Source organism: Mytilus trossulus, chromosome 1 (assembly GCF_036588685.1).
Source record: "Mytilus trossulus isolate FHL-02 chromosome 1, PNRI_Mtr1.1.1.hap1, whole genome shotgun sequence".
In the NCBI taxonomy this organism is placed as follows: domain Eukaryota; kingdom Metazoa; phylum Mollusca; class Bivalvia; order Mytilida; family Mytilidae; genus Mytilus; species Mytilus trossulus.
In genome coordinates this window covers 46,286,432-46,338,494 of record NC_086373.1, presented here as the reverse complement: position 1 = coordinate 46,338,494, position 52,063 = coordinate 46,286,432, and the positions used below count along the sequence as shown (strand labels likewise).

The window sequence follows — 52,063 nt, the reverse complement described above, 5'->3', positions numbered from 1 at the left end:
AACCAGTTGTCTGGTTCATCTGAAAAATTTAGAGCAAATAGATCTTGACCTGAATAACACTTTTACCCCTGTCAGATTTGCTCTAAATGCTTTGGTTTTTGAGTTATAAGCCAAAACTGCACTTTACCCCCTATGTTCTATGTTTAGCCATGGCAGCCATCTTGGATGGTTGGCCGGGTCATCAGACACATTTTTCAAACAAGATACCCAAATGATGATTGTGGCCAAGTTTGGTTTCATATGGCTCAGTAGTTTCAGAGAAGAAGATTTTTCTAAAAGGTTACTAAGATCTACGAGAAATGGTTAAAAATTGACTATAAAGTGCAATAACTCCTAAAGGGGTCAACTGACCATTTCGGTCATGCTGACTTATTTGTAAATCTTTCTTTGCTGAACATTATTGCTGTTTACAGTTTATCTCTATCTATAATAATATTCAAGATATTAACCAAAAACAGCAAAATTTCCTTAAAATTACCAATTCAGGGGCAGCAACCCAACATCGGATTGTCCGATTCATCTGAACATTTCAGGGCAGATAGATCTTGACCTGAATAACAATTTTACCCCCTGTCAGTTTTGCTCTAAAAGCTTTGGATTTTGAGTTATAAGTCAAAAACTGCATTTTACCCCTATGTTCTAATTTTAGCTATGGCGGCCATCTTAGATGGTTGGCCGGGTTGTCGGACACAATTTTTTAATTAGATACCCCAATGATGATTGTGGCCAAGTTGGTTAAATTTGGCCCAGCAGTTTCAGAGGAGAAGATTTTTGTAAAAGTTAACGACGACAGACGACGGACGACGACGACGACGGACGACGACGGACGACGGACGGCAAGTGATGAGAAAAGCTCACTTGGCCCTTCGGGCCAAGTGAGCTAAAAAAGTGTATCATTTTTTGTATGCTGATGATTTATTATTGATATCGGAATCAGTATAGATGGTCTCCAGAACTCTCTTGATTCTTTACAAAAATAAAGTACTGAATGTAAATTGGAAGTGAACCTTAAGAAAACAAAAATAATTTTCTCTAAAAATCAAGTAAATAAAGAAAACTTTTACTGTTATTACAGTTCTAACGCAATTGAAATTGTTGATTGTTATAAATATTTAGGAGTTGATTTTCATTGCTCTTGAAAATGTATACAGGCAGTGTCAAGCCTCTCAGATAAAGCTAAAAAAAGCATATTTTGCATTTAAGTCAAAACTACCATATAGTGAAAATTTGTCTGTTAAGACTTGGCTCCAGTTTTTAATTCAATGATAATTCAATAGAGAAAATTCATGGTCTAATTAATAAACTATCTGTTTGTGATCAATTTTATTTGGCAATCGCCAATGGCAGTCAGCAGGGTTAAAGAACATCAGTTGTTCGACCTGTTAGTCAAATGCGTTTTGTTTAAATATACTTTTTCACTTTTTTTGGTCTTTTGGAAAATGTTGTTTGTGCTGTTTTTATACCCTTCTACAACGAAATTTGTTTGACATGCACACGTATAAAAATTGCGGCTTTTATCCAACGCAATCATAGTTTTGAACGTAGTTTTCAATTTAGACTCGTTTATATTTTTTGTTTGGGCATTATCATATTTTCCCTCCGGTTTATATGATCCGTTCATCCTATATTGACTCTTAAAATTCAAGAGTTGATCTAAAAATGAGGGTACTTTTTCTAAAAATGAGGATACTTTTTATATGGCCTTCCAAATACCGTTTCGATCCCTAACATCACTGAAGAGACATTTATTGTCGAAATCCGGATCTGGTGTACCAAAGAAATATTGACACCGTATGTTTGTGGCCACTAGTTTAAAAAAAAATTTTTTTTTAGACATGCACACGTATAAAAATTGCGATTTTTATCCAACGCAATCATAGGTTTGAACGTCGTTTTCAATTTCGACTCGTATATATATAACGCCTAAAAAGTGTACATAACAACACCAATAACACAAAAAGGAACTATAAATGTAATTATTTATAAATATTTCGGATAACAGATATCCTTCATCAGTATATATGATTGTGATGTTGAATGAATCAATTATCAGTCTACTTAGATTAAGCTGTTACAATCTTGAAGTTTATACAATTAAAAAGGTCAAACCGAACATCAGGTTAGACGCTTGTACAGTTCTAAAAATGTGTTAAACACGACATAGGTTATATGACTATTTACATCAAAGAGTTCAAATATATGCTTAAAATAAAAAAAAAATAACGTGCGATATGAACTGCAGCACAACTCCAACGGTATCTATAATAATGATGTTACAAGAAAGATTGCGTCTGTAAGAATTCCGAATAAACAGCACTGAACGGTCTAAATTTGTGAATTTTTCAGATTTGACAACGGTAGTATAGTTACATTAGAGTCTGATATGTTTAAAACCAACGGCCGTTAAAATATAATAATAAATTTTGACTAAAGTAAACTAGTTGAACGTGGCTTGGTACTTATACATCCCTCAAAAAATTAAGCAATCTAAATTGTTATATTCAACAGATATATTTTAGAGATGAGTAAGGTAAAGAAATAGAAACAGAGACTGTAATAATAAGTAGTATAACCCAGATGTGAAGCACTGCATGATGTCGAACTACATCTTTTCATTTATCCCATTTGGTGCCAAAGTTGTTAATTTTCTTATCCAGAATCTTTCCCGAGAAGGTCTATCCTCCCTAGACCAAGCAGAGTTGTGGTCAATGATAGTAATGGTCAGTCGATTGAGATCTGCCTTAGTGTGGCCAGGGGATCTCAAATGTCGACTAAGAGGGAGGTCTGGCTTGCATTGGTAGTCGCTACGATGACCGTTCATTCGTTTGTGAAACGGCTGTTCTGACTCGCCAACATACTGTTTACCACATTTACACTGTAGGAGATACACAACATTTGTAGTCTTGACTACAAGACTACAAGACTACAAATGTTGTGTATCTCCTACAGTGTAAATGTGGTAAATAGTATGTTGGCGAGTCACAAGACTACAAGACTACAAATGTTGTGTATCTCCTACAGTGTAAATGTGGTAAATAGTATGTTGGCGAGTCACAAGACTACAAGACTACAAATGTTGTGTATCTCCTACAGTGTAAATGTGGTAAACAGTATGTTGGCGAGTCAGAACAGCCGTTTCACAAACGAATGAACGGTCATCGTAGCGACTACCAATGCAAGCCAGACCTCCCTCTTAGTCGACATTTGAGATCCCCTGGCCACACTAAGGCAGATCTCAATCGACTGACCATTACTATCATTGACCACAACTCTGCTTGGTCTAGGGAGGATAGACTTACTCGGGAAAGATTCTGGATAAGAAAATTAACAACTTTGGCACCAAATGGGATAAATGAAAAGATGTAGTTCGACATCATGCAGTGCTTCACATCTGGGTTATACTACTTATTATTACAGTCTCTGTTTCTATTCCCGGCGAGGGAAGAACCAAAAATTTGCGAAAGCAAATTTACAGATCTAACATTGTTAGGTTGATGTTTAGACGAGTTGTATATATATATATAAACGAGTCTAAATTGAAAACTACGTTCAAACCTATGATTGCGTTGGATAAAAACCGCAATTTTTATACGTGTGCATGTCAAACAAATTTCGTTGTAGAAGGGTCTAAAAACAGCACAAACAACATTTTCCAAAAGACCAAAAAAAGTGAAAAAGTATATTTAAACAAAACGCATTTGACTAACAGGTCGAACAACTGATGTTCTTTAACCCAGCTGACTGCCATTGACGATTGCCAAATAAAATTGATCACAAGATGTAACAAAATGGATCCTAATATAAATTTAATACGTCACAGAAAAAAAAAATGTTAACTTGTGGCTACGATGTTGTGCCACAAACATTCGGTGTCAATATTTCTTTAGTACACCAGATCTAGATTTCGACAATATATGTCTCTTCAGTGATGTTAGGGATCGAAACGGTATTTGGAAGGCCATATAATTTACTCTCAATTTAAGATTGACTCTTGAATTTTAAGAGACAATATAGGATGAACGGATCATATAAACCGTATACTAGATAGATATGCTATGGAATGTGGTAAATAGGTGAAGTCGAGCAATGAATGCATTTTTCAATGATTAAGAATACCATCATAATATGTTAGTGCATGTCATTATGTTGTGTATCTCCTACAGTGTAAATGTGGTAAATAGTATGTTGGCGAGTCACAAGACTACAAGGTTCACCATTGACCTAAATTCGGTGTTGTGTTAGTGTAACTCACACGTAAACTAAACACAATTGCGTTCCCACTGATAAAACTCAATGTTTACATGTAGTTTAAATCATGTTTTATCTACACACAGTCGATAGTCAATGTAGGCCTTGTGTAGGTTAAGTGTACACAAAACTAGGCAACTTGTGATGTTAGTGCATGTCATTATAAGGACTATGCTTTAGATGCATACATGTACCTCTCTAATGAAAGCACGACGACTCGTAATCGTAGCATATGTTAGGCTTGTAAAAAGGCAAGTAACAAAGGTTGTCAATTCACTCAAACGTTTATTAGTCATTAAAATTGAAAAAATATGCCTGGATTGTTGATTTGTATGAGGTCGATGTATTAGTGTCTTTCAAAACAATTATCATTTCATCGAAGATTTCAAGTTGAGATCAGTTGAGCTTATCAGTTTGGCCACCAATCAAATACCCAGTGCCCTTGGTGTCATTTGTTATATCTGTGTACACATTTCAATCCCTTTTCTTATACTGAAAAAGAAACTGAATATCCGATAATTGGATGATGATACATAGTTAGAATGGTTTGGATACATTAAAACGTTTAATCCCGCTGCAAATGTTTTCACCTGTCCTAAGTCAGAAATAGCCTGATGTATATTAGTTGTCGTTTGTTTATGTTATATATACGTGTTTCTCGTTTCTTGTTTTTTTTATATATAGTTTAGACCGTTAGTTTTCCCGTTTGAATGGTTTTACACTAGTAATTTTGGGATCCTTTATAGCTTGTTGTTCGGTGTGATCCAAGGCTCCGTGTTGAAGGCCGTACATTGACCTATAATGGTTTACTCAAGTATTTTAAAATTGTTATTTGGACGGAGAGTTGTCTCATTGGCACTCATGTAGGATTAAATAGTTTACAAATGTGATATTCTGTCCCGTGAACGAAATTTCACAGATGAACTGTGAAAACATGTGGCAGACTGTTCCATAATCTGATTGCGTCTGGGAAGAACGAGTACTGGTATAGCTGCGTTCTTGCGAATGGAACAAGGAATCGTTGGTTGTGTCCTCTTATTGTTGCTGCTGTTGGGATTAAGCAGGAGGTTGGTATTGCAACCAAGTGGTTAACAATGCGGTACATCATTATGACTTTATTCGTAGCTCTACACTCTTGTAGGGTTTGCCATTGCAGCTGGTGTAGTAGGTTTGTTACACTAGTGGTTCGGTGGTAGTCACTAGTAACCATTTCCAGGTTGTGGATATTGTTTGCTGTGTGTGGATCCCAAATAATGCTTGCATACTCCATCTGTGGTCTCACAAGGGTCTTGTAGCAGATTTCCTTGGTCTTTCGTGGGCATTGGGATATATTTCTATTGTAGAAAAGCCCTGGTGTTGTTGGCTGTTCTTACTATTTGGTCTATGTGACTAGTCCAGTTTAGTTTGTGGTGGATGTTGGCCCCAGATATTTTGCACATTCTACTTCCTCTTAGACATGACCATGGATGATATATATGGCTGTCTAATAGCCGGGTTTCCTCTTTTTGGTAATGTGAATGACTTGGCACTTTTTGGGATGAAATTCCATGAGCCAATCATTCTCCCATTCTTGTAGGGTTTCCAGATCTTGTTGTAGTAGTTCTGCATCTTTGGTGTTTTTTTTTTTTATTTCCCTGTACAAGACGCAGTCATCGGCTAACTGAATCAAATCAAATCAAATCAAATCAAATCAAATCAAATAATTTTATTGGTGTAAATTTCTATACAGAAATGATACCAGCCGACATTTACAAAATACAAATACATGTGTACAAATACAAAATAAACAAACAAATAGACAAAAAAAAAAACAAAAAAAAAAACAACATATTTTCTCAATGATAAGAGATACATATTTTATATTTACATTGCGTGGAGTTGTTATTCATACAAAATTATTAATTCAAGTTCCTAACAATATTATGTTTGCTTTAAATGAATGTTCAAATCATACATATCGCTTATTCCAGCTACACTTACAGTACTAATGTCTTATCATTACTTTTCAAAATGAAACTAAACTTATCTTGTTCACACATATTAGCAAAAGATGGAACTATCTCACTTAAATTACAAAAGAGTACATTTCTATTAATTTCTAGCGCTTTACATTGAATGAGGAAATGGAACTCATCTTTAATTCCATCCTTACAAATTGGACAAATTCTCTGTTCTAAAGGTGTTCTAGTATATCTACCAACTTCTATTAGTAATTTACTATTACTAATTCTGATTTTTACCATTTTAGAAATAACACTTTTGTGAAGGTCCAGTAGAAGATATTTTTCTAATTCAAAATTATTTTTAACTTTGCGATATGTTCTTAGTTTATTACCATGACTATTACTATTATTTGAGTCACGAAAAAGAGCTTGTTTCCACTGAGTATTTTATGAATTCCTCTTCTAATTTCTTTTGAAATGAAAAAAGTATTTTTTTCTTTGACATCTGAGTATTTTGATTTTCCCAGACATGTTGAAAACCAAGTTTACTTAATAACACTTTTAATTTACTACAAAAACCATGAGGAAAGTTTAAGTTTTCATTGTATGCTTTCTTTACCATACTCTTACTGTCTATATTAATGATATGAAACCAGAAGTTAATTGTATTTTTAAGGGCTGACAATGAAAGCGGGAATAAACCTAATTCAGAAAGTACAGCATTATTAACACCACCTTCATTTACACCTAATAAAAATTTAGCAAATTTGATTTGAATTTTATTTGGACTGAAGTTTGCATAGTTTGACTCGATGGTAGTATTTTGTTTCACTAAACTAATAGTAGCCCAAACTTCACTGCTATATAACAGAATAGGTTTAACACATGAGTCAAAAAGCTTTAAATGTGGTAATAAATTCATCTTTTCAGAAAATAATAGTTTTCTAATACAAAATATAGCTTTGCTAGCCTTTTTACATAACTGATCAATTGCTGTGGTAAAAGATCCAGATGGTTTAAAAATTATACCTAGATACTTGTATTCATCGGTTAGCTCAAGTAATTTTCCATTATAATAGAATTTGTGCTTTTTAAATAATTTTCCCTGCTTTATTGAATATTATTATTTTGGTTTTATTAAGATTAATAGATAGATTCCATTTTTCACAAAATATATTTAATTTATCTAAAGCATTTTGTAGGCCAGATGCAGATTCTGATATTACTACTAAATCGTCTGCATAAAGAAGACAAGACACTTGTTTATCATCAAGGCATGATTTGTTGACTGTGTAATCTGGAAGGTCGTTAATATAATCAGAGACATATAATACAAATTATATGTCTCTGATATAATCTTTATCTTTTCGTTTAACGTTATGATAAAAAAAAAAAACTCCATAGAGCCGATGGAAAGGGATGGAAAGGGCTTACTTCTCTTTAAAAGTTGGGGACCATATGATAAAAAGTCGGGTATACATCAAGTTACAATTTCAATCACGGCCTATAGATCCTATAGGGAATCTATAGGAAATCACATAATTATGCATATCATATCAAACTACTTGATAAAAAAAACATACCTATTGGGGCATTTTTTTTCTCTGATAAAATATCTTGGGTACGTTTTACATTTCAATTTTTTCTCATCCTTTTATTTTTTATTTTCTATTTACTTATCCCGTGCTGATTACGGGATTGTTATACATTTTGTAGACAAACCGGATATTGACCCGGTTTGACGATCGTGGCTTACTATGATTGGATATTAATTACTGAGTTGTCAACAAAGATTTGGCCGGTACACGTGAAAATGAAGACTGTTATCATGGTGTTTAAATGTTGTTGAATATACGATATCTCCTGCCAAGAGCAAAGAGATTAAAAAATCATAGTATTTGAATTGAGTCTGCAACATTAATTACTATATACGCAGAGACAACCATCAGTCGATTTGTGAAATTTGTCACTATATATTTATATATATATAATACCTCAGAAATGACAGTTAATCGCTTGACAGTCTTCAGCTTATTTATAATTAGTTTAATTGAATATGTGGCGCTAGACAAATGTTCAGTATGCAGAGGAATTATAAATAATTTTGATGAGGTAATTAATTTGCTTCAATTTTTACAACACAGGCACTTGTTTCTATCCATTGGAAGAACCACTATCAACGTAAATATAAAATATACGTTGATAGTTGGTCTTTCAGTGAATAGAAACAAGTGCCTGTGCTTTACAATATACATTTGTATACTATACATATTTATTATAGTTTTATATGCCGGTTTACAGGATGTATTATCATGATTGTGGTGTCACTGTATACCGACCGTTGTCCATCCGTCTGTCGGTTCATCGTCAACATGTCTGTTATGTCAGAGAATAACTCAAAAACACTTTAACCAATTTGCATAAAACTTGGGTAAATTGTTTATATCTATTGAAGTGAGCTCCCTTTCGTTTTTTGTAAATTTTAAATTTTATGATCCCAAGTTGTGGGTGGGTTTTTTTTATTAAGAAAAAAGGAGGGGGGGTCAAATTTTGGACAATGACTCAAAAATGCTTTCAGCAGTTCTCATGAAAATTTGGCAAATTGTTTATATCTACAATGTATACACCTAATCGCTATTTCATGTATTTCTTCCATTCCGGATATGTTCTAAAATTACACAACTTTTTAATCCAGTTGTAGCAATCTGGGACCGAATCCGGGTCCGTACGCCCTAATTCACGTTCGCCCTAGTACCTGTTCGCCCTGATACCTGTTCGCCCAGGGTCCATTCGCCCTGATTTTTATTTTTTACTAATTGTTGTCTAGTGGCATAATTTTAAGTATTTGAATAAAATATGTTGAAGTTTGTTGAAAAAATCACAGAATATTGATATTGCCGCAATCAATTTCATCATTTTCCCTTTGATTGCAGTAGAATACTGGAATACAATGTATTTATCTTTGTTGATATTAGTTAACAAAATAATTGTATTCAGTCATTCACTAATGTATGCAGTATAACTTAGACTAGTCTCAGAGTATTTTAATGAATGAACTTGTAAATCCGTTTTACAGTTCGTACATTTTTTTAAAATTAATTTCAAGCTGAATATATTATCAAAACAAATTTGTTTTTTATATTATAAATCCATCAAAAGACAGGTATCACAATAAGCAGTGATCCGAATTATTTTGTCATAAAACAATAAATTAATGATCCTTAACAAGCCATAAACATTTAGATATTTCCATGTTTCCATAAATTTCAAGAATATATACCATAGAAATATATCTGATTAAGTTTATTCAACTTCAATGCCCTGAATATTAATATTTTTAGTAGGGCGATTTAAGGGCGAACGAACTCAGGGCAAACGGACCCAGGGCGAACATGCTACTAGGGCGAACGGTCCCGATACCTCTGGGACCCTGTTTCAACAAAGCACCATGCATGGTACTTTTAATGAGACCTGTTTAAACTATCATAAATAATTCAAACAAAATATTTCTTTAACATCAATTTTTATTTCGAAATAGTGGATCATAATCTATCAAAGTTTACTAATGATCGCTTTCTAAAGTTTTTCCTCAAAGTCTTCTGAAGGCCTATGTTTCCCTACTTTAACATTATTGAGCCTCTGTATGCCGCATTTGTTCTGTGTATTACAATTTCATAACAACTTCTGATTCCTGACAACAATTTTTACACATGATAAAGTATCTGAATCATTTAATATGTAAATTAGGATTGAAAAAAAATCACTATCGTAAATACATGAAATATGTACCCTTTTATTTATGTAAATTATTAGATTTCATCTCATCCACATGAACGTTATTTGTTTACTTGTAACTGGATGTTTTTACTTTAGATATTTGTAGTACACATGCATGAATTTGGTATCAGGACAACCCGCCCTGTTTACATGTTCGCCCTTGGTCTGTTCGTCCTGAGTTCTTTCGCCTGTATAGTACGTTCGCCCTGTGTTCATTCTCTTTACTCTTATCAAGGACATTTTATAATACGTCCTTGCATTTATTAAAAAAATATTAATATTAAGGGTATCCTTAAAAAACTCTAAAACACGATTTAGTGAAAATGATCTGTTCCTCAGTAAGACAATCGTGTTCAGCCAATCAAAATTCTGATTTTCATGACCAATTAAAAGCCAATCAAAAACGTTTTCTCTGAAGATTATTCTAACATACTAGATTTTGAACTTGTGTTGTTTTCATGATCATCAGTTGTTAAATCCTGAACATGGCATGTGAATTTTCATCTGCAAGCAGGTTCTTACACAGCTTAAGGATAAAAGCATGGCTGATTGACAACATTCAATGATGCAATATACTACCATAAAGATAATAAATAGTATGTCAGTATCTGTTTACTAATCTATTGACATAATGCTTGTTGTTACATATTTTATTTTTGTATTCAATTAAATCATTTATAGGACAATGTACTATTTTAAGGCCCCATTTATGGGCATTATGTTTTCTGGTCTGTCAATCTGTCCTGCTTCAGGTTAAAGTTAATGGTCAAGGTAGTTTCTGATGAAGTCGAAATCCAGTCAACTTGAAACTCATTACACATGTGTTCCTTATGGTATGATCTTTTTAATTTTTCTGCCAAGTTAAAGATTTTATCTAATTTTCACAGTCCACTGAACATAGAAAATGATTGTACGGATGGGAAATTCAAAAGTGGGGCTGCTTAATATATGGTAATTCAAGTTACCTTTTATTCACCTTCTTCCACCTCAGAGCTATCAGCTCTTTGATTTCAGGATTGGACTAAATAGCGATAAGGTGTATTGACCTACATGACCTAAGCTCCCTTTCAATTTTTAAAAATTTAGATTTTATGTTTCGAGTTATGGGGATTAATTCATTTAAAAAGGGGGGGGATATTCCAGTTTTCAGACAATAACTTAGAAATGCTTTCAGCAGTTCTCCTAAAACTTCGGTGAACTGGTTATATCACTTGAAGTAATGTTTTTTTGAATTTCATAACTTTCTGATTAAAAATTGAGCAGTAACATTTTTGTTATTGTAAAAATGCGACCAGTCTCATGTAGTCATGGCACATCTGTTTATTTTATACTTCTACATGTATACTCTCAATTCTCTGTCATACCTTTATTCTTTACTCATTGTTACATTTTTGTTCTTCATGTATTTCTACCAAATGGGACTTTCAGTGGTAGCCAGGAGCCTTTATCTACAAAAATGTAGTTAAATTTACCACAAAATAGTAAACATGTACTGCTGCTGCTGATGTGCACTTTTTAGTGAGCTTTTCTCATCACTTGGTGTCCGGCAGCCTTAACTTTTACAAAAATCTTCTCCTCTGAACTACTGGACCAAATTTAACCAAACTTGGCTACAAGGAGTACAATCATCATTAGGGTATTTAGTTAAAAAAATGTGTCTGGTGACATGGCCAACCAACCAAGATGGCTGCCATGGCTAAAAATGAAACATAGGGGTAAAATGTAGATTTTGGCTTATAACTCTGAAACCAAAGCATTTAGAGCAAATCTGACATGGAGTAAAGTGAAGATCTACATTGTATCTGCTCTGAAATTTTCAGATGAATCAGACCACCAGTTGTTGAGTTGCTGCCCCTGAATTGGTATTTTTAAAGAAATTTTGTCGTTTTTGGTTATTATTATATATTTGTAGATAGAGAAAACTATAAACAGCAATAATGTTCAGAAAAGTAAGATCTACATATAAGTAAAAATGTCCAAAATGGTCATTTGACCCCTTAAGGAGTTATTGTCCTTTAAAGTCAATTTTTAACAATTTTCATTAATTTGGTAAATTTTTGTAAATTTTTACAAAATATTTTCCTTGGTTACTGTAATCAGTCAGGGGACTTACCTGTACCTAAACAAGTGATTTTCTAAATCACTGATTCAAGTACTTAACATTATTTCCATAAAGGTTGGAAGTTAGAGTTGTCTTTCTTTAATAATCACCTATTTAAGTAGTACAAATTAATCACTAGAAGAAGTGATTTAATATTAGTGTAGCTTTAAATATAGAATACTAATAATGATCCAGGGACTAATTACATTTCTAAACTTATCAGAACCAACATCTGTGTTGTCTAGGATGACCAGGTCATTTCAGGTGATGACCTTGTACTGAATCTAGGATAATGACATAAAAATCACTTGTTTAAGTATCAGACTTCAAATTCCTTCCCAAAAATCACTTCTTTAAGTATCATTCTTTTAATTACCCCCACTAATTTCAACACCCCCCGAACAGTGAAATTTTTATTGCGAACAGTAGAATTTTCTTACATAAACTGAAAGATGAAACCTTGAACTACACAGTAAAAATACTCCCACTGCTGTGAAAAATCTTTTAAGAAAGTATCAGTTCATTATGTAAAGCCATTATTTTAGCATTTTTATATGACCGCAAAATTTGAAAAAATTTTCGTCGTATATTGCTATCACGTTGGCGTCGTCGTCCGAATACTTTTAGTTTTCGCACTCTAACTTTAGTAAAAGTGAATAGAAATCTATGAAATTTTAACACAAGGTTTATGACCACAAAAGGAAGGTTGGGATTGATTTTGGGAGTTTTGGTCCCAATATTTTAGGAATTAGGGGCCAAAAAGGGCCCAAATAAGCATTTTCTTGGTTTTCGCACTATAACTTTAGTTTAAGTTTATAGAAATCTATGAAATGTTGACACAAGGTTTATGACCACAAAAGAAAGGTTGGTATTGATTTTGGGAGTTGAGGTCCCAACAGTTTAGGAATTAGGGGCCAAAAAGGGACCCAAATAAGCATTTTTCTTGGTTTTTCGCACCATTACTTTAGTATTTATAAATAGAAATCTATGAAATTTAAACATGAGGTTTATGACCATTAAAGGAAGGTTGGTATTGATTTTGGGAGTTTTGGTCCCAACAGTTTAGGAATAAAGGGCCCAAAGGGTCCAAAATTAAACTTTGTTTGATTTCATCAAAAATTGAATAATTGGGGTTCTTTGATATGCCGAATCTAACTGTGTATGTAGATTCTTAATTTTTGGTCCCGTTTCAAATTGGTCTACATTAAGGTCCAAAGGGTTCAAAATTAAACTTAGTTTGATTTTAACAAAAATTGAATCCTTGGGGTTCTTTGATATGCTGAATCTAAAAATGTACTTAGATTTTTTATTATTGGCCCAGTTTTCAAGTTGGCCCAAATCGGGGTCCAAAATTAAACTTTGTTTGATTTCATCAAAAATTGAATAATTGGGGTTCTTTGATATGTCAAATCTAACTGTGTATGTAGATTCTTAATTTTTGGTCTGGTTTTAAAATTGGTTTACATTAAAGTCCAAAGGGTCCAAAATTAAACTAAGTTTGATTTTAACAAAAATTGAATTCTTGGGCCTCTTTGATCATTGTTGATATGCTGAATCTAAACATGTACTTAGATTTTTGATTATGGGCCCAGTTTTCAAGTTGGTCCAAATCAGGATCCAAAATTATTATACTAAGTATTGTGCAATAGCAAGAAATTTTCAATTGCACAGTTATAAATTCAGCAATAGCAAGAAATCTTCAATTGCACAGTATTGTGCAATAGCAAGAAATCTTCAATTGCACAGTATTGTGCAATAGCAAATATTTTCAATTGCACAGTATTGCACAATAGCAAGAAATATCTAATTGCACAATATTGTGCAATAGCAAGAAATTCCAATTGGATTTCAATTGGAGTTATCTTTCTTTGTCCAGATTAGTAGTTGAATCAATTTAAATCATTGTTTTATACAATATACATTGTACAATGTATATTCACTTTTACAACCAACTGATAGATTAAAAAAATCTTTACCATTCAGTCATTGTCAGTGATAACAAGCACTTTTTTTACATTTTAATATTTTATGATGTATTTAAATGAGTAGTCAGGTAGTTATTGTTGCAAACTTCATTAGAAATTTGAATTGAGATCAGTTTTGAAATAAGGGAAAGGGGGATGTGAAAAAAAATTGGGGGAGTCAATTTTTTTCATTTCAGATTTCATTAATAAAAAGAAAATTTCTTCAAACATTTTTTTGAGAGGATTAATATTCAACAGCATAGTGAATTGCTCAAAGGCAAATTTTTTTTTTTAAGTTCATTAGACCACATTCATTCTGTGTCAGAAACCTATGCTGTGTCAACTATTTAATCACAATCCAAATTTAGAGCTGAATCCAGCTAGAATGATGTGTCCATACTTGCCCCAACCGTTCAGGGTTCAACCTCTGCGGTCGTATAAAGCTGCGCCCTGCGGTGCATCTGGTTTCAACTTAAATAGAATTTTCAGGTAGATGATAGCATCAAAGGCATAAACCTTGCTACTTAAAAGAAGCAAAAAGTTCATATTATTTAATTTTCTAATTAAAAGATGTTATTTAAACCTATGTGTTTAAAATTTTGAAAAAACTACAAAATCCCAATTTGTGACAAAACCTCGAATTTGCTACTCAAATAAGTGATTTAAAAATCCCCTGACTGGTAATGGGCAAAGTTCATTATAGATAGAGATAATTGTATGTCGCAAGAACGTTCAGTATAGTAAGAACTTCAAACACATCACCATCACCAAAACACAATTTTGTCATGAATCCATCTGTGTCCTTTGTTTAATATGCACATAGACCAAGTTGAGCGACACAGGCTCTTAAGAGCCTCTAGTTCAATCTTTTAATTATATAATTGCAGAAACAAAAATTTATGACTGCTTCAATTGCAATTTTTAAAGATAGAATTAATATATTTCTTTGGGCAGGGTTTGGTTATCATTTACATACATGTACATGTATATTAGATTAGAATAAAGACAAGTGTTTATAACATGTCAAACAGTCACAATTACTTTATCAATTCAACGATTCAAGGAACCAGTGAGCACTGCCCTCATAAATTTAAACATTAAAACATGTAAAATGTAGCATGTAATTAGCAAATACAAATGTAGTAAATGTGTATTTTTGGAGGTGGAAATGATATACATGTAGATACATTTATACTATACATGTATAGATCAAACGTTTTGACTTAAACAAATAAAATAAATGGTCAGTACCATGTTTTATCCAACTGTCAAATTTAGGTTATCATTGATTGAATTTTGTTGCGTTAACCAAAAAAATAATATTCATAACTGAAACATGTGAAAATTTTAAACAATCGTTGTAAAATTTACTATGAATACACATTTGTACATCTCAATCTCTCATTGTGTATCATTGTAAATGTTGTATAAACACAATTTAATATTTGTGAATAGATTTCAATCAAATGTTTTCTTTCAATATATTTTGTAGGGTCTAAAGAAAACTGCTAAGGCCAACTTTGGTGGTGGTAATACAAGATGGGAAGAGAAAAGTCTAGGAAGTTATGCTACAAGGTTTGTATGCACTTTAAATTTACAATGTACATGTACATTGTAGTTTCATTTACAGCAGTGCATATAAAATTAGGACATTTCAAGATATGGAATTATTTCCAATGAGACAACTATCCAACAGAGTCTTGATGAAGTAGAATGCCATTAAAGCAGATGAGTGTCACCATTCAGCCTTCAACAATGAACAAAGCCCATATTTCAGGGCTCACGTTACAGGGCAACAGTGGCAGGTACTTTGCTTTCCCATCTGTCAAAATTGACATCTAGGTTCCAAGATGTTCACGATCATGACAGTGCATTAAGCGATTTCATCATCCGTAAAGGAGTAGCATTTAGGCCTGGTTTTGGCCCAAGAAAATAAGATGTTTGATAGCTTTTACAAATTGTCACATTATTTTTAGAAATGCATAGGGTCAAGAAATATTAATGAAAAACATCAAGATTTGTATGTGATGAATTCACAATTACGTCATAATATGTACTGTTTTCACAAAAACAATGAAAAATACAGAATTTCTGCAGTTTTCTATCTTTATTTCTGTTGGGGAAACATCGTGCGCAACCAAGAAACAACAAAATCATTTAGCAGAAGCTTTATTATAACTATTGAAAAAATATCTCCAAATATAAAGTTGTTTTTTGGGTAAGCACATACTTTTTCAATCTAAAATATATACCTTAAAAATTGATGAAAAAACAAGGAAAATCAGGAAATTTTGCAGAATATGCAAATTAAGTCATGATTTTTTGCCATGGTAACTTGTTCAATGTCCAAAATTGTTTTGTTTTACTGGATACCTTGTACCTTAAATACTTTTTAGTAATTTATAAATATGTATGATAACTTTTAAATTTGCTGTGTTTTTTGGGCCAAATAAGGGCCTTAATGCCCCTACACCTTTTACGTCTGGTACTTTAAACTACTTTTGCCTAAAGAGTGTACATCAAAATCTTCTGCTGTCTTCAGAAAACTAAATTTGTTACTTTACTGTGAAAAACTTACTTTTCTTATAAATTTGCAAATTTTGAGAAACCCTTTTGTGCTTGTATTTCAATAAATCATTAAATATGCAATTCCAGATTTTTCTTGTAGTCAAATATTAAGTTACAAGTTAGTTTTTGTGAGATGGAAAAAAACACTCTTAATTTTATTCCCAATTGTTACCTTTGTGTATAAATTTTTATACGACTGCAAAATTTGAATTTTTTTTCGTCCTATATTGCTATCACGTTGGTGTCGTCGTCGTCGTCCGAATACTTATAGTTTTCGCACTCTAACTTTAGTGAAAGTGAATAGAAATCTATGAAATTTTAAAACAAGGTTTATGACCACAAAAGGAAGGTTGGGATTGATTTTGGGAGTTTTGATTCCAACATTTTAGGAATTAGGGGCCAAAAAGGGCCAAAATAAGCATTTTCTTGGTTTTTGCACAGTAACTTTAGTTTAAGTATATAGAAATCTATGAAATTTTGACACAAGGTTTATGACCACAAAAAGAAGATTGGGAATGATTTTGGGAGTTTTGGTTCCTAAAGTTTAGGAATTAGGGGCCAAAAAAGGGCACAAATAAGCATTATTCTTGGTTTTTGCACAATAACTTTAGTTTAAGTATATAGAAATAAATGAAATTTAAACACAAGGTTTATGACCACAAAAGGAAGGTTGGTATTGATTTATGGAGTTGAGGTCCCAACAGTTTAGGAATTAGGGGCCAAAAAGGGGCCCAACTAAGCATTTTCTTGGTTTTCGCACCATAACTTTAGTATAAGTTAATAGAAACCTATGAAATTTAAACACAAGGTTTATTACCATAAAAGGAAGGTTGGTATTGATTTTGGGAGTTTTGGAATAAGGGGCCCAAAGGGTCCAAAATTAAACTTTGTTTGATTTCATCAAAAATTGAATAATTGGGGTTCTTTGATATGCCAAATCTAACTGTGTATGTAGATTCTTAATTTTTGGTCCTGTTTTCAAATTGGTCTACATTAAAGTCCAAAGGGTCCAAAATTAAACTTGGTTTGATTTTAACAAAAATTGAATTCTCGGGGTTCTTTGATATGCTGAATCCAAACATGTACTTAGATTTTTGATTATGGGCCCAGTTTTCAAGTTAGTCCAAATCAGGATCTAAAATTATTATAAATAAGTATTGTGCAATAGCAAGAAATTTTCAATTGCACAGTACTCAGCAATAACAAGAAATCTTCAATTGCACAGTATTGTGTTATAGCAAGTATTTTCAATTGCACAGTATTGCGCAATAGCAAGAAATTTCAATTGGTGTTATCTTTCTATGTCCAGAATAGTAGGTGAATCATCTTTAATAAATCATTGTTTTATACAAAATACAATATATATTCACTTTTACTACCAACTGATAAATTAAAACAATCTTTACCATTCAGTGATAACAAGCACTTTTTTTTACATGTTAATATTTTATGATGTATTTAAATGAGTAATTATTGTTGCAAACTCCATTGAAATTTGAATTGAGATCCGTTTTGGAATAAAGGAAAGGGGGTGTGAAAAAAAGGGGGGGTTCAATTTTCTCATTTGAAATTTCATAAATAAAAAGAAAATTTCTTCAAACATTTTTTGGAGAGGATTAATATTCAACAGCATAGTGAATTGCTCAAAGGCAAAACAAAAATTTTAAGTTCATTAGGCCACGGTTTTTTAATTTGTTGGTTTACAGATTTTTCGCATAAAAAAGTCCGGTCGGTCTGTCGGAAAAAAAAAGAAAAAAAATATCTTTCATAACAGAAAATATATGCAAAATAAATATATATTTCACCTTACTAACAAAATGTATGCTTATCTGCTGTTTTGTCATCATTTCTTAGCATTAAGTTCAATGAAATATTATTGATCAGTGATCATGAACATCGCATGACATCGTTTAATAATTTCCTGTTAAAAAGGGGGGTTGCACGGACAGAGACGAAATTAAATCGTCATTTCACAAACAAGAAAAACAGATTCGCGTAGCTCTCAATCAATTCCAGAAAACTTGGTAAATAATGATCTTCAAGCACAAAAACTGATAACGAAAAAAAAATATAAAAACGTCGTACAAAAATAGTTTCAACACATGTGTCGAAAAAAGGAATGGACCCGTCCACTGGAAAAACGACAATATCGGATTAATCAGTTGTCATGCAATTCGGTTTTTATCCAAATGATCACATTTTTTTTGTTATCTATGAAACAAGAAAATTTCAAATGATTTGTTAATATTCAGTACTTTAATTGATGTATTCCACCTGTCCACATTTGGACAAGTCTATTTCTCTGAGATGATGCATGTTACGGACTGATGACAAATAAGGGAAACAAACTTATTTTGTTATTGGTTTTAAACACAGATTTCGTTCCGCAAAATTATTTGCGCAATAGACATTTCAAGGTCAGTTATAATTGATTTGTCTATTTTTAGAAACGTAAATTGGAAGTTTTATTTTTCACAACAGAAAGTGTTATCAACTTTGTTAATGATTAATGCATTTCATTTCATAATAGAAGAAAATTTTAATTATTTTTCAGGGATAATGCATTTATAAGGGTCGGCGGGAATAAAAAACGTGAAAAGTCAATTTTATTTTTATTTTGAAAATCGGCAAAATTGTGTCGGCGGATCCGTAAACCAACAAATAAAAAAAACGTGGCCTTAGACCACATTCATTCTGTGTCAGAAACCTATGCTGTGTCAACTATTTAATCACTATCCAAATTTACAGCTGAATCCAGCTTAAATGTTGTGTCCATACTTGCCCCAACCTCTGCGGTCGTATAAAGCTGCGCCCTGCGGAGCATCTGGTTGGAAATATATATTCTATATATATATAGTTTAAAAGTAGAAAACACAAAAAATTACATCTTAAATCGAACATTGTTTTTGTAAGTGCTTTCACCGCATCAGACAGAATTGTTATCGCTAATAGTAACATCATGCCGTAATATCAGATTATTACATGGCATTTTTCATATCGTATGTATTATCAGCCCTAGGTTTAATATCAGCCCAAGAGCCGCATGGCTCAAAGGCTGATATTAACCGAGGGCTGATAATACATACGATATGAAAAATGACATGTTATGATCTTTTTATCATATGCTTCAACAGTAAAGAAAATTAACAGATTAATGTATTGATCCTTTAACATGGTTCCCTAAATTTAATGAGTAAAAACGTTCACGGACGTCGGACCCAAAATTTGATACATTCAAATATGAAATTTTTCTATCATATCCCTCAACAGAGAAAAAATACCAACAGTTTAATATAAACGAATCGACAAAAAAAAAATCAACAATATACATAATTATGAACATTGTTTGGAAAAGTAAATTCTTTTAAAGAAACTTTCTAAATTATGTTTAAGAAAAAATTAACAAATGCATTTATTTCATAATTTGTTTGTTTTTTATTATTTTTATTATTTATATTATTTTACAAGACATAATTTCCATTATAATTGTTTTGTACACTACTTTGTAATGTTTTTCACTGAAAATGTAGCATTGTAGTGTATCTTCCGGAATTGGCCGAGTATCACCGGAATGCCATGTGATAAAGTTACGGAAAGGCATGTGATAACAATTGAAGCATGTGATAAACTTTTCATATCAGCCCGCTAAGCACCAATTCGAAAAATATGAAATTTACGTCAATTTAATGCTATTATCATACGGTAAAATTTATATGTTATTTAGTCTAAGTATATGATAATTGTATATATCTCACGGAATCTTATTAATGGACCGAATTTCACTTCCTATTTAATGTCGGCCTATAAAGTTCAATAAAATATTGTTCCTTGGCTTCATGCAGAATTTTACCTTCAGTCCACATCTTTAAAAAGGGATATATATTGAATTTTCACTTTCCACAATCGTCAAAGTGTTCAGAACAGGGAGAATTTCTAATTGACTGGTCTTTAATCTGCTGTTTATGAATTCTCACTCTATCAGTTAGTCTTCTGGTTTACCCTATGTAGTTTTGATTACATGTACATGTACAAGTGGGACAGGTTGCACAATAAATGATATTTTCAGATTTACAGTTCATGCTTTTATTCAGTTAGAATACTGTGTCGGATTTCAGAGTTTTACTTTGTCCCACTTCTAGCATTTTGAATGTTTCACATCTGGGATCCCTTTTTTTTTGTATTTCTGCTACCTTCTGTGTACTGAATTTTGCTTGTGTAAGAAATTTCTTCAGATTTGGTGCTTGTCAATGACTCCCAATAACATGAATAAGCTGTGATTTATCAACTAGATCTTTCATTTTCTTTGATTGATGTAGAATAGGTAAAAACCCTTTAGCAGAATTAAAGATCTGGTGATTACGTGGATTATGAGTTATAACAAATGGAATTGATTGTTGTTTATCTTTTTTGTCATCCCTTGATACTGTTTTTCTTAGTTCATTGATTGGAATGCTCAATGCATTTTTTATTCCATTCTCAATTAAACTGACTGGGTAGTTTTGTCTTTTTAGAGAATTTTTTGATACCTGTAGTTTTATCATGTAACTCAAAATTTATTAATATTGTGCATATACATCGGGCTAAATTAAAAGAAATATTTGTTTGGTATGTGACGGGTGACATGACCTAAAATCTAAATATTTATGGGTATCAGCGGGTTTACAGTATAAGTCCTTTTTTATTTGTTCATCTCCCTTGATAATATTGATGTCTAAGAACGGGAGTTTTAAAGAGCTGGAATCATAAGTGAACTGTATCGATTCATTTAAGGCATTCTGCATTGAATGAAATTTATCTAGTTCAACTTCACTTTTTGTCCAGAAAATAAAACAATCATCAAGATGCATGTATCACTTCCAATTTTCTTCAATATAAAGCCTGAAGTTTTCATCACATATATATATATATATAAGAAAATTATTAAAAGATAATAACGGTTTCAGTTTTAAATGAATTTTTTATATATATATGTTTTTGCAAGGATTTAACTAAAAGTTGATATGGAGGTACACTGTATAATTTACTATTCCAAAATGAGTTCCTGCAGCAAATCTTTGTTTGCTCACAATTTTGGAAAATGATCACCAAAATACACAGTGCTTACATGTTGATAAATAACACTTATATGTAACAAGATCACATCCTGAATTAAATGTTTTTAGTTAACTTTTATTTTTCTGTTTTGCAGTGAGACAAGACTTGTGGAAATTGTTGAAAATTTGTGTTCTAAAGATACCAAAGAGGTAATTTGAAATAAACATAATGTAACTAATTGCCTACATACCGGTACATGAAATAGATAGTTCAGCATGGAAAACTTTGCCAAAAAGATATGATTAAATCATTTGTTGCAGACTGAAAACAGATTGGAAACAAACAAATCTGTTTGCCAGAACAGTTGTAAAAAAATCATATATTTTCTGCAAACGCAATTCTTGGTGACATTCTGACAAACCTGTTTATATAAAAGGACATAGTGGGTATAAATGTCAATATGACATCAACCCATCAACAAAATAACCATAATACTTGTCAAGACAACAATAGACATGTGATGATAACATCTTTTGAAAATAGACAAAGATAACCTAGAATGAATCACTAACATTCATTGTCAAAACTTATCAAGAATGTTTCTTTTACGATTCACTCAGCATATAATGTACTGAAGGTTTAACAGCAACAACTATCTTTAGACTAACAATGCATTAAGCTACAATACTTTACAAATCACAATTAGACTTTAAGGACCATATACTGTTTAGTTGTTAATTTTTAAAAGAAGGGTGTACTAGTTCTTATACAAGCTTATTATGGTATGGTGAGGCCAAATTATGTTGGAAGTCTCATCATTTAAAGGAAATAAAATTCTACACTGGTCAGTGTTAAAATGAGAAGCCTCATAATGAGTAAAATTTAAGCATAGTATTTTATTTAGTTGTTGTGTAACTATGAGCATGAGGAAAATATTTACATTTTTCAATCTACCATCATTTAAAAATTTTGTATTTTCTGTCTCTTATTGGAATTGTATGTAATAAAGTCATCAGCTTCTTGAAGGAATTTGACATTATTATAATATCACAGACTTTCTTGCAATTAAACACTAATCTTATGTGACATCAGAACAGTCTTTTTAATTTCATATGTGCTTTAATAAAACCTATAATTACTTTTTTATTTTTTTGAATATCAGTGTCATACCATGGTAGAAGAATATGAAGACTTAGTAGAGACATTTTGGTTTAACCAGTTTAAAAAGAAAAGAGATGCTGATTTCTTCCAGTGGTTGTGCATAGAAAATGTAAAAGGTATAAACTATAAATTTAATACAAATCTAATTCAATATTTACTTTTTTTGCTTTAATTTTGTTTGCATTTTGATTGTTATACGTGTATAAGCAAGAAATACAACCATTACATGATTTTGGGATGTCTCTAAAAGTTAAAAAAAAAAAAAAAAAAAGAGGAACTTGTCTATAGATTTTGAAATTGGCTCAATTGTCAACTTTTCTGAAATTGTCATTTTGGTTTGAAGGTAAATAAAAATAATTGCATTCATCATCGATGAATGATTCCTACTTCCACATGACTTCCCCTTAATTTTACATAAATAATTTTACTACATACATGACATATGAAGATGTTATTCTAAATGCCATAATATTCCATTTTTATGTTTTCATTGCATCATGAGTTTTAAAAACTTTTCATTTTAAATTTCATTTCAGTTTGTTGTCCAAACAATACCTATGGACCATCATGTTCACAGTGTAAAGGAGATAAAGATCGACCTTGTACAAGCAATGGGAAATGTGATGTAAGTAAATACTTGAAAATTAAAAGGGATGACAAAAATTAACAAATGTATTGGACGGTACAATCATGACAATAGAGCACACCTACCAACTTCTCCAAAAAATAGATGTTTAAACAAAAATAACACAGAGCATCACATTGTCTGGATAGCCTGATTTAGAACATTTTGCACATGCTTTCTTCCTTTCAGGAAAAGATGTACATGATACACATTTTTTTTTACTTCCTGTATAATAGTGGTAGCTCAGAGACAGATCTATTTTGATGAGAAGGACAACTTTGAAATGTCATTTGATATTCATTCTGAACTTCTATGTCATTTTTGTTTCTGCTGGAGAGATGTCTCATTTGCAACTATACCTCATATCTTTATTTTTATATTAAACATGCAGTTGGTGAACAATTCCAATAAAGAGAAGATTTATTCAATATTTCAACAGTGAGTTGCTATTAGTATTATAAAAATGCTGAAGCACCTGATTATTGTGTCATGATTATCTATTATAACTTCCACAAAAACCACAAAATTGATTAGCAGAACAAGATTTACAAATAAGTCAACATTTCCTTGGGCTGTTTTTGATAGAAACTAATTGGGTAAATAAAAGCAACAGTAGTATACTTCTGTTCAAAACTGTAAATCCACGGTCAAAAAACAAAATCGGGGTAACAAACAAAAACTGAGGGACTGTGGGTAATTTTTTTTTATCAAATTGACTTGTGAGTGATTCAGGAGTCCTAGTTCAATATTTATAGTTGAAACATATACCGGTACATTGTAATTTAAGTCCCACACATGCAGGCGTATAAAAAAAATAATAATTGGCAAAACTCATCCTTCGTGTCCTTCATAGTTCTATTTTTTCAAAAGTTTGTTTTTTTACCCAGGGAGAAGGCACAAGAGAAGGAACTGGGAAATGCAACTGTGATAGTGGTTACCAAGGAGATCTGTGTGATGAATGTAAAGATGCATACTTTGAAGAAAGTAAAAATGATACACACATAACATGTACAGGTAATAGTCTTATCACAGCCTAAATCCTATATTATAAGCTTGTTAGCAACTTTTCATTGAAAAGTGTTAAGTCTTGAGGCAGAAAAGATTATTTAGTTATTTTTATAGATTCTGAGATATGGTTTATTGAAAATAAAAAGAATAAAGTTACAAGTGGATCAAATTACAGTTGGTGAACATTATAATAAAAATGTTTTAAATCAAGATTTCTCATAAATCTGTCCTGTTAAAATGCCAGTAGTTGCCAAACGGATCCTACTGATATGAAATCATAAACTCTATATTGGTGGCTGTACTTTGGAGAAATTTTCAGACATTAATGTCAAAAACAGAACAGGAATACTTATTCTAGCATATTGTTATTATAGTCACACAATTATAACATGAACAACACTATATTATATTTACATACATGCCCCCATAAGCATCTAATACAATTGTAAATGATTGCATTGTAGCTTGTCATATGTCATGTCAGTCTACATGTTGGGAGGCTGGCCCTAAAGGATGTGATGAATGTGGAAAGGGATGGGAACAGAATGAAGAAGAGGGTTGTAAAGGTAAATAACTTACCTTCTGATAAGTCTAAAAATTGATTACAATTCTTGTCACTAGATTAACTTCATTCAAAATAACAGTAATAGTAACATTGCCTTTGATTCTGTAATACAAATCTTGACCTTCAATATTATATGTTATTCAGGTCTCAGACAGGGTATATACTGTGACATTCCCGGCTTAGAGTTTATATCCCCTGAGCCAAAGGGCCCCTAAACTATATAGTGGATTCATCCCTGGTTTTTGTTGAGGTTTGTGTTGCTCAGTCTTTAGTTTTCTATGTAATGTTTGGAATATAAAAAGAAGATGTGGTATGATTGCCAATGAGACAATTCTACAAAATAAACCAAATGACACAGAAAATAACAACTATAGGTCACCGTACAGCCTTCAACAATGATCAAAGCCCATATGGCATAGTCATCTATAAAAGGCCCTGAAATGACTAATGTAGACTGTTGAATTTTGAATGTTCCTTCCCAGTGCAGGTATTTGTTGACAACACATATATAAGTTGAAAAACCCAACCTGATATTTTCGGAATTCGTGAAGGATTTTCTAATTTGCTGTGAACATAATTTTATCGTGTATGTAATAATTTATTATAACACTTTTAACATTAAATTTAAGTATTAAAAGTGTAAATTGCGTTATTTTGTATCAAAAATGTATTATTGACTGAAGCACGTCATTATTTTCCCTCTGTGAGCCTCTGACAGTCTGATAGCTTTTGACTACGTCACATAGTAACCGGTGTTGTAATGACGTTTTTGAGGTTCCAATTGGGGATAAAAACGTCGTATATACCCCGGCAGTTTCCTGAATATATACTGACATCTCTGTGTTGTTATCCAATCACAAACCTCGACACATTTGTAATCCGTAATATAAAGTAATATTTCAAAGTAGAAGCATATTCATAGTGTTTGAACCAGTTTAAACCTCATGCTTCATTTACTTTAATTTATCTTTATTGCAGAGGGTTTTAACGTTTTAATCAGTACCAACCTTCACCCTTATCTGAAACAATAGTATAACACCCCAACATAGAAAGACACTGTAAAATATAAATTGAAATGGCTTAACTCAATCAAAACACATATTAACACAAGTGAACATACACTGAATGAATAAATTTAATTTCTGATACAATGTAATTACAGTTCATATTTTGAAAACTTCATGTGGCTCTTCACATGTTTTGGGAAGTACATTTGTAATACATTCTTTGCATTTATAATTTTTGGGATAAAAGAGTTTCTGATGAAGGTTATCCAGAAAAGTGCAGATATTTATACATTTTTAATTCAATCATTTATACCCCTGAAATTTTATTTTAGATATAAATGAGTGTGAAACAGATGCTACATGTGAAAATGGACAGTATTGTTCAAATACACAAGGCTCATACCATTGTGCAAGTAAGTTTGATCATGTATATTACAGCTCAGGTCTATGTTATCCTATCTACAAGTAAGTTTTACCATGTATATTACAGCTTAGGTCCATGTTATTCTATCTACAAGTAAGTTTTACCATGTATATTACAGCTCAGGTCTATGTTATCCTATCTACAAGTAAGTTTTACCATGTATATTACAGCTTAGGTCCATGTTATTCTATTTACAAGTAAGTTTTGCCATGTATATTACAGCTCAGGTCTATGTTATCCTATCTACAAGTAAGTTTTACCATGTATATTACAGCTCAGGTCCATGTTATCCTTTCTACTTGTAAGCACTTGGAGTGGGAATATAATTGGCAAAACTTCTAGATGATAATCTGTGTCCATCCCATGAATATGTGTGTCATCTTTTGGGTTTTTTTTCATTATAAGACTTGCATAACTGATACCCCATAATTTTTTTTCTCTCTTTTTGACTTCTAATGAAAAAAAAAAGGTTTCACATATCTTCAAAAAGAGCAAAACCCATTCTGCATATTCAGCTATAAAAGGCTCACTGTTACTGACAGCTATTTCAAAGTGAAAAACAAACAATAAACATTCTTCATCTGAGACTTTGATATCAATCAATACACATCCAATATCCAATGGATTTAGTGTAAAGACTTTAAAAATAGTAACAGTCAGAGATAAGCTTGACCTTGTGTAAGGCCAGGTTTTTTTAATTTGTTGGTTTACGGATCCGCCGACCCGATTTTGTCGATTTCCAAAATAAAAATAAAATCGAATTTTCAGGCTTTTTTTTATTCTCGCCGACCCTAACAAATGCATTATCCCTGATAAATAATTAAAATATCCTTTTTTATGAAATTAAATGCATTTATCACTAACAGAAGTGATGACACTTTCTGTTGTGAAAAATGAAACTTTCAGTTTACGTTTCTAAAAATAGACAAATCAATTATTAATGACCTTGAAATGTCGTTTGCGCAAATAATTTTGCGGAACGAAACCCGTGTTTAATACCAATTACACAATAAGTTAGTTTCCCTTATTTGTCACCAGTCCGTAAGATGCATGTTCTCATATAAATAGACTTGTCCAAATGTGGACAGGTGGAAGTTCAAGACATCGAGTTAAAATACTGAATTTTATCAAATCATTTGATATTTTCTTGTTTTATAGATAAAAAAAAATATCGCCCATTTGGATAAAAAAAACGGGAATGCATGACAACAGATTATTTAACCTGATATTCTCGTTTTTCCAGTGGACGAGTCTATTACGTTTTTGACACGTGTGTTGAAACTTATTTTCGTACGACGTTTTACTTTTTTTTTTCTTTATCAGTATTCGTGCTTATTAATTTTCACCAAGTTTTGATTAAAAGCTAAGTCAAATAACTGACGTGAATCTGTTTTTCTTGTTTGTGAAATGACGATTTAATTTCGTCTTTGTCAATGTACCCCCCCCTTTTTTTACGGGAAATTATTAGACTATGTCATGCGATGTTTACAGCTGAGCAATAATATTTCATCAAACTAAAATTTAAGAACGACGAAAAAATAGTATGACAAACATATTATTAGAAAGGTGAAATGTATTTTTATTTTGCATATATCAGTTTTCTGTCTTGAAAGATCTTTTTTTTTCTTTTTTTTTCCAACCGACCGACCCGACTTTTTCATTGAGAAAATCCGTAAACCAACAAATTAAAAAACCGTGGCCTAATGCAGACACAAGTATCCACAGATTGTTGAGCCATGAATGTGCATATGAATACTGTAAACCGGGAAATTTTCGTGCCATCTTTATTTCGCGATTTACTAACACAATCAAATTTCGCACCGTTTTAAATTCGCGATTGCCCACTGACCTATATAAATATTCACATAAATGATTTGGAAAGTAAGCAGCTTTACATATATCTTCAATCAAGTGATAAAACCAATCATAAATCTTCTGTTCCTGTTCATTAATGTTAAAGTAGATTAAGAATTTGTCATGTTTGCTTGTAAAAACACATACACAATAAAAGAAAAGTAGACCTCATTAGGAGTGAATTAAAATAAAATGCTGTCAGGATTAATGCTAATTAATCGATCTTTTGATCTAATTAATCTCTGAAGTAGATTCATGGAGGTGATACTTTTATTACTGATTGACATGTGTTATTTACATAATTGTTAAAGTTTGTTAAATTAAATGTAATAAAAAGAGTTTCCTTGATATTTTATCGCGGTCGTTTTATTTTCGCGTTTCCATTCTTACCGCGAAATAGCGATAATAAAACTACACCGAAAATTTCCCTAATTACAGTATATAATGAGTATTTAGTTTGCTGTTAATTTACTGATAACGTAATCAATACTAATACCAATTGTAAGGTCTATTTGTCTTTTTTTTTTAAATAATCCAGAAAGAGAATGGCCCATTTTTATGGAAAGTTCATAATTTTAAATTAATGTCTCAATATATCAGAATCCTATTATTCCTAAATGCTTGAATTCTGTTATTTATGACCTGCTTTTTATTTACATCTAGATAAATGGTAGCTATCTTTTGTTATTTGCAGCTTGCCATAAAGCGTGTGATGGATGTACATTATATGGTATAGATAAATGTGATAAATGTGCAGAAGGTTATACAATGGAAGATAACTCTTGTAAAGGTAATGTATGCAGTAGAAGTATTTAGAAATAATAAAAATGCTGTTTATTTCATAAAAAAAGAAAATGATATTATTTTCTTAACTAAGTTTCATGAAACTTTTAAAGAAGACAAAAAGACCTACAAAAGTCCACTAAATACTTCACACAATATGACCAAAAAAAAAAGACCACAGGAACATTTGAAGCTTATACATATTTTGCAAAAAATCATAATCAAGTGAAGAAAGTTGTATTGCATATATACTATAAATGACATATATCAACCAAGCCATTGTTAAATAATTTAAGTTTGGATGAAACACGTCTTCTGATTGACTGACGTCGTTGAGTTAATCATATCACAAACACAATTTTGTCATGTGACCATGTCATCAACGTTTTTTCACGATTTATGCTGTTTAAAATGGAATATTAGAATTAAATTATAAGAAATAACTGCAATATTTGGTCAGTCTATTTGAAATAACATAAAAAATGTGGTGCAGACTGTTAAATAACCCGCTAAGTGTGTTATTGAGTGTGCACCACATTTTTTATGTTATTTCTTTAAAGACAGAAAAAATATTACAGTCATTCCTTAAATAATGTATTCTGTCTGCCAAAAGGCCAAGTTCACCTAATTATATATAATTGATGTAAACCCACATAAGTTTAATCCAGTTGGAGGAAGTAGTATAGATCTTACCAATTTTCATCTTTCCTGCTTAATCTTATTTTTACTTCATCATTAATTGTGATTGAATTTTTTTTTAAATCCAAAATTAGTAGATTAATAGATTTTTAACAGTAATTTGATTATCAGTTGTAGTGGTCAGTTAATAATAGAATAAGAATAAAATTGCTTATTATAGTGTCGCATATTGATTGAAACAAGGCATTCACACAATATTCATATACACACAAACAACAATCTACATCCAGCCAAAAAATGACTTATGAGACTTAATAATTTAACTAATTAATAAACTTCATGTGCCACTTTACTTAGTCCTGAACTAGTTCCACTTGAAAGACAAAAACAAACAGTAAAATAATTCAAAAAAATAGTCTTAAGATTTATGGCGGTACTTGCAAATACAGAAATACCAGTGTCTGACAACAAGTTAGCCAACATTGTGACTATTGGGTATGGAAGAAAATTATCAAACTTTAATTTGAAACTTGCTTTCTTATCTAGAAAAGATATCATCTCAGAATTTGACTATTTTGCAGATGTAGATGAATGTTTGTTAGACGATATATGTGAAGATGAAAATAAAGTCTGTACAAATAAAGATGGTGGCTATGATTGTAAATGTAAAGATGGATTAATAGAAGAAAATAATACATGTATACCAAAACCAAAAGGTAAGAGACTTTCTGGTAGAGTGAGTGTGAAGCTATATTCATTTTTTAACCCTAGATCTGTTATTTTATTAATTAACTTTGATAGTAGATATACCTTCAGATAAAGAATTTTCTTTTGTAGTCATTGTGAAGTTTAAAAGTTCTTTCAAAAATGTGTATGCCATCATTCTTTAATCTTTAAAAACCAGTTCACTTCATAAATACAAAAGAAAACAAAAAATTGATATTTTATCATTTATATTTACTTATAGTCCTTTCTTACTAAACAACATTAATTATTGTTCCTGTATTGTAATAAATCACAATTTATGGTCAAACTCAGTAAAAATTCAAAATACTTACCATTATCTTGATGCTATTATTTGTTAAGTCACAATAATTCACAAAATATATAGCTGAAACTTAACCCTAGGAACTTACTTTAAATAAATCAAATACAAATAACAGTATTTTTTCATTAAGATTTTTAAGTTTCAAATGGGAAACTGTATAAAAAATTTACAATGAAAAAATTTTTTGTTCCCTTCTTAAAGGGGTATAAATCAATTTTTTTTTAATATAGGATTCCGTTTTTTTTTTCTATAAATAAAATTTATCCTATACTGAAACTGAAATAAAAATATGGGGTCACTGTTCATAAAAGCTCACAATCTGCCTTCGAAAGAAGCATGCATTTTTGTGATGGTACCTTTTTTCTGATGAACTAATAAGAGAAAAAAAAGTAACAATGAAATAAGAAAAAGACTATTTACAGAAATCACTTAAATTTTACAATAGTTTTATTTAAGTTCAGTTTATTTGAAAAAAAATATAGAAATATAAGTCACCGATGAGTTAAAAAAGTTATTTCAATTTTAATGCAAAAATTGGCATTTGTTCACCAAAGGGAGATAATTTGGAGCTTTTTCAATGATATGAACATTTTAAAAGTCATCTGGGGCCAAAATAAATTGATTTTTTTGGTTGATTTTTGTACCATATTATAAAGTAACAACTTATAGTGTGATGATTAAATTTGTAATGGAAAAAAAAACTGTTTCAATTTTTGCTGAATTTTTTGTACCCTCAAGCCTCCTTAATATATACATTTTTTGTACTTTGTTTTCCTGTGATGTTCCTTTAGCCTCATCTTATGTGTTTGTATACCCCAACTTGTTTGCTATGCCTGCACTTATGGATTGTAAATAACATAAAGGGGGTATACATGATTTGTAAATGCATGATCATAAGACAATACTTAAGTATATAGGAATGAAAAAGTTGTAAAATGATGAACAGCAAAGATTTTGTTTTTATTTGAATAAATAAAGGCAACAGTAGTATACCGCTGTTCAAAACTCATAAATCATAATATTTGAAATATTAAAAATGTGTCTTTGCTTGAGTTTTCAGCATCTTTCATATGAAAGATTGAATACACATGCTTATTACTTGGGTTGCAACAAAACACCTTGATTTTGTAGTCAAATATAAATAGAATACCTGAAGTCATAAGAAACGAGTGACCGGTGAAAAATAATGTTCTTCCAATTCTTGAACTAATACATACAAACATCATTAACTTAGTCTTCTGTGTACGAATATATCATTTTTTTCGTGTAAATTTCATATAATCGTCAATTTTTTTTCAATCGGTCAGTGTTGTGAAAATATGGCAGGTAATTAAAGTTCGTGTTTTGAAGCCGAAGTTTAACGATTGTCACCTGTTGGTCAACAATTGACAAAAAAATCAACAAAAAAGCATGGAAATTGAGCATGTGTTTAACATGTAAATTCAGATAATAGTTTATTTTAAGGACAACCATGTGTATTGTGATCACCGGAATTTTACGAGATGGGTCACACTAAGGTCACTTTGCATACGGAAAATCTGTCGGGGGAATTGCTTCCTGGAAGGAAGCAATGAAAATAAAGTAAATTTCTTCTAAATATGAATAAATTAAAGAATTTTCTTCAGAAAAAATATGTACATAAGTTTTATAATGAAAACTATCTATTGAGTTATAAAATAAAAAAACATATGTATTAATTTTTTTATTTGAGGTTTCTCATGACTTTAAGAATTGAATTGATTTTTTTTTTAAACTGGGAACCTGTCAACATTGATAATTCATATGCAACTTTTGTGATTTGCACATGCATGAATATTTAAGAAATAAATCATGCAAGCTATACTTTATTGTAAATTTGATATGGGTAGGTATTATATTCGTGATTATTTTTGCCCGTGCCATAGTGAGGGCTAAAATAATACAAATTTAATGCCTACCCTTGTTAAGGTAGCGCAATACAAAGATTTTATAACTCCAACTCCCAAGTGTTAAAATGCTGTAACTTTCTTAATAATGCTTGAAAATTTATAAAAGTGGTAGTTTTGGATAGCTAACAGATTACTCTTTCAAATTAATGCAATGTTAGTATTATGCAACAATTATGTAACCAATTATAATGTTAACTGTGTCTAAAATATTTTTCACCAAATTTCTACTTTCAAATGAAATTAGCTTCTGCATAGGTATCCCTAGAGGGTTAATTTTATTATATGTTGTTCCTTTGGCCATTATCTACAAAAGGGTGTCTCAGATTTCAGATAGAATGTATAGAACAAATTTTACACCTAATTAAACATTGTCTTCTTTTATGTGGTTAGGATGTTTACACTAATTAGAGATTTATGATAGAATGGAACACAATAGAAACAATCTGAGACACCTTTTGAAGCCCATGATGTGTTGCTTAAAATTTCTTTAAAATTTTCTGTATAGTTATAGAGATGATAGAGCTAAATTCATTCGAGAGAACTTACTCTGATTTTGCCGCTAATTACATAATAATTGATTACATAATGATTGCATAATAAAAATATTGCATTCATTTAAAAGATTATTCTTTTATCTATCTATATATACCTCTTTTATTATTTTCTATGCATTCATAAGAAAGTTACAGCATTTCAAAGGTTAGCGATTGGAAGTAAAAAAATCTTTGTATTGTGCTACCTTAAAACTACAATAAAATATAGCTTGCATCAATTATTTCGATTCTGATTAGGACAATTAAGGTACTTTCTATGTCCGATGTGTATAAGGGTAAAGCGATTTTGTAGGCTCTTCCATGATTCTCCCTTTTTTGTTTGTAAAGAAGCAAACAGCTAGCACTGTGATTTTTTCAGAGGGAGGAGTTTTGGAACAGCCAGCATGAACGGTTGTCGTATGTGTTGCTTAAAATTTCTTTAAAATTTTCTGTATAGTTATAGAGATGATAGAGCTAAATTCATTCGAGAGAACTTACTCTGATTTTGCCGCTAATTACATAATAATTGATTACATAATGATTGCATAATAAAAATATTGCATTCATTTAAAAGATTATTCTTTTATCTATCTATATATACCTCTTTTATTATTTTCTATGCATTCATAAGAAAGTTACAGCATTTCAAAGGTTAGCGATTGGAAGTAAAAAAATCTTTGTATTGTGCTACCTTAAAACTACAATAAAATATAGCTTGCATCAATTATTTCGATTCTGATTAGGACAATTAAGGTACTTTCTATGTCCGATGTGTATAAGGGTAAAGCGATTTTGTAGGCTCTTCCATGATTCTCCCTTTTTTGTTTGTAAAGAAGCAAACAGCTAGCACTGTGATTTTTTCAGAGGGAGGAGTTTTGGAACAGCCAGCATGAACGGTTGTCGTATCTAGGTCAAATATGTCAATTTCGGAATGCAACACATAACAGTCATAATAAATGAATTAGTAACAAAATGTGCATCATTTAAGAGTTTCAAAGTCTAGAGTCAATGAAATATGTTAAATGCATGCCAATTTGTTAAAATAATTTTTCTGCAGGAGTCAATATATGCATCATGCATATGCCAAAAAAAAATATTGGATTTAGAGCATGGGTTTATTCATAAAGCTCACAAACTTTAAAAGCACATGTATGTTGTGTTTGTTTTGGTTGGAAGGCCGTTACACTACTTATACTTACTCCATCAGGAAATCAACACTTCAAAAAATAGAATTAACATAGAGACCTAATGGGAAACTTATTTTATTTATTGACCAAAAATTATGAAATTAATAGTCAGAGTTCGTATGTATCATATATTAACATACATCAAGAAAAAAATTATTAATTTTTAAAAATGAATTTTTAAGATTTTTTTTCTGCAAATATATAGAAGTCAAATGGACAATACCATTCAGTGATAAGAAGCAGTTTTTTTACATCTTTTAATATTTTATGATGTATTTAAATGAGTAGTTATTGTTGCAAACTCCATTAGAAATTTTAATTGAGATTAGTTTTGGAATAAGGGAAAGGGGGATGTGATTAAAAAAATTGGGTTCAATTTTTCTCATTTGAAATTTCATAAATAAAAAGAAAATTTCTTCAAACATTTTTTTGAGAGGTTTAATATTCAACAGCATAGTGAATTGCTCTAAGAGAAAACAAAAAATTTAAGTTCATTAGAACACATTCATTCTGTGTCAGAAACCTATGCTGTGTCAACTATTTAATCACAATCCAAATTTAGAGCTGAATCCAGCTTGAATGTTGTGTCCATACTTGCCCCAACCGTTCAGGGTTCAACCTCTGCGGTCGTATAAAGCTACGCCCTGCAGAGCATCTGGTTGGTTATTATCTTGAATATTATTATAGATGGAGATAAACTGTAAACAGAAATAATGTTAAGCAAAGTAAGATTTACAAATAAGTCAACATGACCAAAATGGTCAGTTGACGCCTTTAGGAGTTATGCCCTTTATAGTCAATTTTTAACCATTTTTCATAAATCTCCATGATCTTTTACAAAAATCTTCTCCTCTGAAACTACCGGGCCAAATTAATCCAAACTTGGCCACAATCATCATTGATGTATCTAGTTTAAAATTTGTGTTTTTTGACCCGGCCAACCAATCAAGATGGCCGCCACATCTAAAAATAGAACATGGACGTTAAATGCAGTTTTTGGTTATTACTCAAAAACCAAAGCATTTAGAGCAAATCTGACATGGGGTAAAATTGTTTTTCTGGTCAAGATCTATCTACCCTGAAATTTTCAGATGAATGGGACTACCCGTTGTTGGGTTGCTGCCCCTGAATTGGTAATTTTAAGGAAATTTTGCTGTTTTTGGATATTATCTTGAATATTATTAAGGATAGAGATAAACTGTAAACAGCAAAAATGTTCAGTAAAGTAAGATTTACAAAAAAGTCAACAGGACCAAAATGGTCAGTTGACCACTTTAGGAGTTATTGCCCTTTATAGTCAATTATTATCCATTTTTCGTAAATCTTAGTTAACTTTTACAAAAATCTTCACCTCTGAAACTACTGGGCTAAATTTTACCAAACATAGCCAGAATTATTATTAGGCTATCTAGTTTAAAAATTGTGTTTTGTGACCGAGCAAACCAACCAAGATGGCCGCTAAAAATAGAACATAGGGGTAAAATGCAGTTTTTGGCTAATAACTCTAAAACCAAAGCATTTAGAGGAAATCTGACAAGGTTAAATTGTTTATCTAGTCAAGATCTATCTGCCCTGAAATGAATCAGACTACTCGTTGTTAGGTTGCTGCCCCTAAATTGGTAATTTTAAGGAAATTTTGCTGTTTTGGGTTATTATCTTGAATATTATAGCTAGAGATAAACTGTAAACAGCAATAATGTACAGCAATTTAAGACTCAAAAATAAGTCAAATGACCAAAATGGAAGTTATTGTCCTTTATAATCAATTTTTAACAATTTTCATAAAATTTGTAAATTTTTACTAACATTTTCCACTGAAACTACACGGACAAGTTCAATATAGATAGAGATGATTGTGAGCAGCAAGAATGTTCAGTAAAGGAAGATGTACAAACACAATTTTGTCATGAACTGTCTGCTTCCTTTGTTTAATTCACATATACCAAGGTGAGCGACACAGGCTCTTTAGAGCCTCTAGTTTATTTTGTTTTTCAATGGTATTAATCAAATTATTTTGTTCAAAATTTAACACTATAAGGTGTGGGGGGAAATCAGCTCTACTTGAATGATTTTTTTCCATCAATTTGGGAATCAAAATACTGTTTTAGGAAAAGTCCATAAACTCCCCTCTGAAGTTAAACTTTCGTTCTATAATGATTAAAATCTGAGGGAAAAGGGATCATTTCTCAATATGTTGCAGCAAAAAGTAATGTATAACATAGGCAATGTCATTACCTCCCCTGTATTATATCGTTGGCCCTGAATGTGGTTCTGGTTCTGATTAGTCAAACTGAGTTTTATCCTTTGGTCTGTGATCTCTGGTGGATATATAGTTGTCTGAATGTCAATCATACCATATCTCATGTCTAGTTTTTTTTATGAATTCTAAATTTTGATTGCCCTGTTGGTATCTTCTCCCCCTATATTTCATTTGAGGAAGGCATGTTAGAATGTTTGGAAATAGCTGGGACTCAGCAGTTCATAAAAGATGAGCTCGCAATGATAATATCCTGATGTGAACACTGTGTCAATGTCAAGTCTATTTAGATCAAAGCAAAACTAATATGGGGATTAGCTCTCATTTGTGTCAGTTTTATTATTTCATTATCATGGTTTCCTTCTAATTGGAAGTAAAGAGACAAGATTATTTGGAATAAAGTGATCCTTGTCTATATTTTGTGGAAGAAATTGCTATTCATAATAGGATTCTCTCTTGCATTTCTATGTCACACTTTCTCTTTTCCTTTGTTTCAGATATCCCCAAAAAGAAGGAATCTAAACCACATAAAAAGAAATTTTCAAGCAAAGATAAAAAATCTTCAAAGAAAAGGAACAAATACTCTCAGCCAAGTTTACTTGTTCATTTTGCAATTCTTGGGCTTTATGCATTGTGTGGATTACTAGTCAGAGGAAATGTTGTCATTATAAGTGTTCTAACAGTTTTTCTTGGCATATATGTTTACTGGTTTGCAATATGAAGGTCTTGTTATATGAATAAAACTGTTGTGTTTTTTTGCTAGTAATAAAACCATTGATATTGTTTTTCAATTTTGTAACATCTGACTCAATCATATTCTCTTCAGTAACCATAGGATCATTTTGAATTGATTCTCTATGTTTATTAATTATAGATATAGATGAAAATGTTTTCATGGAGAAATAGCATCTTCATTTGACTGTTTTATATCATTTAAATGGACATTTGGTTAGACCAAGTAGACATTTATGTTGAAAGAAATAGAAGGTAGAAAATTAAAATTCACCTGCAGTACATAAACTTACTGATAAGACCACAATGTACTTTTTTTTTAATCATGTGCATCTTTACTATGGTAAATAACCTTCAGAGGTTTTAATAGCATGCATGTTTAGGAGTAATAGTAGCGAGAGAGAAAAGAAGAGTGATTGACATTTAAAAAACTAAAGTACAATGTATAAGTTTTTTTTGAACAAGTATGAATTAACAAAATGGAGAGATATTCTATGTAAAAGAATGAATTCAAATGTGAGTGAAAAGAAAAGCAAGAAGTTGTAAATGGTTTAAAAGTGCAATTAATGATATTGATGTAAGGACTTAACTGTTTCTTGCTATTTCTAAAAATTGAGCTCTAACTGATTTTGAATATTTAAGTGATTTCAGGCTATAAAAATAAGAAGATGTAGTATGATTGCCAATGAGACAACTGTCCACCTGGTACCAAATCATGCTGAAATTAACAACTATAGTTCACAGTACTGCCTTCAAAAATGAGTAAACCCATACAGCATTTCAAGTCATAAAAGTCCATGAATTGACAAATGTAAAACAATTCAAACCAACTGTCAGATTTTTGTAGTCTTGCTATCTGACAAAATATGTAATATGACTGTATGTTCACATCTATCATTAATTAGTATGAATGTAAAAGACATAAATGTTCAGAGTTTTCATTATGTAATTTAATATGTTTTTGTATTTGCATTTAAAATTGTCCTAAACCAATGTGCAATAGCAAATTATGTCATGTGTAGCTGTAAAATGTTAGCTTTAATAGTAAATATTATACACATTTGTTAAACTTTACTTAGTAATGAAAATTTGAAAGCAATTAGAGTGCAAAGCAATGAAATGTGAGACATTTGAGGGCAATCTTTTACAGTTTTCATATGGACATAACAAGTTTTAAATACCTTTTCTTAACATTGTTTGATACTTCTATTTCTGACCAGTTCAAATTGCAAGTGGTTTAAAAGTACAAAAATCATGTTGAATAAAGTCATTTTTTGTGTTTTCATTCCACAGTTAATTTTAGTCAAGATGAAAAATAGAAACTGAAGTTGTTGGTGAGGAGATCGAATGAAAAGAAAATCTAACCCACAATAGGATTTATAAATGACTGACTTTAAACTATTAGAGATAGTTCAGAATTTCTACTTTTTATACAACCGCAAAAATTGAAAAATTTTTGGTCGTATATTGGTATCACGTTGGTGTCGTCGTCGTCTGAAGACATTTGGTTTTCGCACTCTTACTTTAGTATTAGTATATAGAAATCTATGAAATTTAAACACAAGGTTTATGACCATAAAAGGAAGGTTTAGATTGATTTTGGGAGTTTAAGTCCCAACAGTTTATGAATTAGGGGCCAAAAACAGGTCCCAAAATAAGCATTTTTCTTGGTTTTTGCACAATAACTCTAGTATAAGCCAATAGAAAGCTATGAAATTTTAACATAAGGTCTATAACCACAAAAGGAAGGTTGGGATTGATTTTTGGAGTTTCGGTCCAAACAAATTAGGGGCCAAAAGGGTCCAAAATTAAACTTTGTTTGATTTCATCAAAAATTGAACTATATAACTATATATATTGATATACCGAATCTAACTGTGTATTTAGATTCTGAAGTTTTGGTCCCTTTTTAAATTGGTCTACATTAAGGTCCAAAGGGTCCAAAATTAAACTTAGTTTGATTTTAACAAAAAATGAATTCTTGGGGTTCTTTGATATGCTAAATCTAAACATGTGCTTGGTTTTTTTGTTGAGCCTGCAACTTTTGTTGCAGAAAGCTCGACATAGGGATAGTGATCCGGTGGCTACGGTGGCTACAGCGGCTTTGTTAGCTAACTTCTTAAAAGCTTTATATATTAGAAGGTAGAAGACCTGGATGCTTCATACTTTGTATATATATGCCTCATGTTACGAACTTTCCGTCAGTCACATGTCCAATGTCCTTGACCTCATTCTCATGGTTCAGTGACTACTTGAAAAAAAAGTGAAGATTTTTTGTAATGTTAAATTCTCTCTTATTATAAGTAATTGGATAACTATATTTGGTATGTGCGTACCTTGCAAGGTCCTCATGCCCGTCAGACAGTTTTCACTTGACCTCGACCTCAATTCATGGATTAGTGAACAAGGTTCAGTTTTGGTGGTCAAGTCCATATCTCAGATACTATAAGCAATAGGTCTAGTATATTAGGTATGGAAGGACTGTAAGGTGTACATGTCCAACTGGCAGGTGTCATCTAACCTTGACCTCATTTTCATGGTTCAGTGGTTATAGTTAAGTTTTTGTGTTTTGGTCTGTTTTTCTTATACTATATGCAATAGGTCTACTATATTTGGTGTATGGAATGAGTGTAAGGTGTACATGTCTAGCAGACAGGTGTCATCTGACCTTGACCTGATTTTCATGGTTCAGTGGTAATAGTTAAGTTTTTGTGTTTTGGTCTGTTTTTCTTATGGAAGTACACCACTAATTCATTGTCCCATTACTTTCTATGTTAAATTCCTCCATTTCAACCAGGCACACCTCTTTCATTTTAAGTTCAAATAAAGTGGCAATCATTTCATGTCAAAGTTACACTTTATGGTGTCTTCTACTGAAGAAATCAACATACCTTACATGGCATATAAAAAAGAACTGGTTCCCGGAACTTCGGATGTACCAAAACAGGTACTTCAGATCTGACAAACAGACCAAATGTACCCTCTTTTTAAAATTTGCTGCAGTTTTTTAAATATTTAAAATTAAAAGTCCAAAAGTGTTCTACAATGATCACCAGTCCTTCAGCTTTCATTTGATGCCAAAAATACCTTAATATCCTACATATTTTGAAAGTAACACTCATGCGTAGGAACTATTTTGCGTTAAATATGTACTACTTTCTGGTAAGTGCTTTCTGGCCGGGCCTGAATTAGTAGTGTTACACCTTATACTATATGCAATAGGTCTTCTATATTTGGTGTATGGAATGATTGTAAGGTGTACATGTCTAGCTGACAGGTGTCATCTGACCGTGACCTCATTTTCATGGTTCAGTGGTCAAAGTTAAGTTTTTGAGTTTTGGTCTATTTTTCTAATACTTTATGCATTAGGTCAACTATATTTGGTGTATGGAAATATTTTATGATCTATATGTCTGTTACTCAGATTTTATTTGACCTTGACCTCATTTTCACAGCTTATTGCTCAGTGTTTTAAAAGTTCTTGTGTTTTGGTCTGTTTTTCTGAATTTATAAGCAATAAGTCAACTATATTTGTTATATTGAAGAATTGTTAGCTGTAAATGGCAGCCTGGCATGGTTCCTCATGTTCATGGTTCATTGATCAATGTTTTGTTTTCTTGGTTATGTTGAGTTTATGTGTTAGTTGTAATAAAGCTTTATATTTGGTCTATCAATATAATATCTATGATAAGAAAAGAAGGCGAGACATTTCAGCGTGTGCACTCTTGTTTTTTATGGTCCCAGTTTTTAAGTTGGTTCAAATCGGGGTCCAAAATTAAACTTTGTATGATTTCAACTAAAATTCAATATATGGGGTTCTTCAATATGCTGAATCTAATCATGTACTTCGATTTTTAATATTTAGGACTGGTTATCAAATTGGTCCACATTTAGGTCAAAAGGGTCCAAAATGGAACTTTATTTGATTTCATCAAAAATTGAATTCTTGGGGTTCTTTGATATGATGAAGACTAACCATGTATTTAGATTTTGGATATTGGAATACCACAAAGGGATGGTTAGAATTGTCTTTTGGAGTTATGGCTCAAACTGAAGGTGCAAAAAAAGGGGGGGAAAGGGTTTCCAGGTTAATGGACAATTACTTAGTACTAAACATAATTTAAAAGCAGTGTAAATTGGTAATTGAAACTCATTTTAATTTCTCACCTTAACTGCTGTTAAATTATGTATATATTGGAAATTTGCAAAAAACTTAATTATTTTTATAAATTCCATTGGAAATTTGCAAAAAAACTTATTTTAATGAACTTCATTGGAAATTTGCCATTAAAAAATGTTGCATTGGAGTTATCTGTCTTTGTCCAGAATAGTAGTTAAATCAACTTAAATCATGACTGTTTAACATTTTATATTTTATGATGTATTTAAATGAGTAGAAATTGTTGAAAACTCCATTAGAAATTTGAATTGAGATCATTTTTGGAATGAGGGAAAGGGGGAGGTGGAAAAAAAATTGGTGGGGTTCAATTTTTCTTATTTCAGATTTCAGAAATGAAAAAAAAAATTTCTTCAAATATCAAATAATTCATATTCAACAGCATAGTGAAGTGCTCAAAAGCAAAAAAAAAACATTTTAAGTTCATTAGACCACATTCATTCTGTGTCAGAAACATATTCTGTGTCAACTGTTTAATCACAATCCAAATTCAGAGCTGTATCCAGTTTGAATTTTGTGTTCATACTAGCCCAACCCAATCAGGGTTCGACCTCTGCGGTCGTATAAAGCTGCGCCTGGTTGTTTAAGTGGTGCTTGTTGTATTTAATGTTATTTTGAATGAATATTTCAAGTATGTTTTGCATTTAATGTTAACAATCTTTTGGTATTGAACCATACAGATTCAGATATTTTTGGCAATTTGGTATGACTTTGTGTGTTTACATCCATTATTTTTTATGTTTATATGATGTTCAGTTTATATGATGATTCAAGATTAATAGAACTTCCATAGAATAATCTATATGTTGTTGATTTTGCTCAACTAAACTTTTACAATTATTAAACTGTTTTTTTATTATACAGATAAATATATTGACTGTAGCAGATAGAGTACCTTAGACCTAAACTTTTTTCAAAATTGTATGCAGTTAGTTAAAATAAATCTGAATAATTATATCTGGTATTGACTTTTTTCATACCATACACTGGCAAATATTCAAGACTGACAGTGACAATTGTCATGTGTCTGTTCATTTATTATAAATTTGAACCATTAACTTCTCTAAAATCAATAACTGGATTTTTTTTAAATCTTTGCATTGCATTACTTTTTTTATTCTATTGATTTTTTGTTTTTGTCTTGTGGGGGTGATAGGTGGCGTTTATGTAGAACATGATAGACCACTATTGTTTTGCATATGATGCCTCACATTTCCTGGTAAACAACAATGTGACAGCAATCTACAAATACACCAATATAAAGAAAATAACTAGAGGTCAATATTTTGTCTTAAACAATAAAGATGTGTCTATTCAGTAGTATGATAGGCTCTAAATAACCTGGCCTGAGTTTAAGAAAAAAATGATCATAAACAAATTAGAAACTAATAAGGATTTGCCAACCTATCAAAATTTTTATATCATGTATATAATAAAAAAAAAAAAAAAGTTTGTGACTTTGGAAAGCTACAAGAACATGATTCAGATTCAGAATTAATATTTTATTAAAGTCTCACCACATATGTGGTGATCAAGTGACTTGGTCAGTTCAGTTAGATTTTTTAGGGGACAATTGTCCACTTTTTTTTTTTTTTTTTTATCAAAATCAGCTGATTAACAAAGAGTAAATAAAAGAAAAAGTAGAAACTATTAGCTCTAATAAAAGCTTATATAATTGATTACAGAAGCACACATACTAACAAACTAATATAGAACTGTTTAATCAAAGCCTGCTCAAACTTACTGATAACAAGCTGAGAGTATTTTACCTACTGATATGAAATAATGATGCACGTAAAACAGTGGCTTTACTAAGACATATTTGAATTTTTTCAATAATAACAACAGGAGAATAAGTCTTGCTCCTATTATTCTTAGAGAAATATTGGATGGAATTGTAATGCAGATAATAAAAGAATATGTTAGTCTTTCTTCAAACTTTCAACTATAGGATTTGGTTTCACAAAAAAAAACCATAAACTAAGATTGATGTTAAGTCATGAACAATTCAGTATATTTAGGTTCAATCTTAGTTGAATTATTTTTTTTTTGTGAAATTGACTATTATAGAACGACAAACTTATTGTTTATAAAAAAATAATGAGACAACTCTACAACAGAGTTCAAAGGGGAAAGATTAAAAGCATAATTTAAAGGTTACTGGGCAGCCTTCATTAATGATTGGTCTATCTATCCAAAAATATAGATCCTGTACATCAGTACATAATACGCAATTTGTTAGATGAACAATTTTTTTGTATCATTGATTTCAGTTTAGAGTAAACTAAACTTGTTTTTTATTTGTTTGTAGATACATCAGAGGATAACAATACAAAAGATTCATTGGAGAAGGAGGAGTTATGACAGGATGTTAACTTATAAATGTGTATAATTGTGTAATTGTGTATGAGTGTTTCAAATATAGTGCTTTCTATTTGTTATATTCTTATTACTAGTTACTGTTACCCAAATCTTTTTCTTTGATTTTGTGGATATAAATAGATTTGCTTTTTATTATATAGTATAAACATGTATTGTTTTTACAGTATATTTGACACAAATGAGCAAGTTATTATTTTTTCCCTAAGGTTAAAAGACTTTTATATACTAAATAATACCACTCCAATGGTCCTTTGGCTGCAGTATTATATGAATGATACATTATTACCAAGGGTGTGGCAGTTGATCAATTTTTAATAGCCTATTAGAATGTTCTTTCTGTTTACAGTTTGAATTAATACAATTTTGTATCTATTTGTCTCGAATACTCTTTTTGAGAGATATAATGAGACCAAGGAAGGACAGATTTCCTTTAAATTTGATCAATAATTTTTCATATGAGTCAAAGATGTTCTTTTCATCAAATATATTCTATTCAATTGACAATCGTAAATGTTTGTGGATTGAGCAACACTCACCATACTTCAAATATTTGTCGCTGGACCTTACAAAATTAACAACCAATCAATATGCCTACTTTTAAAATGGTGCCCACAACTTTCAAACTTATACACATGACTTTTGAGCTCCCTGCTCACAACATTTAAAAATTTATGTGCACCAATTTAAAGTCGTCAGCACAATTTTAAAATCGGTGCAGATAATAGACCCTTATATACTTCATATTTGTATATACTAGTAGATGTCTTAAGTAAGACGTTTTGTCTGTCATATGTCCATTGTCTTTGACCTCATTTTCATGGATCAGTGACTACTTGAAAAAAAATTAGTATTTTGGTCTGCTTTTTTCCAATATTTGGTATATGGAATAACTATAATGTGACCTTGACTTATTATCTCTTGAGTCATTTGTCAATGTTATTAAAGTTTTGTGTTGGACAATGTTTAGTTGATTAGGTTTGGTATGTTTCTCCAATATTATAATTAATATGTCAATTGTATTTAGTGTCTGGAATGATTGTAAGGTGTACATGTCTGTCTGGTAGGGTTCATATTACATTGACATCGTTTTCATGGTTCATTGTCAATGTTAAATTTTTTCAGGTTTTATGTGATTCTCAGGTACTATAAGTGAGAGGGCCACTTTATTAAGCGGATGGAATGATTGTAAGGTGCACATGTATGTAAGGCATGGTTCAGATGACCGTGGCCTTAATTTCCTATAACATTGATAGTGTGATAGATTAGTCGTAGTATAAAAACCTTTACAGACTGGGTTCATAATATACTCATCATAGATACCAGGATTAAAATTTTGTAAATGCGCCAGACGAGCGTTTTTTCTACAAAAGACTCATCAGTGACGCCCGAATAAAAAAAAGTTAAAAAAAGGCCAAATATAAAAGTAAGAATTGAAGAGCATTGAGTACCAAAAAATCCTAAATGTTTTGCCAAACACAGCCAAGGTTATTTATTCCCGAGGCAGAAAACCTTAGATGATTTTAAAAAAAAATGACGTTTTGTAAACAATTTATTTATAAATATGAACAAATCAATGATCATTCATGTCAACACGGAATTGCTGAATTGCTTCTTCTTTTTGGCTATATGTTAACTTAGACCGTTGGTGTTCCTGTTCATGTTGTTTTACACTATTTATTCTTGGGCCCATTATAGAAAGCTGTTCGGTATGAGCTAAAGCTCCGTGTTGAAGGCCGTTTTAAACTTTGACCTTGAATTGTTTACTTATTAAACACATCTATTCGGAAGAAGAGTCGCCTCATTGTCACTCATATTACATCTTCTTAGTTATAGACATTTCATCATGGTAATTTTTGTTTCATACCCTATCAAAAATCCTCGAGCTAAAATGATGGATACGTTTCAATAGCACAGATAGTCACAGATCAAGGCTTTTGAAAAATTTCCTCAACTGTAAAATTAATAGAAGTAAATGAAGAAAAAATCTGGCATATTCAACCAATATTAAACAATTATTTGTGACTTTCTGTTCGTTTCACAGGCACTTGTCTCAGAAAAAAAATCTTATATGCCTTGATAAAGACAAGTGCCTGTGGTTCGTTTACCTCAATTTATATATAGCTAAGGTTTCCTGTGAAGATATTTAAAAAAAAACGTTTTAGACTAAATAATCTGGATCGATGCGACAAGCCTTTCCCAAGCTTATACCTTGTACCTATTCGACTGTAGTTCAGATATTATAATGATAATTTTAGGAGTAGACACAATTTCAACAGCATTGGGATCACAAAGGAGTTTTAAAAATAACATTATTTTTATGGCAGGATATAGTGGTCAATGTCTACGTCCTTTTCATGAGACTTGCGTGACTGACACAGACCGTGCGTGATAGCTCATTTCCTCCTGTCATCAGAAAAGGAGTTCAAATAGTTAGAATTGAACAAATGAATTGACCTTTGTTTAAATGCTTTTGATGAGCAAAACGTTGAAATGAATATATCTATAGAATGGTTGGATAAAAGCTTATTGCTTAACTAGTATAATCATATAAAAAAAAAGATGTGGTATGATTGCCATTGAGACAACTCTTTACGAGAGACCAAAATGACACAGAAATAAACATCTATAGGTCACCGCAAGGCCTTCAACAATGAGTATAGCCCATACCGCATAGTCAGCTATAAAAGGGCCCGAAATGGTATGCATGCAGATAAACGCGAAAATTATTGTCCAGCCTCGAATATCTGGATTCTAACTTCCACAAAACATCATCAGTGTGAACTCTGTAGATCAGTTCAAAACACTGATTCAAAGTCAGTATATTTATATATCTACCCTGTTTGTAAATATATGCAAATGTTTTTATCTTTTAATAAATTTATCTTTGCACAAAATTATTTTTGATTATTGCACTCTCAAAGTTGTTATCTTTTAATAATGTTATTTTTTTTTCGACGGAATGTAAGATTGCAATGACTCGCTTACTTGATTTGTTATCGCATATTCGACATATATTAGTGGAGATGTTTATTTAACCATAAGTTGCTGTTCTTTACTTTTGTACTTGGATGGAGAGTTGTCTTATTGGCACTCATACCTTATCTTTTTATATCTATTGAACCTTTGGATGCATACTCTTGTTCTCCCATTTAATATCCTTTTAAATATTGACAGTTGTTCGTATGATGCTTGACATTTTCTTTTTCTGTTTTCGACTGATAATTCGGGAATTGTCTGAATAATTGCATCTTCACTAGCCAAGGGTTACGATCCAGTCCCCTCCTCTCCAGAGTGGATTGTAACCCTTGGCTAGCGAAGATGGAATGATTGCCATTAGATTCTATTCAAGAATAGAAACAACATAGATCTTTTATTTTAATAATATATACATCAAACTGATGGATAACAAAATTATAGTGTTTAAATAGTCCACTTTTGTATTTGTTCCTCTGCTAAAAGCATCCAAAATCAGGTCAAACCAATTTCTGTCAGGAGGTGGTGGTGTCTTGGTTGGCGGTGGTGGGGTTAAACTTTTACATTCATCGTCTTTTGACCGCAGATTTGGACATTTACCCCTACTTGTGGTCTCTGGATCACTCCAATGCTGTAGTTCACATATGCCTTTTAAAATTTGAAGGTTTTCAACAGTAGGTTGAAAAGCTGACGAATGCAATGGGTACACATTTGAATATTTCATAAACCCACTGAGTTGAGGTGTTAGTCCGATAATATACTCCTCCCCTACATCAGTCTGATAAGCAACATTCGCACATAACTCATGTTCATCAATAGATTCTATGATGAGATTTTCTGGAATCCGAAATTTCCCTGATTTGATGACACAATAGACTACAAATCTACTGTCTACATCATTTGGACTACGGAATTTGCCATGTTCCACATCTTTTCCATACACTACAACATCAGATTTAAATAGTATGTCTTCCATTGTAAAGTTTCGCCATTCTTGTACAAAACAACCGACATTTATATAAACAAAGGTTGAAAACAGTGTACACATAAAAGTGATTCCAGTTGAAGCCATTGTGTTTTAATAACTTATCTGGTAGTCAAAAGACTTATGGAAATCTTTTAACATTCAATACAGCCCAAGTATATATTCCAAATGAAACCTCCCTTTTTGACACTGCTACACTATAATTTATTATGTTAATACAATTTTTTTAAATTATACTAAAAATATACAAATAAGACACGCGATATATATATATAGTAATTAATTATTCAAGATTATTATAATGATATTATCATATACAATTGTTAGCTTTCTATCTATGACTGTCCTTTAGAACGAGTCATTTCTGCTATGTAACATAACTGACTCACGAGTAAAGAAGCCCCACTGAAAAAGAAAAAGAAAATAGTAAGAAAACCTGAAAAAGTTAATGTTTTTCAAATTTCAAACAATAAAGGTATTTTTTTTCAATTTAAGCAGTACTATATAGATCAAATATCATTTCAAATCTCTCTTTTTTACACTAAAAAGCACAATTTAATCATTGAACATAAAGTTATTGCCCAACGCTTGCCAGCATCCTGAGAAGATTCGTAATAGCTGTTTGACAAAGTTATGTTACATAATTTGCACTGCATGTGTTTTCTTTCTCATCAGCTTTTAGATCATTTTCTTTTGAAAGCTTACGATAAAGAAAACGACAGATAAACCATATATACGGATATACTAGGATTTAATACACGATTCGTTTTACGCAAGACGAGCTTTTGTCTACAAAAAAACTCATTATTGACGCTCGAATCAACAAATTAAAATTGATAAAGTATAGGAAGAGCACTGATGACAAAATTACGACATGTTGTCAACTATACATCTAAGGTAATTTATTCCCGGAGTAGAAACTACTTAGTAATTATTTGTAATTATAAAATTGAGAATGTAAAAAGGAAATGTGTCAAATAGACAACAACCCAACCAAAGATCAGACAACAGCCGAAGGCCACCAAATTGAATATCAATGATTAACTCATGTCAACACCAGCAATAGCATCGACCCAGTAAATAAATTCATCATATATATCAAGATTATTATTTTCTAAGGATTAATATATGTTGTATTAAAAAAAAAATCTGTTGGTGGTTTTTTCGCCTCATATTATTTAAAATGGAACTGTTGTGTGTGAATATAACTGAAGGAAACAGTAAGTCATTTGTACAAATTGTAAAACTATATATTAATACTTACTTCCATACCGCGTATTAATCTTCATGTTACATTGTCTCGTCTAAAAATCAAATGTAAATTCATTTAAAAAAGAACAAGAGACATAGGACATTTTCTTTCCTACTTATTTTTTTCCAAAATATTGAAAACATTAAGATAAATAATCTCCATCAAATCAATTGGGTTTTTTTCAAATTATGTTGACGTTGTTTTTGTCACAAATTAAAGGTTTTCAGTATATGATCTATTTTAAATTGGAGAAAAGACGATCAGATATTACAAATGAGGCGAATGAATCCGTCCAAAGAGCCAGTCAAACTCAGAAGTCAAAACTGAACTGACAATGTCATAGGGGAAAAACGGTAAAAAGACTTACAAGCTTACAAATCACAAATGTTTAGCAATATGAACCCTACCATAAATCTGGATGATCTCATTTGCACCGAAAGGGTAGACAGATCCTGCTCCACGTGTTGCTCGTGTAACTACAAACCCAGTAATAAAGACTAATTCAGTAGGTCACATTTTTGGACGGGATCGTGGTTACGAAATTAATACATATATTCATTTTTGCCAACCGGCTTCACCACTTGGAACTCTTGTTTAATGGCCTTTGCTAGCTTAAACACTCGTTTATGAAATCATGATAGCAAGAACTATATCACAATTGGGAAGCTGAAATCATCTCATTTGCGAAAAAGCGGGGATATTTTTAGGGACTAGATAATAAGTACACGTAGTTTCCTACTAATCTAATACAACAAATAAAAATAAAAATATAAAATTATGCATGTTTATGAATCGAATCATTGTATATCTACTAGTATATATTTCATTATATAATCATCTTTTATAATTCTTTCATTTATTTTTATTAGCAGTAGTATTCAATTAAACGAACAAACGCATATCATATTATCTCTGAGCTTAAATTGTGTAGCAAATTGATTTATTAAGACCACACTTTTCGAATGCTGCGAGCAAATGCAATTCTATATTGATGTTCATGTGACCGTTTTCCTTTAAATATTGATATGACAAATTTCATATACCACCTGTTTATGAGATTGCCTTTTGGTAGCTTCCCATGGCAAAATATAGAATCTACACTTCGTTATTGAAAAACTTTCCAACATGGACACAATTTAGATAAAGAACAATAATGTGCTCAATTGTTTTATATGTTGTTCTATTTATTAGAGGATGGTGAACGTGTAGATATATTCATTTTGTATCTATTGGTTGCTGTCTTATTGACGATTCCCATGAAAACAAAAGTCATTATAATAGCTTGACATACCTTTTGATAGAAGTTTATATTGGTTTTAATAAGCCTGTCATAAGAAGGCATAGCTGGCCTTACATTATGTTCTAAGTATGCCTCTGGACCACCCAATATTCCCTTACTCAGGTGGCGGAATCTGTCAAGCTATAAAAATATAAAATGAATTCTGTTTATGTTTATTTTATTTTTTTACATTCTACTAATAAAATATCTTTATAAAAGTGATCGGACCGGTTTCCAATGTACATTTTTTTTAATAACGATGGTTATAATCTGAAAGTAGTCGATTGTCTATATCCTATGCTAAGTACATTGTATCACGATTTTTTCCTCGATATTTCCATAAATCAAAAAGCGATTAAGTGCTATATGTTGCTGTTAATAACATTTTGATACAAATTGTTAGTAAATTTTTGCATCGAAGGATGTTGCTAACCAAAATAAAGTGACTTGTATCAGAAAAACTGTGAATCTTCCAACAAAATTTAGTTTTGGTTTATAAACATGTCTTCTAATATATTTTAAGATTTTGTTTAAGTTATTAGAACTTTGAAATTATACATGCACATTGGGATGTGTTACTTTGAATTCAAGTAAAGATTGAAAAACATAATGCAAACGGTCCTTGTGTGAAGACATTGACCTCTTCCTCCCACCTATATTGATAGAAAGAATTGCTTTCATAGTATTCATGATTTACATCATATAATGATTTTAACTTCATGAGCACTTAAACATCATTAATGTTCCTATAAATGATTGCTTTGGTACATTGCATGGTAAATTGAGATATAGATAATTTTCAAATCAAAGTATATTGCGTGATTCCTTACCTACGTACTTTTCACAAGACTTTCACAGTTCCCTCGCAAACGAAATACATTACTATTGTAGGTTCTGACTGTTCTGCAAAAATGCGATTTAATTTATTTTTTTTTATTTCAATTTTCGGGCGATGACTTCATTTCATTGCAAAAGCAATTTTTAGATTAGATGTGATTTTATCTTTTTTCACTTCAAACTTTCGACCGCAGACTTACCTATTGAATTGCAGGTTTTCACTGTCTTGCTAAGTTGTGATTTCGTTTTAAGTATTTTCAAACTTTGGGTCACAAAAGTTCATACTGCATCAAAGTGCAGGTTTTGAATTTTATACAGATATGATATTGTATCTTTTTGGGTTCAAACTTACCGTTATTTTCTGTATTCAAAAGTGGTTAATATCTATTTAAAGGAAAGTCTACACACAGTGTTCTTTTTCTTGGGACTACTTGAGATTTGAAATCAGTTTACAAAATACTCACATGTTCTTGTTTGACGTTGATTGGACGGTTTAGGACAATCCATGTGACAGATTCTGAACATCCGGGTGTTGTCAGTGATCCATGGTATGTCACATACTGGTCAGTATTTGGAAATAAAATCTCTAATGGTATTCCGGATATTGTTTTCCTTTGACCTGTTAGGTAAACAGTTGCTGATTTTATTTTTTAAAACATTTACATCGTCAAATGTTTTAAAGAAAGATAACCTCTATAACTTTACTTTTTCGTATACGATAAATTGTTTTTGTCTTTCTTGTAGTTGAGCATGCACCTTGTGTAATACTGGAAAAGTACATGTAGCATTCAA

The 52,063-nt window shown here is 31.3% G+C and overlaps 2 protein-coding genes across 3 annotated transcripts in view; one reads left to right on the top strand and one right to left on the bottom strand.

Moving 5' to 3' along the window:
- Positions 1–7,936: 7,936 nt before the first annotated feature.
- On the top strand, positions 7,937–44,002 carry LOC134725683 (cysteine-rich with EGF-like domain protein 2). Of its 2 annotated transcripts, none has more exons than XM_063589705.1 (11): positions 7,937–8,303; positions 15,526–15,608; positions 21,790–21,844; positions 22,798–22,912; positions 23,333–23,421; positions 24,309–24,435; positions 24,894–24,995; positions 26,334–26,414; positions 28,974–29,069; positions 30,283–30,417; positions 37,152–40,963. In XM_063589705.1, the coding sequence occupies exons 1-11, from the start codon at positions 8,193–8,195 to the stop codon at positions 37,373–37,375; spliced, it is 1,218 nt and encodes a 405-aa protein (XP_063445775.1). In that variant the 5' UTR covers positions 7,937–8,192; the 3' UTR covers positions 37,376–40,963. The 2 variants fall into 2 exon arrangements, with proteins under 2 accessions (XP_063445775.1, XP_063445783.1); XM_063589713.1 differs by lacking the exon at positions 37,152–40,963 and adding an exon at positions 43,875–44,002 and having other exon boundaries at positions 7,942–8,303.
- A 3,298-nt stretch (positions 44,003–47,300) lies between these two features.
- The window catches only part of LOC134708252 (carbonic anhydrase-related protein 10-like), a 15,900-nt gene continuing 11,137 nt past the window's right edge, over positions 47,301–52,063 (bottom strand). Inside the window, exons 7-11 of the mRNA XM_063568644.1 lie at positions 51,736–51,890; positions 50,447–50,575; positions 49,168–49,207; positions 48,293–48,308; positions 47,301–47,860 (exon numbers count right to left, since the gene is read on the bottom strand). Of these exons, the coding sequence (XP_063424714.1) occupies positions 47,824–47,860; positions 48,293–48,308; positions 49,168–49,207; positions 50,447–50,575; positions 51,736–51,890 (377 nt within the window). The 3' untranslated portion in view covers positions 47,301–47,823. The remainder of the gene's footprint in view (positions 47,861–48,292; positions 48,309–49,167; positions 49,208–50,446; positions 50,576–51,735; positions 51,891–52,063) is intronic.

What these genes read in the sequence shown, in the direction of transcription:
- LOC134725683 (XM_063589705.1), top strand. Translation starts at nt 8,193, where the DNA reads ATGACAGTTAATCGCTTGACAGTCTTCAGCTTATTTATAATTAGTTTA. An exon ending in GTTCTAAAGATACCAAAGAG is followed by an intron (nt 21,845 to 22,797) that starts GTAATTTGAAAT and finishes TTTGAATATCAG; the next exon opens with TGTCATACCATGGTAGAAGA. An exon ending in CAAGCAATGGGAAATGTGAT is followed by an intron (nt 23,422 to 24,308) that starts GTAAGTAAATAC and finishes TTTTTTACCCAG; the next exon opens with GGAGAAGGCACAAGAGAAGG.